At 39.4% G+C, this 72,089-nt stretch overlaps 1 protein-coding gene across 1 annotated transcript; it reads left to right on the top strand.

Moving 5' to 3' along the window:
* Positions 1 to 979: 979 nt before the first annotated feature.
* On the top strand, positions 980 to 32,918 carry LOC131679679 (uncharacterized). The gene is made up of 2 exons (XM_058960414.1): positions 980 to 2,747; positions 32,827 to 32,918. The coding sequence occupies exons 1-2, from the start codon at positions 980 to 982 to the stop codon at positions 32,916 to 32,918; spliced, it is 1,860 nt and encodes a 619-aa protein (XP_058816397.1).
* The last annotated feature ends 39,171 nt before the right edge of the window (positions 32,919 to 72,089 follow it).

Here is a 72,089-nt window from a genome sequence, read left to right on the forward strand (position 1 = left end):
CAAGAAAAAAGTTGGCATGAAAGTGTTAAGAAAAATCTCTAACTCTATGTTTGGGGTTAAGACTCGAACTCAGGTGAAATGCGTACAAAATAATTGATTTACCAATTACGCTATGCCCGCTCCCTTATCGTAAAAAAATAATAACAATCATTTTTTAAAAAGACCTGGTACACTCAAAAGTAGGCCGTAATACGTTTACGGTAATAAGAAAAAAACTCTAATAGCAAGACGGTTAAGACTAAAACGGTCTCAACAAAAAATTCCCTAAATGGCAATGCCAACACGAATCTATGACAAAAGGTCGAAAGACAAAAGGTCGAAGAGAGAAAAGGTCGAAAGACAAATGGTCGAAAATACAGAAGGTTGAAAAGATAAAAGGTTGAAAATACAAAAAGTCGAAAGGACAAAAGGTCGAAAGACAAAAGGTCGAAAAGACAAAAGGTCGAAAGACAAATGGTCGAAAATACAAAAGGTCGAAAGATGATAAATCGGATAAATTTAAAGTCGAAACCAAATTTTTAACTTTTCATTTTTTTTAAAAGTGCCCTTCCAGGAACTAAAAATCAAATATCATAACCAATATATTCATAGATAAAACTTTAAAGGATTGCTCATTATCGGCAGTGATGCGGATGCTCATCACATCATTTCGAGCAGCTCAGATATCAATCTGAGAGGCTCTGAACTGATGGAGTACATAAGTAGTACAAATCTCCATATTCTGAATGTGAGAAACCGTCCAAATTTTGCGAGGTCTGAGAGGGAGGAGGTGTTAGACACAACGCTTTGCTCTGATAGAATTTCAAACGAGCTGAGAAATTGGCAGGTTCCAAATGAAACTGAACCGTCTCTATCCGATCATAAAGATATATATTTTTCGATCATTTTGATGTCACCTTCAATGTGGTAACATATCGTAATCCTAAATCTACAAACTGGGACCTCTATTTCATGGACTTGTTGACTTTTCTCGGTGAAAATGAATTTCAAAAAACAACCTAGACACTGCGAAAATGAATGGATAAGCAAGGACATATGCAGGAGTAAGAAATTCTTGGCAGAAAACCCCAATCTGGTTATCACCAAAGCGGACAAGGGAAACAAAACCGTCATCATTGCATCTGAGGAGTACGAACAGAAAATGGAGGACCTTCTGAGTGATGAAAGCACGTACAAACAACTGAAATCGGACCCCACATCGAAAGTTCTGAAGAAAATCGGTGTATTGGTGGATGGGTGGCGCGATAGCAAGTACATCGACGCGCGCACACACCGGAAGATAAAAATATCCAGTTGTAATCCACCAAGAGTCTATGGTTTGCCAAAAATACACAAACAGGACAGACCTCTCCGCCCGGTGGTTTCGACGATTGGATCAGCAACGTACAATGTGGCCCAATTCCTATCTGGAGTGATTGGAAATATAGTAGGGAAAACTGAGTACCACATTAAAAATAGTTTTGAGTTCGCTGATCAAATAACAGGAACACAGATCACCGAAGATGTAGTTCTTTTCTCTCTGGATGTGACGTCGTTGTACACGAACGTGCCTGTTGATTTTGCCCTGGACTGCTTGAACGAGAGATGGGAAGAGGTGGAGAAACACACAAGCATCGATCAACACAGTTTCATGGAGGCGGTCAAGCTTGTGTTGGAATCGACGTTTTTCGTACATCGGGGTGTAATATATGCACAAACTTTCGGCGTCCCTATGGGCTCTCCACTCTCACCAGTCATTGCGAATGTGGTGATGGAGCGATTGGAACAGAAGTGCATAGCATCATTAGAGAGAAAACAAATACCTCTAATGATGTACCGTCGGTACGTAGACGATTGCTTCTGTGTGGGCAAAAGGGAGCACATTCAAGAAATCTTAGACTCGTTCAATAATTTCCACAGTAAACTCCAGTTCACCATTGAAGAGGAGGACAACGGGAAATTGAGATTTCTTGACATGATGCTAACCAGAAACCATGATCGCATCGAAAGAGTTTGGCTACCCAAACAAGCGGATGGTAGATATCTGGATTTCAATTCAGAGAGTCCCTATTCGCATAAATGCAACACGGCAATTGCACTCGTAGATCGAGCAGTTAAGCTCTCCGACTGTAAAAACCGACCAGCGGCAATCGAAACAGCCAAAAAGATATTGCGAATAAACCATTACCCCTACTGGTTTGTTCGCAAAATTCTGAAAGATCGGGTCCATAAACACTATAATGGCCTACAGCAGAATAAAGATGCGACTGCTGAAATAGCATATGTAGCTGTGCCATACGTCCCGGGACTCAGTGAAAAACTAGAGAAAATTCTGAGAAAACACGATACAAAACTTGCTTTCAAGCCAAAAGATAAAATAAAAAACAGAATTTTCTCCAAACTGAAAGACCCGATCCCACCAGGGAAACAGAAGAACGTGGTGTATTCGATTCCGTGTGGAACAGGCGATGGCAAAACGTATGTAGGACAAACGGGGAGAAGGCTGGAAACGAGAGTAGCGGAACACAAGAACGACGCGAAGAAAAAAGATGCGAGAACTGGTTTAGCCCAACACACATTGCAAGAAGGACACATCTTCGATTTCGACAACACCCGGATACTGGAACGAATCGAAAACCAGGAGAGCAGACTAACTGCAGAGATGTTTCACATCAAAATTCTCGGCGAGGAAAAAACGGTGAACCTACAAAGAGAATGTGGAACGTTCTGCACAACATACGACGGTCTGGTCACCAAGCTTCGACAGTGTTTGAATAGCGAGGAACGCAGACAGTCGAAGAGTGATCGCCCGCCTAGCGGTGGAGAGTGAACGAGAGTGAATGGAGATGCGTGATTTCATTTTCACCGAGAAAAGTCAACAAGTCCATGAAATAAATATGTTGCGGTGACCATAAAATCTTATAAACTGGGACCTCTGTTGGGAAAACTTGGCGACTAAATTTCATGGATATTTTTCAACAATTAGTCAACTATACGACTTAGATGACTTCGTCGATACGAACAACACACTCATAGTAGCATCCTACGAAGAAGCTTGTCCACTTTGTACCTACTAATAAAACGACTAAGGGAAATCCCGTGGTGAAGGGCTGAGCTTGAAAGAATGAAGAAGGATATGAGAAGAGCTTGGAACCGGCGTCAGCGTGATGATTCCAGGGCTTTCAGGTCAGCTCGTAGTGCATATATGAAATGTCTTAGATCTGTAGAGCAAGCTGACTGGCCACACCTATGCACTAATGTCTCTTGTTTGAACGAGGCTAGCAGGTTAAATAAAATTCTCTCGAAATCGAATGATTTTCAGATGAACTTCTTAAAAACCAGACATGGTGTTTATGTGACGGACGAAAAAGATGTTCTTAATTGTCTCTTCGACACGCAATTTCCAGTTTGTATCGATCCGGAGCTGAACAATGTTCACAGATCTCAAACTGGTAATTCGGACTCGTGGGCGTTAGCACGCACATTGGTTTCCACTGAATCGGTCAAGTGGGCAGTTGACGGCTTTGCTCCATACAAATCACCCGAAAAAGATGGAATACTTCCCGTGCTACTGCAAAAGGGATTTGATATTCTTAAACATGCCTTGAAAAAATTTTTGCTTTCCAGTCTTGCTACCGGGTATATCCCGAAAGCATGGCGAGAAATAACTGTTAGATTTATTCCCAAAGGGAGGCGCTCAAGCTATTAAGAATCCAAGAGTTTTATGCCTATCAGCTTAAGTTCTATTCTTCTGAAAGCTTAGAAACGGATAATCGATTATTACACCAGGAACGTTAGTTTAGTTGAATATCCACTGCACAAAATGCAACATGCATATCAGTGTGGGAAATCCAAGATCACTCTGCTTCACGATGTTGTTTACAATATTCAGAAAGCCTTCTAGCTCAGCAATCTAGCTTAGGTGTATTCCTAGATATTGAGGGTGCTTTTGACAATATGTCTTTCCAGTCTATTCTGGAAGCGACACGCGGTCATGGGATACCTGCATGTATCTCGGATTGGATAAACGCAATGCTTAGTAACCGCATACTTTGTGCTCGTCACTGCGACAGGCTGAGATACGGAAGTTGAGTATTTGCGTTGGTCCTCAGGGTGGCGTACTGTCACCTTTATTATGGAACTTGGTTGCCGACGACTTGTTGAGAAAACTTGGATTTCCAACCTACTGGTTAGCTGAAGATTACCAAATACTAATTACTGGATTCTGCATCGGAACAATCTTTGACTTAATGCAACAGGCATTAAGAGCTGTCGAACAGTGGTGGCGACAAGTTAAATCATCATTTAACCCAAGCGAAACTTCAGTGGTTCTTTTCATGAAGAAGCAAACAAAAACCGGGGTTTGTCCCTTACAGTTCTTTGATTCTGAGCTACTGTGTGCAGATCGAGTCAAATACATTGGAGTTTTATTAGATTCCAAACTGAATTGGCTTGCTCACATTGAGTTCAGAGTTAAGAAAGCGTGAATGGCCTGCGGGCAGTGTAGATGAACTTTTGGAAAGATATGGGGTCTGAAACCTAAATACATCTATTGGATTTACACGACAATTCTACGTTCAATACTGTCTTATGGATGCCTTGTGTGATGGCAGAGGGGAGAGGTGATACCGGTCCAGTTAAAGATAAACCATCTGCACAGAATAGCGCTCATGGCGTTGCCTGGTGCTTTCACTGCAACTCCGACTGCTGCCCTTGAGGCACTTCTAGATATCAAACCATTACACATACACCTCAAACAAGAAACACTATCATGTGCATACAGACTGCAGGTTACTAGGCTTTGGAACAATAACCATGTTGATCTTGCTACCAATCATACACGATTGTGGTCACAAATGGTTACAAATGGTTATGTCATTCCATGTGAAGATTTCCTCTCGAGAGGAGTGGTTGTCTGGCTATATGGAAAGACAACAACAAACGCAAGTGGTCTGTTACACGGATGGCTCTGTGATGGAGGGACGTGCCAGTGCTGGTGTCTACTGTCGTGAAATGAGATTGGAACAATCTCACTCGCTAGGCAGATACTGTACTGTATTCAAAGCAGAAATCTTTGCGATTATGTGCGGGGTATAATCGGCCCTTCAACTGAGTTTGTCCGGCAGAGTTATACATTTCTGCTCTGATAGTAAGGCTGCAATCAAGGCCAATTACGGTCCAAGCTAGTGATCGCGTGCCGAACCCAAATCGAAGAAAGGCGTTTCTTGAACAACCGTCCCCAGTGATTTCGAAAAATCTCCTACATTTTTCGAAGCTTTACTGCGGCATGCTGACCAGGGCTTTAACCGGCCACTGCAAACACAATTATCCAACTATTCGGGCTGAGTCTTTTTCATGTGATCTCTGTGAATCCGACTACGGAACCTCATATCATCTGATATGCAACTGTCCAGCGGTAGCGCAATTGCGATTTCGAGCCTTCGGCCGTCCTTATATAGACGAAACCATGTTTGGACGACTGAAACTCAGAGATATGCTAAAGTTTATTATCCAATGTGGTAAAGAGCTTTAGGCTTACTCGAAGGCGAGTTGAACTACTTGTGAGTTTAACTTACCTCTTGTTTGTTTTTGTGCTGTTATTTTTCCCACTCTTCCAATTGTACTTCCCCACACCTCCTTGTCCTTTCCTTCTGCACAGAAAATGATGAAAACACACGGCAAGGCACAAATCCCTGACTACATACGGGGAACGTGCCATTTAAGCCAATATATTCTGATGACTGATATTTCAATAAAAGTAAATAATATCGGTTAATTTTTATTTTATATCGAATTCAATAAGTCTGTAAAGTAGCCCCCAGCTAGTCCGTATATAATATTTTAAAACGCCATTTGAATAACTATTTTGTAAACCAACTCTGCTCATATTTGGCATAAAGAATACGTACACGATGACGATAAATCTGTGCTGATAGGCCTAAAAAATCCATTATTAAAAGAGTTATAATTCGTTAAAATTGAAAAATAGACAAAAGGTGCACAAAGAAGCCCCGTACGACGGTACACAATTACTTGTAGGTCAGTGCCCTGCACTCTTAATAAAAATACCAACCATCCTGTTCAAGCGTGCTCGGGGAAAAAAATGTTTTAATGTATTGTAAACGATATAGCTGAGAAGACAGTTTTTTTTGCGTTATTTTTATTCAATAATATTTGTACATATTTTTATGTTGTTCCAACACTCAGCAATGGACTGGAAGATTAGAAGTATTATATTAAGATTCATAGTATTCAAGGAAGAGCAAAGAGGTGAAGTAAGAGGGATTAGACAAGCGTGGAATAGGAACATTTCAAAACTATATCTCGCATTGTTACTTGTTATAAATTTCTGTTATTTTAACTATTAACGAGACCTAATTTATAGCACAATATGTTACCAAAATTGTATTCTGTTATAATCTTGTTATATCATTCTGATCGGGTCATATGAGCAAGATTGGATTTTCCCGACCACTTAGCGGTTTGTCTTCTACCGGAGGATTCAGGAAGTTTTAGCATTTTTATCAAATGCGAATCAGCCGAAGAAACAGCATAGAGACATTAATAGGTAATTACGGAGAGCGGCTAAAATGTTGCGACTGGTTACATTCATAAGATAGTAAGGTGGGCTTAACGTTTCGGTTTCATCTCTTCTTATGGCCTATGCTATATTTCTCCTTAGTGGTGAACAATTTTGGTAAAAACTATTTTTATTCCATTAGTCCTGTCATAAAGTAGTGTCGGATTCTGATGAAACGAAGTCGAAACGCAAATTCCATAACTAAATTTCTTATGGTCGTTATGAAATAAAACGAGACATAGAGAAACCAGGGGTAAAAGAGAAGAAATAATGAACAACCAATTGGAATCGAACCAAGTTCACCAAGATTTAATTTTTACATACCTAATACAAGTGCTTTTAGAGCTGCGATAAGGTCCTGTCATTTCTTCTGATTTTTTCATTGCAATAACCTTCGGACTATCACACAACAGAATTCAAAGTGCATGTATATTTCGAGACCTCCTTCCTGTATGTACATTTTGGCAAAAATAAGCTACAAGATATACACACGCATTGTTAGTTATGATAGACGAAATCATCGAACCACACTTTAGTAGCACAAAAAAAATTCAGGAAATGTTCTTTTCTACTATAGCAAAAAGTCAAAACTGTCTCCACCCACAGCAGGAAATGGGTGGGTGACACCAACAACTCTTGGTGTCACCTGAAGACAACAAATTGAGCGTATCAACTCTTTGTTTTCCGGTTCATTTTTCCTGCTACCAACCGTTGTCACTGAAATGTTCGAACAAACGAACGTAGCTCGACCACCAACACAAGTTCCTCCACACCGGGATGTTCCAAGACCCAAGTCCCATGGAATTGGTGTGAAAATAATGCTTTGCCATGTGAACAATACAGGGGTGGTGAGATCAAATATTGGAAATGACTGCTTTCGTAGCATTATCCTGTTGTTTTCGAGTGAAGAAAGAATATCTGTGTGCATACAAATTTGATTTATGATCAATTTAATGCTTTTAAAAATGTGGTAGATCTAAAAGTATCACTCAGATAAATGATATTCCTGATGAAAATATTGAAAGTTCACCAGTAATGTTCCTAGTGCCAACCTTTTTTGGTGACAACCGATTCCACGGTACTAACATACTCCGTACCGGTTCATTTTCCACATTCAATAAGATTATTTGGAGACGAGAGCCATTGTTTGAAATTCAATAAGATTATTTGGAGACAAGAGCAATTGTTTGAAAGGGCGTAGATGTTTCTACGAGCATTAACTTCGAACATTTCCAGCATTGAAAATGCTTTACTCTACTATATGGGGCTGAGGCTAGGTGTAAAACTCAAATCTGATTTCGAACTGCGTCACGAAAACGTGTTGATGGATCGCCATTTAAATACTAATAGATTCAAAGAAGTCCAACTTAAAAATTGGTTGCAACTATAAATTGGTATTTTGAAAAATCCGTATTATTGTAAGAACATTGGGAAAATGTAAGAAAACAGACAAAGTTTTCGCTTACGTTTTGTTAATTATTGATGGATTTTCATGATTCGAACACCAATCGATTCAGAAAATTGCCAGTAAAAAATTGTTATCAAATTTATCTATTTTTATTATGATTTTTTTTATTATGAATTTTATTAGCACACTATTGAAAAATCAGTAAATATGCAATAAATAGGGAAAACATGTACAATTTTTGCAAATTTACGCAAGACATTCCCTAATACGGACCTCATCTACACATTCATAAGCGTCCTACACAATTCATCGCTTGATATAAAAGGAATGTATTTGAACAAATTCCTTCATTGCAATGCCTGCTCTGCCGGCAGAACCAGTTGGATTATTGCTATTGTTGCTTGTAGAATAACTGTTAGATCTTTCATTTGATCACGAGCTACGGTAGCAGGACGTTTGTCTGTGCGCTGAAAGGATTTTGTTCGCAGCTTCAAACAACAATGCACAGTGGTCCCAAAGAGCAAAAAAGGGGGTTATTTAGATTGCGTCAAAACGGTTGACTTTAGCAATATGGTGTCTTTGAGAAAGTTTCTTAGAGTAGAGCTTCCCTTCTTTCTGTCTTAACGAATTGATGATTTATCCCCCTAATAGTGAGTACCGAATTTTTTTTTCTTCAATAATTCAGATAGAGAAACACTTACTCCAGCAAAGTTGTAGAGAAACTCGTTACAAACATTTTATCTGGAGACTTCAACTCTCTTTGTTTTAAGATTTTTGAGATATGGGACATTATTTGTAATAGACCCCTTAAAACCAGTTTTTTCATCATAAGTTTTCTTCTAGATTTTTTCCATTATATAAATGTTCTAGAACATTGTTTGGACTATTAAACTGCATTACTTTGCCGAAGACGGAAACTTGCCATCGCTAGTATGTGTGAGGATATTCACGTTTTTTGATTGAAAATAGCTCTTTTTCCAATGCCGATAACTTTTAAACGGGCAAAAACGGGCAAACCACTTTGTAAACAAATTAAAGTGCAAGAAAAGCTCAACAAATATTGGAAAAATCAGATCTCCCTAAGGCGGCCCTCTATGGAAATACTAGAGCTGAAGTTTGTCCATACTAGAGCTGTTCCGGCATCACTATATATTACTGTTAGTTCTGAAATAAAGGATTAAAGACGCAATAATTAGCCTTTCTTACTTCATAAGCTTCTCGTTTTAAGTAATTTTGCAATACGTTTTATGTTCTAATAGCGGGTTAAGCAGTTCTATTAAAGCTTGAGCAGCTTGAAAGTTCGCTAAGAACTTTTTGCGAATTTTAAAGTGTGCTTTTAAGTATTATCCGAACTTCTGTTTGCTTGGGTCAAAAGTTACAGTTGCTCAAAAACTCAATGCATACGCCTGGCACCGGAAACTTACCATTTCCTTTGCGCCTACTTCATAACAATGGCGCAAGTGCAACCAAACGGCGAGTAATCAATTGCATTTGACGACGGAATGAGACAAACTTCAGCTCTAGTATTTCCATAGAGGACCGCCTTAAGGAGATCTGATTTTTCCAGAATTTGTTGTGCTTTTCTAGCACTTTAATTTGTTTACAAAGTGGTTTGCCCGTTTTTGCCCGTTTAAAAGTTATCGACATTGGAAAAAGAGCTATTTTCAATCAAAAAACGTGGATATCTCCACACATACTAGCGATAGCAAGTTTCCGTCTTCGGCAAAGTAATGCAGTTTAATAGTCCAAACAATGTTCTAGAACATTTATATAATGGAAAAAATCTAGAAGAAAACTTTTGATGAAAAAACTGGTTTTAAGGGGCCTTTTACAAATAATGTCCCATATCTCAAAAAGCTTAAAACATAGAGAGTTGAAGTATTTAGGTAAAATGTTTGCAACGATTTTCTCTACAACTTTGCTGAAGTAAGTATTTCTCTATCTGAATTATTGAAGAAAATAAATTTCGTAACTCACTATTAGGGGGATTAATCATCAATTCGTTAAAACAGAAAGAAGGGGAGTTCTACTCCAAGAAACTTTTTCAAAGACACCATATTGCTAAAGTCAACCTTTTTGACGCAATCTAAATAACCCCCTTTTTTGCTCTTTGGGACCACTGTGCAATGGCGGAACAGAAGCGAGATGGCGAATTGCTGGTTTATGCCGTGCGTATCTGCTGTGCAGGCAAGGTTCAAATCGTTCCATAGGATTCTCGTCACGTATCTTAAAACATAGCTATTAGCAAACCGTCTTTATTAGGACGAATACATAATGGAAAAATGAATTCAATTAGATAATTTCTTTTATTAACTTGTATTATGTTTATGCTTGGTAATTCTGTACCTTTGCCAGTGAATCATAATATATGCAAATATTCTTCAAAATAATCAACGAACCCGATATTTTTTCCAAACCTTTAAGGAAATCAATGAATGTGGCAACCCTGCCATTAAGCGAAAGCCACACCAAAAAGAATGATGAGAATATTTTAATTTGTCGCACAAAAGGATCCGTCTGTACGAAAAAGTTAATAAAAGAGATCGCCTTGTGTTACATAGTGCTCATTTGACATGAGCTGCAAAAGAGAAATGTTCGGCTGTGTGTATGCAGCAGAAACGAATCGCCGGCGCGACAAGGTTCGAATTGTTTCAAAGGATTCTCGTCTCGCATCCCAAAACATAGTTATTAGCAAACTGTCCTTATTGGGACGAATATATAATGGAAAAAATTTATTTGCGCCTTTAAGGGTTAATAATGCTGCATTTTCAATGTAACCACGGTCGTGTCTTGTGCACAACAATTTAATTTTTTCACATAACTGCTTTCGCTTAACTCACAATTTCGATCTGTTTTCCTCTTGGATACCACCAAAAAGTCTCAAATAAGGATTGGCACTTACGTCAAAAACCAAAAAAAAAAGAATTATTAGTTTGTATAACTCTCATACCATCTACATGAGTTAATATGTGACAGGGTTAAAATGAAGGTACTGTTTTAATAGAAGTACAGTTAAACTCAACAGTAATATATACAATTTGTGTCCAGTTGTTACTGGTATAGATTTGGATGGTTTCAAATAGCTATTGTTTTCAAGAAATTGACTAATATCTTTGAAAATACACGAGATGTGAATAATATCTCTTCAAGAACTCACAAGGATTATACAAAATAGAGTACTCTAACGAGTCATCCACAAATAGTGTGTTATTACTTTGAAAGCATTGAAGTTGGGAACTAAAGAATATATCTTTAGCAAAGTTATATAAAAACGCAATTTCTACAATTTTATGAAAACATTAGATTGTAATGTAGCTCCTAAAAGCAAAACTTTTATTTCTAATTTTCTGAGCAAATTTAATAATTAATAAATTTACTTAGTAGCCTCAGAGTAAGAATTTTTCTATCGAGGTTATTTATCATTGAAAACATAGAACCTGAAAAATTGGCTTAAATTGTTCGTTAACGCCGCTGAAGAAAGCATGTTTTACTGTAAATCATTGATTGCTACTTTCAGATTGTTTTTGTCAAAAAATGTACAAGGCGATTCAATGTTGTTCTGAAAAAGGCTGACAATGAAAACGATTTTTCAGAATACTTCAAACTTTTCACTCTGTTTCTATCAGAGTTACAAATAATCGAAGCTTTTTTTTGACGGCTGAAAATGAACCTGATGCAACTCGCGGTGAATAGAAAAAATATTCATTCAAATATCCATGTTATTCATTCAGTTGAATATCGTACAATATATTCATTTCACTATTTATCAAGAAAAATGTTTTCAAATGCGGGTAAAGCATATGAAACAACAATCATCATCGCTTTCATTGTGCCAGAGCCTACTTTGAGGCGTTTGATTCGTTGCTGCACGATCGCTTCGTGTAATAATCGTAGACGAATGAAAATGTGCATGGATGAATAGGCGGTTTGTTCGTTTGACGTTTTCAGCTGCGTCACTGAATATTGAAAATGAATGCGGCTGAATATGATCAATTTTCATTCAATGAATTTGAATATTTTTAACTCTGGTTTCTATTGCTATGCTACCCAGTTGAAGCCATTGAACAGTGGTCCCGAATGCAAATTTAGCAGGAATTTTGAGATTTTACTAAAACTAAACAACTAAGTCTTATTAGGTCTTTAGAGAAGCTTTCGTAGTTTATGAGCCCCCTCTTTTTTTAAAACAACAGTTAGGGTGGTTCTAATTTTACCAAGATCAAAAAATTAATTTTTTAATCATTCTAGCTAGAGCCAAACGACGTTCAGCGAAGTTGTAGAATGATAAAGTTTGGAAAAGTTTGCTGAAGACATGTAAACTTTATCTGTCATAATTTTTATTTTACAACAAATTTAAAGTCGGAGCTTAGGGTGTTTCTTCGAAATACAGTTTTATTCCAATAACTTTTGCTGTATTCATTTAAAACTGAAGTAGTCTTCAGACAACTTTAAGATTGTTTCAAGGTGAATAATTTGTTTCATTGCACCATATATCCAGCTATTTCCGTTGAAAAGTTATGAGCACTTTTTCGCCAAAAATGGGGTTGTTTGGAATAACAATATCACTCATTTAGGGCAAATAAAAGATAATTCATTTTGAACTATAAATAAGGTCATGATTAGAGTTATAATTGAGCAAAAAATGGCGAACACGATATTTTTTAAAATTTCATAAAATTGATTTAAAAAAAAGTCTATTTGCCTTTCTCATATAGAAAGGTTATGCAATCACTCTGAAAAACGTCAACCTAATCCTGGCCCGGAGGGCCGAGTGTCATATCCCATTCGACTCAGTTCGTCGAGATCGGAAAAAGTCTGTATGTGTGTGTATGTGTGTATGTATGTGTGTGTATGTGTGTGTGTATGTATGTATGTGCGTATGTGTCAAATAATTTTCTCAGAGATGGCTAGACCGATTTGCCCAAACTTAGTCTCAAATGAAAGGTGCAACCTTCCCATCGGCTGCTATTGAATTTTGGATCGATCAAAATTCTGGTTCCAGAATTACGGGTTTCAGAGTGCGGCCACACAGAAATTTCTCATATAAACTATAGGAAAAATTTAAAAAAAGAATTTTTATTTTTGATGCTAAATGTGTTCAAGGTGCATAAAACGTCGAGATTTGATGCAAACTCGAAAAAAAATTTGACGACGATTCACTTTTTTGGATTTTGGCACATTTTTGCCTTTCTCATATAGAAAGGTTATGTAATCACTTTGAAAAACGTCAACCTAATCCCGGTCTTTTCTTTGACTCGCATAAGGTTTCTGGATATTAACAGGGGCGTAGTTGATGGTTTACGGAGCGGGGTTACACCCCCCCCCCCCTCTCTACTGTTCACTCCCTTCCTTTAAAAATCTCTTTAAATCACCCCTCAGACCACCACCCCATCCAGCCCTCATACCCCTCCCTTTCAACCCCATCATCTTTAAACCACCACTATATCACAAAGCATACCAATTTAAGCTGGGGAATCGTTCGTTCATGGGACTTTCGCCCTCCTAACATACCCATCCCCGCATGACAAAATGAGTTAGCAAGCAGATAACATTGATCTAATGCCGATTATGATATTTTTTTGTTTCAAGTGTTTCACCGTCGACACGTAGCTCATCAAGCTCGTGGCTGGCATGCCATTGTGTATAAGTGCAAAGTGTACTAAGAATGTAATGGACATTTCCACAATTATGCTGAACATAAAAAGCCTCCGTGCCATAGTTTAGAGAAATGAGAAAGGCACAATTGCACCGCTAGGTGGATTAAAACAGGTTTTTGAAATATTGAATGCTTATATCTTCTGAACAATAAAAGCTAGAGTTTTGATGTATTAGAGGAAAATGTTCGTCTTCAAAAACTCTGAAAAACATCTGAAGGATAGGTTGGAAAAAAATGAAAACTGAAAAAGTTATATTAAAAATTTGGTTTTTCATGAATTGACCCTTGTAATAAGTGTAAAATACTTTCACAGCGAACAATATAAAAATTTAGTTTCGTTTTCTTGATAAACTATTGCACTTTACAATATTTTTCTATTATTTTATATAGTGGGTAGGGTGGCTCTATTTTTTTAAAATCAGAAAATTGACTTTTTAATGGTTCGAGATAGAGTTTCGCTGTCTTCCAGAAAATTGAAGAAAATGAAATTTTAAAAAACTTTGTCGAATACACTGAAACTTTATGTCGTGTACATTTCATTTTACAAGAAATGTACCAAAAAAATTCAGGGTGTTTCTTAAAAAATTGTATTCTTTGTATAACTTTGGCAGTTTTGATTTTTCATTAAGATCACTTTAGAAATACTTTCAGATATTTTGAAGGAGAACAATTTATCTTAATATATTGAACCTCTAGCTTCGCTCGTTAGAAAGTTATATATACTTTTTACTTAAAATAAACTGTTTTTTGAGTAAATATTGCAAGATATAAAAAATATCGTATTTGCCATTTTTTGGTGATCTATACTAGCATGCTATTTCATATGAAAGCAACAGTATTTAATGTTCAGTGCCCGAATCGAAGATAATTCTATTTGAAAAAGTTATATTTTTTATATAAAAGTTCCTATAACTATAAACGAATAAAGTTAAGTGGTTGAATGAGAATGCGCAAAATTCGTAAACGAAAGAAGCAGTTTTTTTCCACACCGTATGTCAGATCTTCATAAAAATCAATCAGCGTATGTAGAATGTTGTTGTAGTACTGCTGATTGATTTTTATGAAGATCTGACATACGGTGTGGAAAAAAACTGCTTTTTTCGTTTGCGAATTTTACCCTTTCTCTGTCCAACCTTAATAGAGCTTTTTGTACTCTTGAATATTATCGGTAGTGCATTTGATATATGATGGAATTGAATGTTGTTAATCACTGTAGTCCACCTTCTGAGCAGATGGGCGGATAGTGCGTTACTAAAACCACCCCGGTGGCACGGTAATAGTTTCCTGAAACCTCCGTTTGTTGTTGTGGTGGCGTTGTTGTTAACAAATTATTAAGCTACATTCATACTGTTCCTACGTATGGCGCACATGCATACAGAGATATGAAAATCTATTAAAAGGTTTTCAATGTTATTTGAATAAATTGCATTTGTTTCGACACAGAGAGAGCTAAAAATTTAGGTGAAATAAGAAACGAGTAGAAATATCGATTGAAGAAGCAGTATGCGATAAGCCTACCCTAACATTGCGGTGTGATAGGAATCTTCAGGGGTATAGAGAATTTTCCAATCTGTAGCTGTATTAGTGTGATTAACGATTTGTTTTGATCCACCTACTATAATTTTCTGATAGGTCGAAGAAAATAGTTGACTTTAATCAGCAGAATTATTTTTGTAGTTGAACATGAGGGAGTATTTTATGTCCCCGGCTTTAGTTTTATAGGGGCACAGAGCATTTTAACAACATTATGAATAGGATATGGGATTTTATTCCAATGTTTCAGTTAGACATGAAACTCTACTAGGGTGGGGCATTACTATATGGAAAAACGTAATCATAGCTACATCAACCGAGCACAGCACTTTTTTGGTACTTTTTGGGGTCCCAAACAACTGTGCCAAATTTGGGGTCGATTGGTGTTGGCCCGGCGTGGCGCATTGCGTTTGAAATTTGTATGGAGATTAGTATGGAAAAACCTACATTTTTGCATTTTTAATTCTACAGAGTACAATTCTTTTTGTAGTATGTCAACAAATAGATAGAAATATAGTCCAGGATATGCTGAACAACTTTGCCGAAGGATGTATGGTGTTGGAATGTCTCTAAGCCAAGTTATAGCTGTTCAAAGTTCGATACATCGAATTAAATGCCAAAAATCATTTTTATTGCCAACACTGCGGGTGTACCAATGGTATTTCATATAGCATTCCAAAATAACATTATATATTTTAGATTTGCCACATTGGTATGTTTGGATGAATTATTCAAAAGCCTTAGCTCAATTTCATGAGTGTATGTAGTTGAGCAATAGGGTGTAGTGAGGGGTGATGGGGGGGTGGGACTTTAATATGTAGAAATTCGAAATGAAATGTTGTCAAGTTGGAATGTTCAGATGAATTATTTCAAAACATTTACACATTGTCCTACGCATAATAGTAACGTTGAAATAAAACATACTGTATCCTTTTGCCTTGACTTTTATCAATAGAAGTTACCTTACAGACTGAATCAATTGATGTCGAGTTGATATGTCAGAGGATTGCATTGATTATATTTCAGTTTCATACGCACTATGATTTGATGGGATGCCCATTTCGATGCTGTTCGATCACCTGAAGCAAAAATTGATGTAGGGATCTGGTGGATTTCATGTTGAAATTCAGAAATTAGCTTCACGCCTCGCGATCGAACAGCATAGAAATGAGCATGCTATCAAATCATGCGTATTATACCGAAATATAATCCTCTGACATATCAACATCGACATCATTTGATTCAGTCTGTAACATAACTTCTATTGATAAAAGTCAAGGCAAAGGGATACAGTATGTTTTCATCGTTACTATTATGCGTAGGACAATGTGTAAATGTTTTGAAATAATTCATCAGAACATTCCAACTGGACAACATTCCAGTTCGAATTTCTACATATTAAAGACCCCCCCATCACCCCTCATTACACCCTATTGCTCAACTACCTCATGAAATTGAGCTAAGGCCTTTGAATAATTCATCCAAACATACCAATATGGTAAATCTAAAATAAATAATGTTATTTTGGAATTCTATATGAAATTGCATTGGTACACCCGCAGTGTTGGCAATAAAAATGATTTTTGGCATTTAATTCGATGTATCGAACTTTGAACAGCTATAACTTGGCTAAGAGACATTCTAACACCATACATCCTTCAGAAAAGTTGTTCAGCAGATCCTGGACTACACTTCTATCTATTTGTTGGCATACTACAGGAAGAATTGTAGTCTGTAGAATTAAAAATGCAAAAATGTAGGTTTTCCCATACTAATCTCCATACAAATTTCAAACGCAATGCGCTACGCCGGGTCAACACCAATCGACCCCAAATTTTGCACAGTTGTTTGGGACCCCAAAAGGAACCAAAAAAGTGTTGTGCTGAAAAAACGATCATTTTGCCCCACCCTACTCTACATAGGATATTGACACTAAAATGTTATCTAACATTGGAAAAACTTTTTCGCACAAGCAATCTAAACTAGCATCTTCAAGATAAGTAAAGATTAGGAAACTGGAGGAGGAGGAGGAGTTATTATTTCATTCATGCGATCTTGTCGAGGATGGTTCATAGAGGAAATTTAATGATCGTGGACTAGTCACACATGATGGTGACCCGAGAATATTTAAAATACCACAACCGCAAACGAGACATTTTTTGAAAAAACTTAAATCGCCAATTACAGAAATACTAAGAACGCTGTTGATAGAAAACGATCTAATGAAAAAGTATGCTTACGCCAGTAGTGACATTTGACAGTAGTTACAACAGTAGTCCTCTATTATAATGAAATTTGGTATGTTTGCTAAGAATTATGAAAAGTCGGTCAATTTATACGAAAGTATTATTTAAACTATATACTTAATAGAGATCACGGATATATACACCCAAAACGCGAACCGCATGAATTACATGCGAATAAGCATGAATCTAATGAGAATTTTGCATTGTAACTGGTATAATGCATATAAAGCGATATTGGTCCGGGACAAAAATGCATTAAGGCGATTACACCACAGAAACTTACACAAACCCACAGTTGGGAATGTATTAGTGAATTTAACGATATCGGAGTATTAGTATTAAAATGACTCCGCACTAATACACATGTAAAGGACATTTCCACTCGGATACATGTGCGCTCTGAAAATACTAATACACGCTCAAGGACCAGTTTCCATTTCGTCTGTCTACTGATCACATGCTGCATATTGGAGAGAACAGTTTATAGCAACATCAAATTGGTGGCGTGTGGGTGATGATTTTGTTTTGCTAATATGTTGAGCTTTCGGCGTTCTCTAAACCCTAAATTTACCAGCGATATGCGACTTCTAGCCACTAGATAAGTTCATAAATAATGATCAATGATTATTTAAGCGCACTATACGCAGGAGAAAGTTACCTATATGGGAACATTGGGTTAACAAATTAATTCAACATTTGTCGGATAGAAGCCGTCCGCCAATCATTTCTGGCATTCCTCATATCAACAGTACTTTCAGGTGATATCATATCAGTATTTCGCAGTAAAAGTATCTAAATCTAAAGTATCATAAACTATAAGGGCAGTGATGACATGGTTTCGCACTTTTGAGCAGCAGTACTCATTTCAGTTTGTATTATTTCCCTAACATGCGAATCCAGCGCACATCATCGCCCTGGGCAACGATCATCGCAAATCAATCTGAGCACAAATCATTTTCTTCCACTCTTCTCTGAAGCACAGAATGAGAGAGCGATGATTTTACTGCAAAAACCATTCGCTATGGGAAAATAACAACGCGTATATCACACACTCTCGTGAACGTAAACTGTTCACGCGTTTAGTGTGGTTGGAATTGAGCTGTTCGCAGCCAAAACAGCGTAACTGTGTATGAAGACAGAAGTTCTTACACACACCACAAAGGTATTCATGTATAGAATACACCACCTTTTTGGCAGACTTAGCAAGCAAAACCAACTAATACTTTTACATGTGGGCAGATAATATGGTAGCGTGTATTCTCAATCAATTTATTTCATCATGAATCAAGCGGTGTTGGTATAATGCCGTAGCTATGCTTGGTCTACAATGCGAAGAAAGCATGGTTCTAATTCGGAATATGCACGAAAGGATGTAATGCCTTTTTTGCATTGGGAAATTGTTTTGGGTGTACTTACTACATTAAAATGCTCAGTAGGTTATTGGGAAATCATTTCCTTAGATGAAGTTTCGACAACAGACCTTCCATGCTTGCATTTTGCTGCATTTTCGGTAGCACATAGCTCTGATGTTAAAAAATGGCATTTTCAAGTTGATTAGTGAAACATCCATTGACAGTTTCTGTCTAACTGGAGTAATACATCTTTTTCGACGTAAACGAAAAGTCACTATCTCTAACTTGGTTGGTTACTCTAATTCAACCATTTTGAATTTTTAACACAGAACATTAGAATGACAATAAGTCGTTTTCTCTACAAATGGAAAAATGATATTCATGATTTCGTTGTTTTACTGTAATCATTGCGAATTGAAATCGATTTTAAACCCCGAGAAAGATTTGTTTACTATCTGTCACTTGAGATTTTTTACCCCTGTTGTTTGTGCATCGGTGCAAAAATCGTAACGTTGGTTAAATCAGAGGGAAGAAATTTGCTTGCAGTGGTTGTTTTTCAACAAGTTGTTAAGCTGCGTGGAAAGCCAATAAATTTTAAACACGAAACTTGTCAATAAAATAATTCACTATCTCTTCAAATATTGTTGCTCTGTGATTTTATTACCAACTGCAATCATTTTTTACATTTATATGAAGTTAAACAATATTCAGTTAGCATAATGACGGATAAAATAATTAATTGCTTAGTAAATATTTATTACGCACAGAGACGATGTCGTACAAAACTAGATATGAACATAGCTTAAATGCATTTTCTGACAACTAATAGAACCAAAGAACCAAAATTTTTGGCTTCAAGACAAATGTATGTCGATGACAGCCATGCCACCGAGGTGACTAAAACTCAACCACTGCGGTGCTACTCCGAAACCAGGCTGCATTTTTCTAATGATTATTGTATCTTACTGATTCCATTCGAATCATCACATTATGAATAAAATTAACGATATTTTGTTTTCGTCAACAAATGGAAATAAAAACTAAAAATTTTTAAAATTTTGTTTGTTTTCGCGTACACAAAAAACTTTTCAAAAGTTGTTTAAATTATCATGAATATCCCCTCGAAAAGAACTAAAATTGAAAAATAATCAACAAATTAATATACAATCCAAGTTTGTAGAAAATACTCTACGTTAAATATTTCGACTCCTGTACATTCAACTCGGAACAGTGCCAGTGTATTGTTCCCTGCGATCCTCCCAACACACTAAAACCGAAATCCTTAGTCATGCTTCCAAACATATTTCCCTAAATTGATTTCTGTGTTATTGTCGTGTAGGACGAACTTACGAAAACCGGAACGATTGCATCCCACATCGCAAAGATCCATAAGGAGTATCGCTACGTTCGTTCTGCTGACGCAGCCAGCAGTGAAAGGAACAGTGAACAGAGCTCATATCCTTGGTTGATTTTGACTGTTGAATGCCTCCCACAAGGATGCTCGTTTCTGTTCACAATTGATGGAACGGGACTGCAGCCCGGTTGACGATTGGAAATGTGGAAACCTCGAAGCACTATCAACTTGAGAAAGCCAAGCTCCATGCACCATCCCGTGAATTCAAACCATCGAGTGGCAGTTGATTGTCGGTGGCAATGACGAGCAGCAGTGGTGTTGCAGTTGCTGGTTTGGTTGCCGATGGCCGGATCCTGCGGGTGGAAGCGCAACGAGTAACAAAAACCCCCTGTCGTGCTGCAGCAGGAAGTCCAATCAGCGTTAGTTTAAATATTGTGCTCCCGTGAAGCGAGCGCATCTTTGGTGAGAACCATCAGGATATCCGATGGTTCTCGTATATTCAGGAATTTGATGCGCCTGAGTGCGGGAGCCGGCATATACTGATGTAGTTTTCCGGTCCAACTGCGTTCGATTTTTCCAATAGACTACCGTATTTCTTTCCGCTCTATGGAGTACACAAGATAGGTATAGTTAGAGCGGCTGTGCGAATCTTTTGACTTGGTAATTGCATTTTTTGCTGTTATGCAAGGAGATCTAGAATATGGTGTTTTCGTCTAAATCATAACAATAGAGATTCAATGTTTTTTTGTTCAATGTAGCATATATCATCTGAACGTGTATGCATAGCCTGCTATGCATTATGGAAAGTCTGAATTTCATTTGCATTTCATATTTTCTTTGAAAATGTTTTCGTATGTTTTCCGAACTCAATCAAATTTTCATTAATTTGAATATGCAATTGGTTTTAGCTTTAATAATAATATTAGCTTGTTTCATTGGACGGATATTGTTTTATTGATTATAGAAGGTAGCTATCGTAAAAATTGCAATAGATGAGCTTTCCGCAATCATCCTTTAATCATCGAAAATTACAAATCACGCTTTGCGAATGATTACATATTGTTTTACTGTATGGTCTAATATGAGCGACCGAAATTAAAAGTCGCAAGAACAGAAAATGCTTTCTTAAACTCGTTTCAAATATATTAGAATATAAAAATCGGATAAACGCTAAAAAAACTATCCGGTTCTTACAAAGGGGTCAAAATATTATTAATTGTGATGACTTGAGATAGTTACTATGAATTTTTGAAAAGTTCTTATTGCAAGCAATTAATAACTAATAATAACTAATAAACTAAAAATTCTATAAATATGTTCTCTACAAGAAAGGCAATAGTACATCGACAATTACAATTTACTACTTCTGATCTGGCAGGCAATTTTTTAGATACGGAGAAACAGTACAGCATCTATTTTCTTGATCTGACGTCTTGCAACTATTGCCAGCTCTGTGGCATCACGGAAATTTATGATATTTTAGGTTCAAATGAAAGTATATTTAAAACTGGCTCCGCCCTGGTGGCTCAGAGGATAAAGCCTCATAAATCACTCGCCGTAGCACTAGCTCTGCATTTGTCTTCTATATTGAGAATCGGCAGCGAAGTCGGTCGAAACAGAAAGTAAAGTTACGCTACGAAATATAATATTAAGGCATTGCTTTGCTTTTTTACTTTAACGTTTTCTGTTCACACGATTTGTTCGGCAATATTGTCACACAAGTGAGAACATTCATGTATTTGTCTATTCAAATATTCCGATTCTTTTACAGATCCTAAATTTCTTATGAAATAGATACTTTTATATCACTGTACTTACGAATTAAAAATGTCTGGCCTCATCAAAATAACTACCCAACCCCCGAAACAAATCATCGGGTGCGTAAATGCATCTGCTTTTCTGCTCTCAAACTGTGAGCGAAAAGTTCCCAAATGATTCGTTAGTGTTCAACCAATCTCATACTACGGTTATAGTCCTGATGATTACCCGTTTGAACATAACCAGCCATAGAGTCATAGTTTGGAGAAATGAGTAAGGCACAATTGTACCACCAGGTTTTTTCATAAAATTTTCAGGTCAAAAGCTATTTATGGAAGCGGAACAAAACAAAATGCAGCGCAGCAATATTAAGATTGCGTGTGAAGGGTGGAGAGAATGTAATGTGTCGATGAAAGGGAATCTTTGTCGGCTTCGTAAGCAATATGATACTATTCCAAGTAGATACCAACAAAGTCTGAGTGCACGCTGCTCTGAAAATCTAGCGAAAACGTCTTAGAGCACCTGCGGCTGCTCGTTTGGTTAGCCATTTGCGTGACTCCTGGAGGGTTAAATTACTGCAATTGAATTCAATTTCTGTGAAACGTTGGCCATGATTTTAACATTTGCATATAAACGGCAACTTTGTAGTTCCTTCTGACATTTGGATTTGTTATGATGATTTCAGTTACACTTTCTAACTCAATTCGTCAATTTCTTAAACAAGTATATTCACACTAATCCGCTCAGTAATTAATTCGTTTTTTGAATTAAAATAAATAATAAACTCCTGATTTTTTTCCATAATCACCAATAAGATAAGAACAGATGCCGTTTTTTTTCAAAACGAAAGGGAGGATAAGAGGCCAATTCTGAAATACTTCAATAGAAATGTTGTAAGTCGACTCAAATTAATGACTTTTTTTCCCTATTTTTCATTCACAACTAACAAAAATAACGAGATACTACTTCGGATAAATGAATTCAAACACTCAAAAACATTCGTTTTCGAGCGCTCGGTCGAGACACAAGTGTTTTGTTGCCAGTCCGTGCAGTGTATAGAGAAAAAAAATAGTGCTAATCCACGTTGAAGATTATCTTGCGCACTCTCCGCCTCGTCGAGGTTTCAGTATTTTTTCCCTTCTTTTGTGTTTCTGTTTATGAGTACCGTTAGCCGGCCAGTGACCAGTGAAGCAGTGTTCTTCTGGTAAGCCGTCTGGTTACCGTTATATGTAAGCTAAGTATTATTTTACGTTTTCCCTTCTTGGTATTATTTTACGTTTCCCCTTCTTGGTTCTCCTACTAACGTACCCGTGCAAAAATGACTTCCGCTGACGGCGGTTTATCTCAAGGTTGAGATGGACGTCGAAACGAAATCGGCCCTCCCGGTTCAATCTAAGCTCGGCCACCGGGCCCTTCGTGATATTCTTCCGGACCAAAGACAAAAAAGTGTTTGAATCTGTTGCAGATTTCTTGAGTTCTGACGGATCGGTATTCGACCGCGACAGAAATAACGAAAATTCGCCCTGATAAGCTTCAGGTCATGGTAAACAGTTTAAATCAGGCAAATGATATTGCTGGCTACGGGCCTTTTACGAAGGAGTACAGAGTGTATATTCCAGCTAACAGGGTTGAAGTCAGTGGGGTCGTTCCCGATTCGAGTGTGAGTTGCGAGGACCTATTGAAACATGGGACTGGTTATTTCAAAGATCCCATGCATACGCCAGTGAAGATACTGAATTGCAAACGTTTGCATTCAGCATTAGTCGCAGCTGACGGGAAAAAACTACCCTGTCTTTGACAAGGTTCGTCTACCTGTTCTAACTGAACTAATTGCAAACAATTCTCGACAAACATGTCAAATGGTCCTAAGTGCAAATGAGAGCCTCTCTTTGTTTACTTTCTCTTTCGATTATTACGGAGTCATCTTAAAACTTTTCAATATTGTTTCAGGATATATCGAAAAACTCTGATTTCGACTAGCTTATTCTGCTATGAGTTGAGTAGCAAACGTATAAACTGCCGAGTTATTAGCTTAGCGAAAGAGAATGTAAAGAAAGAGAAACTGGCATTTGCACTTAGGACCATTTGACATGTTTGGCTAGAATTGGGACACACAGCCTCCCATTGTAGTAATAAGGTCCGTTGTGGGAAATGTGGAAGGGATGTCGAAAAGTGTCTCTACTGTTGGGGAAACCCATTTGATCTCCCGGCAAGTCCCGCGTACAAACAGCGCGAGGAGAACCTCAAGCGTTCCCTTCATGGACGCTCTAAGCGATCTTTTGCAGAAATGCTTAAGATAGCTACGCCGCCGGGCTTTTCGAACATCTATACCAACTTGTCTACTGACGAAGGTGACGTCGATAAACCGCAGGAGGAAACATCTTCTGCTGTGTCTAGACGTAATAGCAAAAGGAGGAACATTTCCTTTCACAAGTTTCGTCGTAAAGGCAAGAAGATTCATGGCCTCCCTAAAATAACTACTCAAGGAAGTACTGGTGCAAAACCGAAGCAAGTCGCTCCCGGTCTCAGAAATCTGAGCTCAGAAAAGGAGTTCTCAACACTTCCAGGAACATCAAAAACCCCAAGTGTTCCAATATCTCACCCAGAGAAAGAAACCAGCTGGTTTAATAAATTTCTCTGACATTGTGGACCGTATTTTTACAGCACTAAATATTTCTGGCTCTCTTAAAAGCATCTTGATAAGCTTTCTCCCACCGGCGTAAAACATTTTTGATGCAGTTCAATGCGACATGGCCCCTCCTTTCAGCGATTGTATTCTTCGATGGCTAATTCATCGAACGAGGTCACGGATTTAATCACTATTCTACAGTGGAAGAAGCATTATCCCGAAAATCGATTCCTTTAAAATCTCACTAAACAACACTAAAGTACTTTTGCAGAACGAAAAATGCTATTCTTTCAATCGAATCGACCTTCCATCGACACCAAGCATTTATTTTGTCGCTTGCCAAACCAGAACTAAAGGCAAAGATCTTTGCATCGCCTCCAAATGATTTCCCTTTTGAGCCAAAGTAATCCACCGATAACTTTGCGATATTGGGGAACCCCTCCCCGCACTGAGGCCAGTTTTAGGTGACTTCAACTCTCACGGTACGGTATGGGATTTCATATGACCTCACACTCAATATTGATTGGAAGAGCTACGCGTCGGCAATATCCGGAAAAGTAGTGTCGACACAAAAGCTTCCTCCGGAGCAAAAGTGCGGGTTCCTAACAGGCTTGATTCTCGATACCGCGATTCAAGTTCAGACTAAACGCGTACCAGACGCGAACTCCCGCGCGCGTCCCCCCAACCCATGGTGGGACAAAGAGTGCTCAAACGTGTACGCGGAGAAGGTCACCGCGTATAAGACCTTCCGAGACGCCGGGCTATCATACAGTTACCGACAGTACGCGATGACAGAAACGCACATGAAGAGTATGATGAAACCCAAAAAACGTAGCTACTGGCGCCGGATCGTCAACGGGCTAACGAGAGAAACATCGATTTGGGGCACGGCCCGGCGCTTACGAAACCGAAACAGTACTAACGAGAGCGTGGAATATTCTAACCGTTAGATATTCGATTTTTCCAAGAAGGTTTGTCCGGATTTCGCCCCGGCACAGAAGATCTATTGCGCCCCGTCCCCTCACGATAACGCGAACGAAACACTTTCTATGGTGGAGTTCTCGCTTGTTCCCTTGTCATGAAACAATAAAGCCCCAGGGCCAGACGGAATCAAATTTAACTTGTTAAAGAATCTGCCTGACTCAGCCAAGAGATGTTTGTTGAATTTATTTAAGAAGTTTCTTAAGGGTAATATTGTCCCTCATGACTGGAGGCAAGTGAGGGTCATCGCCATTCAAAAACCAGGAAAACCAGCCTCTGACCACAACTCGTATCGACCGATTGCGATGCTGTTCTGTATCCGAAAGCTGTTCGAGAAAATGATCTTGTTTTTTTCGTCGTTTTCGTCGACAATTGGGTTGAAGCAAATGGCTTACTGTCAGATACACAATTTAGTTTCCGCAAAGGCAAAGGGACGATTGTTTTGCGTTGCTCTCCATAGAAATTCAAATGGCTTATGCTAGCAAAGAGTAGATGGCATCAGTCTTCTTGGATATTAAGGGAGCTTTTGACTCAGTTTCAATTAATATTCTGTCCGAGAAGCTGCCGCTGCCGATTTGCAAGGACCTATTGCAGGATACTTTGGACAATTTGTCTGCTTGGGCTCTTCAGCTGGGTATCGAGTTCTCCACGGAGAAAACTGAATTGGTTGTCTTTTCTAGGAAGCGTGAGCCGGCGCAACTCTAGCTTCTATTAATGGGTGTAACGATCAATCAGGTTTCCACATTCAAATATCTCGGGGTCTGGTTCAACTCTAAAGGTACCTGGGGATGTCACATTAGGTATCTGAAACAGAAATGCCAACAAAGGATCAATTTTCTCCGAACAATAACTGGAACATGGTGGGGGTCCACCCAGGAAACCTGATCAGGTCATACCAAACAACGATATTGTCCGTGATGGAGTACGGGTGTTTCTGTTTCCGCTCCGCTGTGAACGTACACTTCATCAAACTGCTCTGCCTTAGGTTGCATGCACTCGACCCATACGATGAGACTCGAAATGCTGGCGGGCGTCCCCCCGCTTAAAAATCGATTTTGGGAACTGTCATATCGATTACTCATCCGATGCGATATTTTGAACCCGTTGGTGATTGAAAACTTCGAGAGGCTCGTCGAGCTTAATTCTCAAACCCGATTTATGTCCTTGTACTTCGACTACATGGCACAGAGCATCAATCCTTCTTCGTACAATCCCAACCGTGTCCGTTTTCTAGATACTTCTGATTCTACTGTGTTCTTCGACACATCCATGAAAAAAGAGATTCGTGGAATCCCGGATCATATACGCCCTCTGGTGATCCCCAATATATTTTATGATAAATTCCGAGAAGTCGACTGTGACAAAATGTTCTACAATGACGGATCAAATCTCGATGGGTCCACTGGCTTCGGTATCTTCAATAATACTATCACCGCTTCATTTAAGCTCAATGATCCCGCTTCAGTTTACGTCGCAGAATTAGCTGCTATTTAGTACCCCGTTGGCATCATCGAGACTCTGCCCACAGATTACCACTTCATCATTTCGGACACCCTCAGCTCTATCGAGGCTCTTCGTGCGGTGAAGCTTGAAAAGCAATTCCCGTATTTCCTGGGGAAGATACGGGAGTCTCTGAGCAAGTTATCTGAAAAATCTTACCAGATTACCTCTGTTTGGGTCCCCTCTCATTGCTCTATTCCGGGTAATGAAAAGGCCGACTCTTTAGCAAAGGTGGGCGCATTAGAAGTTGACATCTACGAAAGACCAATTCGCTTCAACGAATTTGTCAGTATTTATCATCAGAGGACACTCGACAGTTGGCTAAACTCGTGGAGCAATGGGGAACTTGGACGATGGTTACATTCAATTATCCCGAAGGTATCAACGAAACCTTGGTTCAGGGGGGTGGATGTGGGTTGGGATTTCATACGTGTAATGTCCCGGCTTATGTCCAACCACTACACATTTGATGGGCATTTGCGGCGTATGGGGCTCACGGAGAGTAGTCGGTGTGCTTGTAATGAAGGTTATCACGACATCGATCACGTTGTCTAGGCGTGCGCTGGGTATTGTGGCGCTGATCACGCGGGTCCGAGGTAGACCACCCGATGTTCCAGTTCGGGATATAAGTCGCGATTTTCCCTATATGTCTCTCATCTACCTTTTTATTAAATCAACAAATATCCTAATCTAGCCCATATCCTTTTTTTCGACTGAGATAGCCATTCTGAATTTGAACAGAGGAGAAGCTAGGGGTGTACGGAGGAGAACCCCCCTACTCCATCACTGAATACACTCCCCAAAACTACTTTTCCAAACTATGCTATATTATATCTCCAAAGACTTAATTAGGCTAAGTTGTTTAGTTTTAGTAAAATCTCAAAATTCCTGCTGAATCATCTCACACGTCATTTCAGGAAGGTGAAACCCTTCTCTAATAAGTGGGCTATAAAACTAGAAATGCTATTTGGAGTACCTTCCCCTATTGAGGTGGCGAAATAGCCCAACTGTCAACCCTGTAGTGTAGTATCCTGTCCATTATCTCAAAAGCATTACCGATCAAACCACTCCAATTGTGAAACGTGCTTTTTCCGATAATTCCTATATAATTCCGGTCGTTCCAGAATGATTTCCATCGACGGTCTGAATGAAATATATTTGCTGGACGTTGCAATGAGTGCTAAAAATAACTTTACCATTCGCGTAAGAAAAATCCAACATAAAAAGTTGAATAATCCGCGGGGCTTTCTACAGTTATTCTCCGCATACCATAATCTGAATTTACGCACCTCCCAAATCGCCTGCTCGTGCCGGCCAGCTTTATAGCCCATCATTTTGCTCGCAAGTATTCTGGAAACGTCAGTACGAACAACCGGAACCATTTCTTATATTAAACCCTCCTGTCTTCGTTCCCCGAGCGAAGCCACCCCTCCCCCCACCCGAAACAGTGTGAGATCTTTGCTAAATAAATCTTCGAAATGAAAATACCGAGACAAGGAGGAAAAACTGTCGAAAGGCTGACGGACTGAAATTGCTTTCAAACCTCGGAAGGAAATTTATTGCGGCTTCATGTAATTGCACTTTTGCCGCCCAGTGAATCCACTTCGTCAGTCGGAGGAGAGCTATTGTGGGCAAGACGTTTTTAAACTATCAAACCCCAGTCCGTCGGTCACCTCGAGACCGCACTTCGCCAGTTATCACGAGAATCAGGGTGGCATAACGTGACTGTTGAGTTTACGATGAGCTAGGTTCGTTCGCAAATCCCAGCCAGTGGTTTGGTCTCTTTTGTAATCTTGCATCCTTTTTCGTCCTTTAGCAGCTGGGTAAGCTGGATGGATGGATGGAATGAGGTGGAAGTTACAATAATCGACGGCGTAGTTTGAAGAGTGACGGTGCTGATCTTTCATCCGTACTGGATGGGCCGGTACCTACTCCGAGCTGATTGGCGCTGCAAGTGCTGCACGTTTCAACAACTTTTAACTTCCCGTGCTCACTTTCGCTGTGTGAAGGTGAACATCAGGAACTTGCCGGCGCTTTGCCTCCGTCGGGTTACAAAGCGGATGATTGAGTCCTTAATGGAGTGAATCCGTTGTCGGTCGACCGATTGAAGCGACGGACGGGTTGGGGTGAGGGCTATGCTGCTACCAGTACCTGACATGAATCGGGTGCGCGCTCAATTTATACAAAAAAGGGATGAAAGGGTGCGAATAATCGATGTCTCGCAGTAACTGCTGGAGCGTGAATTGTAATGGTTATTTGGAGGAAAATTACGGGCGGTGGTGCTGTACCTGTTGGTGGGTTTGAGAGCGCAGACAACGACACTTTGCTTGAAATGGCCGATTTGCGTGAACTGTCGCAACGGTTAACGGTTGTGAACAGCGAGGTCATAAAACTTCACGGAAAATTAAGTCGAAACAATTACTTTCATAATCCAGTACTAAAGATAGATGAATAGCTTCGGTACTTTGGACGCGAGTTTCAACATGGCAGCTGAAACTGTAAAGGACATTAAACATTACTATGTATTTTCCATTTAGAAAATATGTATTAACCAATGTTCGCCGTACGGACTGACATCTGACCGCTGTAAGTGTCCTTGTCAACTTGAAATATAACCTTGTATTTGTTATACTTGATCGAAAATTGCCAAAACCAGGATCAACTTTAACATTTTGAATCGGAATACACCTTCATTCTGACATTTCAATAAGTCGGTGCAGACATCCTCGGAATATCGATCACTCATCTCCATTATGTTCAACTTAAGTTTACCGGGTCTCGGTATAGGAGCAATACACTTCTTACCCAAATTTCTTACAATGTGATCTTTCACCAATTTGATGTTTTGACCTGCTGCACAATCCACAATAATCGAACCATCTTTAACGTTTCTAAAGTCAATGTCTTGTGTTCTTTGATCCAATTTATTATTTAATTCTTTTCTCGCATCGTCATTCGGTTGTAACGACTCGACTGGTTTATTCAGTATGACCGGTTGAGCGTAAAAATTGGCGGCAAACCTCGACATCTATCTGTCGGCTCGTTGTGGAGGCTAGCTCAACCGCCAAGAACTACAACGAGCAGATCGCGGCGAATCGAGAAGCTGAATGGCTCCTGGTATCATGATGAAAATAGGAGTTCAGGAGTTTTGTAGTCCTTGACTGACGGCGAATATGGACTGGAGGGTGTGCAAGAAGTATCCCCATAGTGACCATCAGACGATTCGCTACCGCATCGGCTAATGGAACCCAGTTGCAGCACGGAGAAGAACGACCAGCGTGCTAAAGTGGAAGACGAAAGTCTTTAACAAATACCTCTTGGTTTCGTCACTTCGGCGAACAGCGGAATCAAGTACGTTGATGCGTCTGCTCTAAAAAAAGGATTGTGACGTTACAATGCAACGAAAACTGGAGCCATGCAGTGGACGGCGTGCAGCTTATTGGTTAAATGAGTAGCTCAGTACGCTACACGCTGCTTGTCTTAGAGCCAGAAGGCGGGCTCAGAGAGCAATATCGGAGAGTGAGAGAGGAGCGCAAGCGACATTTCGAGAAGCTAAGGACGCTTTAAAATAAGAGACCAAGCTTAGCAAGCCAGTTTGCCATAAGTAGCTGTGCTGAGAAGTAGACGCCAATCCTTGAGGGACGCATACTGAGTCATCCCGTCGGTACCAACTGAAATATGCCCAGGTAAGCTAAAGATAATAATCGTTGAGGCTCTCTTTCCGAAGCACGATCCACCTACCTGGTCACCGACACCGTACGGCGAAGAAGAAGGAGGCAACACAGCCGAGTGGCAAGCGACAAACGACGAGCTCAAAGAAACGTCGATGTGACCAAAATCAAATAAAACGCTCGGTCCGAGTTGAATACCGACCGTGGCGCTGAAAGCTGCGATCCTGGCATATCTGGACATGTACCGGATGCTACTGCTGAAGTCTTTAGATGATGACAATTTCCCCCGAAATGAGGAAGGTACCGAAGCCAAAGTCAGTGAAGTTACCGGGCCATCCAGCCTCGTATAGACCAATGCCGCAGCGTTGCACAGAAGAATGAGCCAGATCTGGAAGAGTTACTTCCAGAGTACAGTACTGCTGTACCAGACGACCAAAGAGCAGAAGGCAATGCGAGTCGCTGCGGGCGTTCCTCAGGGCTTCATTATCTGTCCTACTCTTTGTAACGGGATGTACGATGTGCTCTTAACACTGCGGCAGCCCGGAAAAGTGAAAATCGTGCGTTTCGTGGACAATGTGTCACTAACGGTGATGAGTGAGACACTTGAAGAAATGGAGGTGTCGGAGACGGAGACAGTAGATGCGAACGAGAGCTGGATGAACGGGTCTTGTAATGAGCTATTTGCAGCTTGACAAATAGCTCATTACAAGACGGATGTGTTGTTGGTCAGCAACTGCAAAACGGTTCAGCGGATACAGATCACCGTCGAAGGGCATTAGATTGCATCGAAGCGTGCACTGAATTAATTGGGAGTGATAATCGACGACTGGTTGAGCTTTAACAAACATGTTGATTATATCTGCGAAATGTCGGTCTTTTATGTAGTGTTTCGTCATCGATACTGCGTGTATGAATTGCGATGGCGTACCGGGGGCAGTACGCGTTATCACCGAGATGATCCCCATCTGCATCGCCCTGGTGGAGGATATCAAGTGCTACTATCAATGAAACGTCAGAAACGTGAGGAAGATGATGACAATCGATTCGATGGTGACGTGGCAGCAGGAATGGGACAATACAGAGAAAGGAAAGTAGACCTACCGTACTTTAGTCCAACAACAAAATATTCTATTTAAAAAGTTGAAGAATAATATTGTGAACATATCCTACGAAGACATGCTGGTTCTAAAATGACATCTAAGGCCTCAAATAGGTTTTGTCCCACCTTTTTTAGATTGGTCCCACTGTGTACCGGTTCTCGCCAAAAAGCGTTGGTACTAAGACCCCTAAGCACCGTCTTTACGCATGGGCACACTGGGGTAGGGCGAGGGGGCCCGCGAATTTGGGAGCCCCTGACTAAGGATGAATATATTAATACTAAAGCCTGTGTTCGAAAAAATAGACGCTCGCTAAGGCGTGAGTAAAAATGGTGGAAAAGATTCAGATCTTCAAAACATCTGGAACTGTCAATTGCTTGCGTTGTAGGATTTTAGCCACCAAAACACAGTATCTTCTAAGAACTTTTTGTACAATATTAATGTTGCTGCAATATTTTTGAAAAAATCAGTGTTTTGATAAATGCGGAACACTTATCAGGACGTCTAGTCAAGCGAAACAAGTCCATTAAATCCGGGATCGTCCCGTCTAATCCGGGACTTCCGGTCACTTTTTGCTACTCCCATTCGGCACATAAAAGCCAACGCGGAGTACCGTGTCAAATAAACATTCTGAATTAAAAAAAAGAAATAATTTATTATTCTTCCACTAGAAACATCAGAAAACGCATCAACTTGAAATCAGCGAATAAACTGACACCATAGAATGAGTTTCATGCGAAAAAAAAGTAAACAAATGAATGGCCCTCGTCGGCGCGTTGTTGGTGAATGGAAATGTTTGCCGTGGGAAATTAATTTCATTTTCGCTTGTGTTTCCTCCTACTGAAGAGTGCTTCGAGCCAAGTGGTTCTATTCCGGATGCTCCCATTCGATTGTCACGTGGCTCAAGTTTTCCGCTGAAAAGCATATTTCTCTCTCTCTCTCTCCCACGTTGGCGGCATCGAACGAACTTTGGCGTGTGGCTGCTGGCGGAAAATCAACTGACGGATATAACGCGGAAAATATTTGCATTCCCAACATCAGCCAGCAACAGTTTCTTACGTGTTCATGTGTTTTCTTGCAAGCAGCACATCTTGAGTTCGCGGAAAACAGCGGAACTTCCGGTGCCGATAAAGAAAGGCTGTTGCTGCTGCTGCTGCTGATACTGTTGCTGAAGTGACTAAAAGTTGAGTATGATTAATGAGTGACTGTCGCTTCGGCATGAAATTTCTTCACTCTTTTTCGCTATTTGGTGTATCTTTTGCCTTCATTATTTTTTGGCATAGAAAACGCGCAGGATGAGCGTACAGTTTGGAAAGCGTCATTTATAAAAAAGTTCTACCCAAAACTGGCGCTTAGCTCGTCTTGTTATAGCGTAACATTTTTCACAGCTGTATCATTCCAGACGCTGAGTGACAGATGCAATAATTTCATGTTAATTAAAATTAACGATGGATTGTCGTTTATAAATGAGGAGCTCCTGGCAGTTAGGCAAACATCACGTTGTTTTAGGCTCGTGCTCAAGAGTAATTTTTGTGTTGTGATAACTGAATTGTATGATTACATATGTTTTTATTGTTCCTTGTAAAAATGTGGCGATTACATGGGCCTTCAATTTGTTTGTTCTTTGCCTTGGATTTTATACAGAACGATTGTAGGATTGGGTGTTACAATCGTACGACCACTAGGAATCCTTACTAAATGGGGTTCAGAAACACGAAAAGTGCAATTGGGCTAGTGCGCGATACTTGAAAAATTAGTGAAGCTATTGATCCAGAAAATTTTCAAAATTTATTTATTTATTTTATTTAAAAATAAATATAAAATAACATAAACAGGACTCTAGAAGCTGTCCTACTGGAACAGCTAGGTTCTTGGAAGAGTTCCCCGTCAGAATCACACACTACAATTGCAGACGAGACGGGAAATGGCACCCACTAAAACACACTGCTTAAGGCAAATTGAAGGGGCTCGTGTTTCTGAATGTGATATTCATTGTTCGGTTCCCATATGTGTGGGCGTAGGGACTTCACAATCGCGTGTATCATCACAAAGGGCTCAAGCGTTTACACGTTGACGTGTTCGATCGCGCGTGCGTTTGTATTTCGCGTTTGCTAACGTATATGTAACTTCGAGTGTATAAATTATTATTTATAACCGTGTGTCCTTTCGCATATTCGCGTGTGTTCTTGGATGATCGCGCGCGGACCACGAATCTAACACTTAATTTTCTTCTTAAGTTCTTCCATATCACTATAGTTTCCGGTCATGTATGGCCCTAAGTTGTTAGAACGAACGGTGAAGATATCCGAACGTGACCGATTCATAATCGCGTGAACACGGAGGTTTGTGGGTACCCGTTTGAGATCGTGTTTGCAACTTCGTAAGTACTAAAACTTTCACCTCATCGCCGGGGTGTTATCAAGTTTACGTGATCGTAGGTTTGCGTCACGAAGGGCTACAGCGTTCGTATGTCAACGTGTTTGTCGCGTACGTTCACGTGTATGTGGTTTCGAGCGTATAAATTCGATTTTAAAACGGCCTGGTCATTCACATATTCGCTTGTGTTCTTGGATGGTAACGAGGACCGTCATTCTGATATTTAGTTTGCGGTGTACGGTTCAGATTCTGACAGGCAGTGAGTTAGCTCATATCACTAGAGTCCCCGGTCAAGTAGCCCTGGAACGTGTTGTCTACCGGATACTTACGGTAGTGACCGATTCTTGATGGTGCGAGCGCGGATGTTTGTAGTTCCACGATTGAGACAGCGTTTGAAAATTTATAAGTGCTAAGACGCTCACCTTTACACCGGCATGTTATCATGCTTGCAAGTTCGCGGGTATAGGTTGCGTGGATGTGACTTCGTGTGTATAAATTTGATTCTATAACCATTCGCTTATTCGCTTGTTTTAGATGATTGCGCGCAGGCTTGTTATTTGCTCACACAATGTGCCACAAAGAGCGAAATACACCGATTAAAAAAAGCAGCACAAAAACACTGCGATGTGCAGAACGACCGCACAAAGAGAATCTTGAAAAGCAGGCAGGAAGGCGAATCAAACTACAATTCAGATAAAGTTTAATCGGAAGAACGTTTTAAAAATGTTTTTTGGTTGCCTTCTTTACTTACGTGCGCGTGGGACCAAGATATACACTAAAGAGCTTCTTTATTTCTACTCTTTGTGGCGTGCAGCCATGGAGTAGAATACACGTGTGGGAGCAACACGCATCGGAGCGAAGAGGTTTATTGTGAAAGAGAAGAGCGGTGGTTCGCATGAAAAGCGCAAAGAGCTTTTGTTATTCTTCTCTTTATTTGCTCTGAGGTGCATAACATCCCTGATTGCGCGGACCGTGAATCTGATACTAAATTTTCAGTATACGGTTCAGATGCTAGAAGGTAATGGGTTCTCCCATATTGTTGGTGTCCCCGGTCATTTCGCCATGGAACGTGATGTGTATGGGATATGAGCGTCAGTTTTGTTTGGTTCACCTGAAGGCCTTTAACCAATGCCATTAGGGCCGAGGATAGTGTCTTCCGGACGTAACTGGGCGAAGGTGTACGTGGATGATCGCGAAGGATTCGAGCGTTTGTATGTTAACGTTTTTGTCGTGTGTACTAGCGTGAATGTAACTTTGCGAGTATAATTTTTTACAAGTGTGTGGCCATTCACATATTCGCGTGCTCCTGAATGATCGTGCGCGGACCGTGAATTTGATACTTAGTTTTTAGTGCGTGGTTCAGATGCTAGAAGAGAGTGAGTTCTCCCATTTTACTAGAGTTCCCAGTCATGTCGCCATGGAATGTGTTGTCTAATGAATATGAGCGTCATTTTTTATTATTCCAACTGTAGGCATGTATATGTCTAGGCTACTAGGATCGAGGGTAGAAACTTCCGGACGTGATCAATTCATGATCGCGCAAGCGGTGGGTAATGCTTCAGGAATCAGTAGCGTCTGGCTCGTTCCCCGTATTGATCGATGATTTGTGGGTTAATGCTTGAGACTGTTTTTGTAAATTTATAAGTATCAACTACAATTATTACAACACAACAGCTAATAGGTTTTTATTTTAGCAATGAAAATGCTTTACTCTACTATATGGGGATGAGGCTAGGTGTAAAACTAAAATCTGATTTCTAAGAGCGTCACGAAAACATGGCATAATTTTAAACAACTGTAGCGCTGTTAATTGTTGATGGATCTGCGTCATTTAAATACTAATAGATTCAAAGAAGTCCAATTTAAAAATTGGTTGCAACTATAAATTGGTATTTCAACTGTACACTATTGAAAAATCCGTATTATTGTAAAAACATTGGGAAAATCTAAGAAAACAGACAAAGTTTTCGATTTCGTTTTGTTAATTTTTGATGGATTTTCATGATTCGAACACCAATCGATTCAGAAAATTGCCAGTAAAAAATTGTTATCAAATTTATCTGTGAATTTTATCAGCACACTCTTGAAAAATCCGCAAATTTGCAATAAATAGGGAAAACATTTACAATTTTTACAAATTTGCGCAAGACTTTCCATAACACGGACCTCATCTATACATTCATAAGCGTCCTACACAATTTATCGCTTGATATAAAAGGAATGTTTTTGACCGAATTCCTTCATTGCAATGCCTGCTCTGCCGGCAGAACCAGTTGGATTATCGCTATTGTTGCTTGTAGGATACCGTAAACCGGGGTGACATTGATCACTTTTCGAAGTAATCATTGCATATTTTTAGACGCAACACATTTTTTTTCAAGTTTAATATTTTTAAAACATGTACTGATATAAGGAGAACAAGATTGGATGGTTTTACCTAAAATTGTCCGCTTACAGCTATTTTTCCAAAAATGATTTCAAGTTGATGTCCGTTTTCGTATTCTGGGGTGACTTTGATAACCTGCACACCCACATTATGTTATTGATGTCAATGTTTTTCATTCAAATGTTTGTTTAAACTAATTCTGGAAACATACTCATTGTTAAATAGATGTTAATTGGTATTATACAAAGTATTCAATGTACTGTAAAATTCGAGTAACCAAAATTCGTATAATTTGTGTCCAACTAGAATAAAAGATTCTGAAAACCTGTAAAACTGCTAAAATTGTTTTATTTCAGTGCTTTATCAATGCACAAAATGTTTCATCCATTTTAGCACGTTGGAATATTGAACAATAAAAAAAAGTTGCGAGTTTTAGCTTAAAAAAATTTGAAATAATTGCCAACTAGTTTCACATAAAATTGTATTTAAAATAAACAAACTCTTAAAAGTAAATTTGGTCCATCCCACTCTAAAGGAAAATAAATTCTCGTTTGTAATTTATTACTCTTGCTCAAATCTGAGATTTATTTGTTTTATAAAAAATAGCCACTTTATGAAGCTTCATAAAAATAAGGTAAAGGCAAATTTCGGTTTTTTGTAGTTTTTGTACCCAAAAACCGAACAAAATACTCAAAAAGTATAACAAACCAATATTTCACAAGTTTAGAGTAAAAATCATTTCAAACTAAAATGATTCGCTAGACTATTCTGGTTTAATAAGCGATCTACGAAAAAAGTTTCGAGTGATCAAAGTCACCCCGATGATCAAAGTCACCCCGGTTTACGGTAACTGTTCTTTCGTTTGATTACGAGCTACGGAAGGGGGACGTTTGTTTGTGCGCTGGAAGGATTTTGTTCGCAGCTTCAAACAACAATGGCGGAACAGAAGCGAGATGGCCAATTGCTGGTTTATGCCGTGCGTATAAGCCGTGCAGGCAAGGTTCAAATCGTTCCATAGGATTCTCGTCACGTATCCCAAAATATAGTTATTAGCAAACCGTCTTTATTAGGAAGAATACATAATGGAAAAATGAATTCAATTAGATAATTTCTTTTATTAACTTGTATTAAGTTTGTGCTTGGTAATTCTGTACCTTTACCAGTGAATCATAATATATGCAAATATTCAAAATAATCTACCAACCCGATAGTTTTTCTAAACCTTTAAGGAAATCAATGAATGTGGCAACCCTGCCATTCAGCGAAAGCCACACCAAAAGGAAAATTTTAATTTGTCGTACAAAAGGATCCGTCTGCACGAAAAAGTTAACAAAAGAGATCGCCTTGTGTTACATAGTGCTCATTTGACATGAACTGCGAAAGAGAAATGTTCGTCTGTGTGTATGCAGCAGAAACGAATCGCCGGCGCGACAAGGTTCGAATTGTTTCAAAGAATTCTCGTCCCGCATCCCAAAACATAGTTATTAGCAAACTGTCCTTATTAGGACGAATATATAATGGAAAAAAAATTATTTGCGCCTTTAAGGGTTAATAATGCTGCATTTTCAATGTAACCACGGTCGTGTTTTGTACACAACCATTTATTTTTTTAGTTTTTTTATTGATTAATTGACTAGCCTGTGCACGATGAGTATCAAAAATCGTATCTGTGGTTCACTAGGAGGTTGAGAGCAGTCTATTATCTTTCTTCTGACTAAACCAGCCTAGAAACCGCGTGTTATCCGGCGGACTGAAGTATCTAAGCCAAAAATTGATTCACTGAGTTCCAGATCCCACGTCTTAAGAGGTGACTGAAAACAGGAGTTCTCGAGTCGAAGTGTTTCTCCATGACGAGGACTGAATAGCTGGCATGATTAAGATATGCCATTCGCGCACGGAGTGTTGTGGGTATTATCCTCGCTGGGTTAAGCGAAATTCTGACACAGTGGACGTTTGTTTCTTCGCAAATCGTGGGATTCAAATGATCTTCAGCATAAACGTACAGTAACTATGAATCTATCCCACCTTTTGCAGGAAAAATAAGCTTCCATAGATTCAAGAACCGTATTTCCCTGAAGTAAACTTCTATATTGGAAAGCTACTTAACCACATCTTTGTAGCTTACAACAAATTGCATGATAAATCCACGTGAAATGCCTCGTGCATGTATACTTGTGAATAGTGCCATCTACGCATATCTTCTATCCGACCTCACAACTCGTGATATTTGTGCTGGCACAGTCAATATGACTGTTAATAACATAAACAGAAAATACGTCTATTGTTCAGCATAATGAAACCTGGGTTGAACCATATTGTGGCAGAAATGGGTTTCCATTCATAATCGCCAATAATGCTAATACCCGCAACATAATTTGAGGTAGCTCAGATATCATTTCGAGAGGCACCGAATCGATGGACTTTTTAAGTAACACAAATTTACATATAGGGGAGACCGAAGAGGGTTGAAGCAATTTTTTGTTTTGACGTAGGACTACTTCTTTGTTTTCGATATGGGGGTGCACTTTGCAAAATCTACAAAAATGGTATGTAGCGAAAAGTGGTCCAATTTTAAACGCATATAATTCAGCCATCTCACAATAAATTTTCAAATTTTTTGCGCATGCCGCCCCGAAATACTTCTAAGAAAAGGGTTTCAATAGATAAACCTAAAGATTTTTGATATCATGGCATTAAAAATTTAAATAATGTGCAACCTAGTTAAAATTTCGCGCATTTACACACAGAAGATAGCGTTTCCCAAGTCCGGCACGACAGATTTGTGTGCCTAGCGCGCTACGCTTCTATGAATGACGTCTTCATCGACTATTTAAAGAACTAATTTGGCCGGACAAGCTCAGTTGCCTGTTGAATGGCAGGCGGACTACTAGACTACTAGGCAGATCACTACACTGTGCGTCTTCACAACCAGTGTAGCTGAGTTTGAAATCCATTACACTGGCTGTGGAGGTACGCTACCCAGTGCCGTTCAACACGCAACTAAGCTTAACCGTTCAAATACTATGCTTTTTTATGTTTCCAGCACACTTTTATGTACAATCTCGAACACAATTATTCGTACACAAAATCGCTTGTACATTCGAGCTCCATTTGCAAACACGGTTAACATAGTGTCGTGGTACTTTTCGCTCTACCCATCATCATCAGCGTTGACTCATTTTGCTTAGTGCGCTTGGGTTCAATGTTTGAGGCGAATGTTTAGGTATATCTAATTTGTTCGCAGGGTTACCATATTCACAGTTTTTCTGTAATGTAATAGATTTTTTCACAGATGGAAGATTTTTGGCATTTTGATGAAAATTTCACAGATTTTTGTAAATCAGTGAGTACAAACACAAAAGAGAGCATAATATTTGAACGGACAAGCTTAGTCGCGTGTTGGACGGAACTTGATAGCGTACCTCCACAGCAAGTGTAACGGACTTCTAACTCAGCTACGCTGGCTGTGAAACCACACAGCACAGTGATCTGCTCCGTCTGTCGTTCAACAGGCAACTGAGCTTGTCCGGCCAAATTCGTTCTTTAAATAGTCGATGAAGACGTCTTTCATAGAGGCGTAGCGCGTTAGGTACACAAAGCGCTATCTTCTGTGTGTAAATGCGCGAAATTTTGAGTAGGTTGCACATTATTTAAATTTTTAATGCATGATATCAAAGATTTTTAGGTTTATCTATTGGAATCTATTCTTAGAAGTATTTCGGGGCGATATGCGTAAAAAAATTTGAAAATTTATCGTGAGATGGCTGAATTATATAGTTTAAAATTGGACCACTTTTCGCTACATACCATTTTTGTAGAATTTGCAAAGTGCACCCCCATATTGAAAACAAAGACGTAGTCCTACGTCAAAAAAGTTTGATCCGATTATCCGGGGAAGGATTTTTTTGATTTCCCTGGATAATCGAGTCCGACCTATAGTCGCGTCCCACACAATGTTCCCTTATATTTACTATCTAGTGGTCATCTGAATCTACAAAATCGCTTTTATCCACCTAAGAGTATTACTAGAGATATACTGACCCTTTACTGCCTAATATAAAACTATCTGTGAATCGCATATTTCTTCGAAAAGTATCCTTCATTGGTTGAACCGACAAAAACGCAACTGCATATGCAATGTGATCAATGTTAAGAACTAGAGATGGGCGAAACAGTTCACTTCGAAGAACCATTCCCGACTGAACAGTTCTATAAAAAGAACTAGTTCAGATGAACCGTTCTTCCGTTCAGCTGATATTTTACTTGTATCTAGCGAATGTCTCTCAAAACATTCGATTCTTGGAGAGGAACCAAACAGATGCTGCCCAAACTATTATCTGTATGCTTAACAAGTTCATCAAGGGTGGCGATTTCTTCATTATGTATAACTAGAGAAATAGAGAATGAGATGATTCGTTCGCTTATGAGTCGTTCTTCGCCGGTTTTATTCTGGGAGAGCACAGAGAGCGGTTTGTGGGACGGCAAGTCAGTTCATTTTCATTCGTTCGCGTAAAAATCGGTCCGAGAAATTCGCTAAACGGCTTTGGGTCATATTCAGTTCATTCGCTTTGAAGAGAATTGAGAACTACCGTTCTTTTAAAAAGAACTTCCGTTCGCTCATTCTCTTCAAAGAACCAGTTCACTTCAACCGTTCGCGAACGAATTGCCCATCTCTATTAAGAACTCTGTTTGCCCAAGCATCACCGTGATTGTATTCTAATGCAGAATAAACAACCATTATACTAAACTTTGCACGAGTGAAATCCATCGTCATACGCGTTGATTTCCCCATGGCTTTGCCGTTTTGTTCCAACCTGTGGATGCCAGGATTCCTCCCACGATTACGATAACATCTTTTTTTTTGTTTCCTCGGCAGCATGCTGCCTTGGTGTGTGGAATATACAGCAGCTCCAGCTCAGTTAGAAGGTAATAACAAAATTATAATGGAATGCTATTTTCGCAACAATTTTCTTCGCAGATTAGTATTTTGTTTAGTAGTTTTAATAAGTAAAATGTACATCAAGTTTCTACTTGCGATAAATTTTGACTTCATTTTGCTATGATATCCTTATCGGGAAACCTTAGATTCGTGCTTATGTAGACAACGTTTTATTTGCACACAACTATGACAAACCAGATGTTGCCATCTGCGCCACATACATTCCTACCAGGAATGACTGTTTTCTGGCGAATCCGGGACCGGGACCAGAAAGGCATCGAAGTGCTTGTTCGCATCCCACATCCGAACAGTAGCAGCAACAATCGGGCTTGCTTTGCATGGTTCGAGATTTATGGAATAGTTCGGAAGATGAAAAGCACATGTTTCGAAAATGTGTCTGCTGAGTATTCAAAGTACCCCAGGGAATACCTTCCCCATCCGAAAAGCTTGTCTTTGAAAAGTCTTGAAACGAGTTTCACTTGCGCTCTATCTCTCTCTCTAGCTAGACATGGTCCTAATTTTAGCAGAGACCATATGCTGTCACGGTCGAAGATATGGAACCGGGTTCGGAAGGGTGAATGTTGACATTATGCTACGCTACATTCCCTGGTACCTTTCTCGTACACATTTATGTTTCCCTTATCAACAGACCGGTGATTCTTGAAGCGAACCAAGCGTTACAAGCGTGCAAGTTGTGTTAGGTGTCAAAGTGGGATGGATATTAGTTTCGTCATGTACTTGTATGGCAAACGATGGTTAATGTGGCTCACATTGTAACTAGATGTTTAATCTCAGAGGAAAAGTGGATAACTAATCAACTGGCAGACAATGTCCTATAGTAAGCACAAAGCCGTCCAGACGATGTATTAATGTGCTCCAGACTAAATGGCCAAATGACAAAGTTCACTAGTATGAGCAACTGACAGAACGGAAATATTTTTTTTCGCCATCATCCGAAAAGCAGATGAAGCATGTAGCTAATATTATGCGTCAAGAAATATGTAGAATTTTGTTCATATTTTTTCCGGCCTGTTTGCAAGAGCCATAATTGTTATGGTTGGCACGAAATGAGCTACTTACTGAGCAAAAAGACGAATGGTCTGGATGAAAGCCTATCATTTATGTCCGCTCCTTGGCCCAAGCTAATGACAATGTAATGACCCAGATAAAAGTATTGCTTTCATATTCGCATCGCTGGCGCTGGCGAAATGCTTCCGTTGGGCCTTGGCGAGGACGACGATACTGTTGAGTAATAAAGTATTTGCCCCGGCAAAGTTGAAATATGTAGGCTCCCGTCACAAATGAAATGACTGATACCATTATAGCAACAGGTAAATATTTTTAGATTGAAGGCAAGGTCTGCGTAGCGGGCTGACAAAACATTTTGTAAGTCGAAAATTTCGACATAAAGGGTGCTCCACATCAAATTGCATCACGAATAAAACGCTGTAGAAAATTACCTAGTGGACCGATCCTTTTGAAACATTCAGACAAAATTTAACCTATTAGTAAACTTTTGGTATATTTATTTCATTCAACTTCAACACCATAACCGTACGGTTACGCTAACTCCACTCATTAGGTTCTGTACAACCAGGGCCGTCGAGAGCCGCGCCGGGCCCCGGGGTTCGAAGTGCTGACGGGCCGTACCATATATGACTTCTTATTTCAACATCGATTAGAGGAACTATACAAATGCAACCGTTTCAATTAAACTATTTTTTATGAAAATTGTTTATTTGATACGATTCAATTCGTTAGCTTACCAGAGTCGTCAGTATTTTAAATAAGTAATAGATGAAAAAAATAAAAATAATAGGAATATTTGTTTGTGGTTGGCCATTAGAATGACTTGCGTCCGATTTGCCATTGCAATTGGAAACCTTTTTTGCGACATTGCCATACAGTCCATATCGCCATCGTTCATGCTCCCTTGACGCACGTTAATGCTACCATCGTTAATGCTGCTCAGAATCCGAGCTTAGAAAAATTGACATCCCTTCGTGAGCTTGAAAGAGAAATAAAATTCTATTTATGCCCGCCGCGATGAATCGAAGGTTTGTTTGTTTTCCTCGTCCGTCCGCTCTGAGATCATCAAGCAAAAGTGCACCAGATATAGATTATGCAGTTCAGTTATGCTCGAAAATGTAAAAGAACTTCTGCCTTCAAACTGTCCACATAATTACAAATGAATGCTTTGGTTTGTGAATGAATTTATATTTCCTCTGCACTCAACCATTCGATTCTGCATAAAATTTCAGTCAGTTTGGAAGTGAATGAAATTTCGCACCACTGATGCTGCCTTGTTTCTTATTGTTGGTACATGTTGATGATTTTGAGGCACTGGATGCAGCTGTTGCAGTTGTCACTATGACCTGAACGAATTTTCTTTATTGGTTTCTGAACATGGTAAAATCGGTTTTGGAATCAGTTGTTACATTTGCGCCAACATTCAGAGAGAAAACATTCCGAATGCGATGAATGGGATCCAACAGCGAAGTCTGCTGTTAGAAAGACTGAGACAGAGAGTTGTGAGAGAAAGAGTTTCAACTTTTGGTGAATACTAATAGGTAGAATAAGTATCTAGTTCAATTCCCACATTTTTCTGCATTAAATGTGTACACTGGAACCTCTATTTACGGACCAAGCCAAGGGTTCGTAAATTGAATTAGTTCGTTTTTTGGGATTTAGATCGTAAAAAATTCGCTTCACATTCTTATCAAAATTCGTTGGTTGAGCAACATTATCGATAACCCTAACAATATGGGTATTTCCGGAACGGGCTTGACAAGTACACGATGAAAATGGATATTTGGCACTTTTTTGAAATCCAGCATGGAGACTTCCGATTGAACAATAATCTCGATAACCCTAACAATTTGAGAATTTTTGAAACGGGCTTAATGAGTAGATGATAGAAATGGTACCTTGGAGCTATTTCAAACAATATCTGTATAAACTATGAGAGTATTTTTAAGCGGGTTTGCCGAGTAGATGAGCGATGCCCTTTTGAAGGCCAATATAGCGTCTTCTGGTTCAGAGAAGTTTTCTATAATCATATCATCCGCATCACAAATCAATATACCTATATCTATTCTATGATTATCTTTTTTCGAAAATGTCAATATTTTAGGTTATAGAGATGTCTTAACTGGAATTTGCCATCTTGGTTTTCAAAGTGGCTTCATTCATTGATTTTCGTCATCTACTCGTCAACCCCATTCCGAAAATATCCAACTTTTATTAGTAACATTAGCTAAGAATATGATAAATTGTAAACAACTTCATACTGTACACTTTGACAAACACTTGCGATAAATGAAACCAGAATGGTTCTATTGCACTGTTGAATGAATCTAATTGGGTTACGTTCACGTACTTCAGAAAACCATTGGAACGATTGGAACGTAGTTATTATTATTGAGAGGGAAAAATCCGCGGGAGTGGATTTTCAAAAGCTCCTTCTCCCGTAGGCACAAAACCTCTATCTTTTAGGTATCAACATTTAACAATCAAACCAAATGATACAATGACTAACACTAAACACTGCTTAAAATAAACACTTCTTAAACTCTATCTTACATAGGTAAAGTATTAACATTAACATAAAAAATTGGCTAACACTATCAGGTTTGGGAAAGGGTGCGCGAAAACAATTTTTTTTAAAGAAGTGCGAGACAAATTGAAGTCAAAGACATTGTAACATTGATTGAACACTTTACACATGCTACTGACGGGTTCATTTTTACCATAATTAGTACGAGACACTGGAAGACGGACAAAAGAGTAGGAACGAAGGTTTCGGAGGCGAATATCAATGTTGAGAAGACGGAGTAAATCAGGGCAGTCAATGCGAGACAATAACAGATCAGAGACAAAAGACGCTTTGGTCACATTGCGGCGCAAAGACAGTGTTTCAAGACCAATGAGGTTGCAACGATCTTCGTATCTGGGCAGATTGTAGGGATCGCTCCAAGGCAGGTGGCGCAGCGCAAAACGCACAAATTTACGCTCAATACTCTCGATGCGTTGAATGCTGTTCTTGTAGAAAGGAGCCCAAACAACGGCGGCGTATTCCAGTGTGGAACGAACGAGCGAGCAGTACAACGTTTTTAAGCACTGTACGTTAGTGAAATGCTTAGTAACCCTAAAAATAACTCCTAGATTACGCGAAGCCTTAGACGAGATAAAAGCAATGTGATCCTTAAATGTAAGCTTTGAATCCACAAGAACCACTAAATCTTTCACTGTAGTTTCTTTTTAATTTGTTTTGCAAGATAGTGTAGTCGAATGTTACGATGGAGCGTTTTCGTGCAAACGTAATCACAGAACACTTCGAGGCATTCAAAACCATCCTGTTAGTCATGCACCAATTAGCGAAAATGTCTAACTGAGATTGCAAAAACAAAGCATCAGAGTAACTTTTAACTATATGGAATAACTTATAATCATCGGCATAAGACACCTTGAAGCACTTCAATGAATCCAGATCGTTTATGTATAGAAGGAAAATATAAGGACCAATATGGCTGCCTTGAGGTACGCCGGACGTTACGTCGAAGGATGAGGATAAATGATTCCCGATTTTAACAGACATTTTACGGCCTGACAAGTAAGATCGAAGCCATTGGTTGATTTTATTGAAGGCGGCCGACAGATCGGTGTATATTGCATCAGCCTGCAATCGATCCTGTAGCGAGCGAGCGATAAATGAGGTGTAGGCTACTAAATTAGTGCAAGTAGATCGCCTGGGAATGAAACCGTGTTGAGATTCTGAGATGTATCTAGAACAACAATGTGTCAAAAACTCGAGAACGATGAGCTCCAATAATTTCGATAGTGCACATAAAGATGCGATTCCTCGGTAATTGGGAACTTCGCTTTTGGATCCTTTTTTATAAACCGGAAAAACGTAAGATGATTTCCAGATGGTAGGAAACACTCCGGAACTTAACGATATATTGAAAACGACGGACAGAGGTAGACAAAGCGACGACGAGCATTTTTTAATGATAGATGATGGGATTCCGTCAGGTCTAGGAGTGTTAGAACACTTGAGTTTTGTGCAAGCTTTTTGTACAATATCGGAAGATATCGTGAAATGAGGTCCAATACTAGTCCTACGGGGAATGTTGTCGGCTGCTGCGGAGACTTGTTGATTATTAAGAGTATCATTGGTGAAAACACTGCTGATTTGTTGGCGAAATAACTCACAGATGTCCGGCAATGAAGTCGCTTCTAAATCACCCAGCGACATAGAAGTGGGTAAACCTGACTCACGTCTCTGTTCATTAACGTAATTCCAAAACTTTTTTGGATTGTTACGAAGGTGGCTCTGAATACGATGAAGGTAGGAATTGAAGAGAGACTTATTAAGTCTCTTGTAACAATGATTTAAAAAGATTCTGATTCTTTAGCATATCGGTTCGGTATTTCGAAAACTTTTTTAGAGCTGACCTTTTGGCCAATTTAAACTTTTTTAGTGTACGATTCGACCATGGAGGATATTCACAGCCATGATTGAGTTTTTTAGGAGTAAACTGGTCGATAGCATAAATCAGTACGTTCGATTTCATTCCAATTGATACGAGACAAGAAAAGGTGCATTCCTCAAAAATCTGTCTTGCGATAGGCATATGTCAGTTTCTCAGTGGTATCTTCGAATGTACAAGGTACACATTTTCGGAGAAAACAATGAAGAGCAGGGTGGTGTTGGCATAGTTTAACGAGAGGAGCTGGAGCACGACAAACGGCAAAGTGATCGGAGAGCTCCTGGCTTCCAAAGCAAAGATCCAAAATACAGTTGTTGTCATTAGTGACGTCACATAGTTGAACTAGCCCCGCGGTGCTGTAACCGTCGAGTAGCTGAGTGATACACGTGTTAGTTGATGAGTGTGATGAGTCTGGGTACAGAAATGATGTATTATTGCGAACCCAATTAATGCCGCTAAAGTTGAAGTAGTTGATTGTAATATATTTGCAGTGTCGACATAAACAATAAACTTCATCAATTAAATTAAAATAAATTTAATTCAGTTAAAAATGCGGGCCCTCAAAACAGACCCGGGCCCCAGGGTAGTTGCCCCCCCTGACCCCCCCTCTCGTCGGGCCTGTGTACAACATATGGCTGCAGCTTCTTCTGTACGGAAACCCACTTTTTATTCATGCGTTTCTCAGATTTAACCTCCTTGGGATGAGCAGATCGCTTGCCAAATCACGTATTTATTGACAAACTTTGAAAGTTTCTGCTTCCTTACTTACTCCGAAACATCTAACTTGTACTGGGCGGTGAAGAACAGTCACTCCGGAAGTCCGGCTTGACTTAAGTCGCATCATCCATGATGAGACAATGAGGTTCGTCAGCATCCGGGTGTACAGTTTCTGGGCCTGTGACTTTCACACGGTATTTTTCCGTTTGTCACGATTTGGAGCCTTCTGGACTGTGTACGTGTGCAGTCCGTCCCAGTTCTTGGTTCTCTGAACGAAAGACTTTGACAAATTCAACTTTTGGCCATGACACGTTTCCGAGCTTTCGATCGAAGCAGATCATTTTCTCTCGTTGTGAGTGGTGTTACAACAAGTGCAAATATAATGAAGGTCAGCCTTTGTCTGAGACAGCTGAGTATTCTGTTTTATGTTTATTTTACGTTTACACTTTGTTTCTGCGACCTAATAGATCCCATTCCCTATATAACCTCGTGCTCAAATGGCCGATATGATATTCCAATGGATGTTCCTTTGTTTTGTCGGTTCCGACAGCATGAAGTAACAAGTTACTTTACGTTTGTTCGGACATGCCGTAGACTCAGGTGATTCGCATTTCTAATGCCAAAAGACTTTGACTCCTACGGTAGCCGACAAAAGGTTAAGTCGCCGGTGAGCTCTAAGCTTGCATATATGATCCTTCCACGCTTTTCTAAACTTTCTCCTTTCAACACCTTGCTCTCCCTTGAGTACTATGGCTCTAAATAATGAAAAATATACTTCACCTTCCAGTCCCTTGCTAATTAAATGCCGAAAAAACTGTTTCCTAAAACTACTCCACTGATTCTTCCAATCCTCACCGCATTAAAACATTCCCAGGCAGTCCAAATGGACCCTGGGTGGTGTATTTCCGGCCCAACACGAAATCGCCTAATATTGTAGAGATCTTACGGGAGCTGACTGCTAACTACCCGTCCGTAGCGCAGATAACACGTATTCGAGCTATTAAGATACGCTTTATAGTGAATGACTTCGACCAGGCAAACAAGATTGCTCGCTACGAGCGTTTTACGAAGCAGTTCAGGGTGTATGTGCCTTGTAGGGCAGTGGAGATCGATGGGGTTGTTGCCGAACCGGGTCTAAAGTGCGAAGACCTGTTGAGGTACGGGGTTTGCTGGTTTAAGGACCCTTCACTTCAACAGGTGAAGATTCTGGAATGCAAGTAATTGTATTCCGCAAAAACTGAAGATAATAAGACAACGTACTTTCCGTCAGACTAGCTTCGGGTGACTTTCTCCGGGTTTTCTCTTACAAACTATGTCCTCCTGGATAAGGTTCGTCTACCTGTCCGACTGTTTTTAGCGCGGGCAATGAACTGCGACAATTGCAAGCAGCTGGGCCACACAGCCACCTATTGTGGCAATAAGAAACAGTGCGGAAAATGCGAGGGAGAACATGAAGATGACGCTTGCGGTAGAGAAACTGAAAAGTATATTTACTGCGGGGACCATCCGCATGATCTTTAATCATGCCCGCGTCCAAGCAGCGCGGGGATAAAATTAAGCGATCCCTTAAGGAACGCTCGAAGCGCTCTTATGCAGAAATTCAAAAGAATGCTTCGCCATCGAACCCTTCCGAAAATTCGTTTCCTCTTTTGGCTCGTGGTGAGCAAGAATCTGACGACCCTCAAGAGGGAACATCTTTTTTAACCCGGGAGAATCCAGGAAGAGGAGACTCCCCTAGACTGCCTCGTAAGGGTGCTAAGGTGTCGCCCCCTCAGAGTGCGCCAATTACAAATAATAAATCCAACGGATGTGATGCCCTAAAGCCGAAGCAAGTTGCTCCAGGACTTGGAAATTTTAATTCTAACAAGGAGTATCCACCACTTCCAGGGACACCAAAAACCCCTCTTTTTTCAAACAGACACTCAGTCCAGTAACGGACTAATAAAATTTTCTAACATAGTGGACCTAATTTTCACTGCTTTCAATGTTACTGATCCTCTTAAAAGCCTTCTGATACGTTTTCTCCCTATAGCGCAAATGTTTTTGAAGTAGTTGACTACTAAATGGCCCCTGCTTGCAGCGATCGCATCCTTCGATGTCTAAGTCATCAAACCAGGGCACTGATTCGATCACTGTCCTATAGTGGAATTGCAGAAATATCCTCCCGAAAATCGATTCCTTCAAATTTTTACTAAACAGTTAACTTCCGATATAAATCTCAATTTCCACGACTTTAATATCATTTGTCTGGACCGAGAAAACCCTTATGGAGGAGTACTTTTGGGGATTGAAAAGTGTTATTCTTTCAATTGTCGCTTGACAAGTTCTAATCACCTTTGTATTGCTTCCATCTACATTCCCCCTAGAGTGTTGGTAGAGCACCGAACGCCTTGTAATATCACGGAATTCTTACTGAAACCGCGGCTAGTTCTAGGATATTTTAACTCGCACGGTACGGTATGGGGCTGTCTTCATGATGACAATAGATCAACATTAATCCAAGATCTTTGCGACAATTTCAACATGACCATCTTAAACACGGGAGAAATGACGCGGATTTCTACACCACCAGCACGCGCAAACGCGTTGGATCTATCGCTATGCTCGACATCGCTACAGTTTGATTGCATGTGGAAGGTGATTCCTGAACCCCACGGTAGCGATCATTTGCCTATCGTAATTTCAATTGCTAACGGTTCAAGACCATCGGAAAAATCAATGTCTCGTATGATCTCACATGGAACATTGATTGGAAGAGTTACGCGACCGCGATATCCGTTAAAATCGAATCCACTCAAGAACTTATTCCGGAGGAATAGTACAGGTTTTTGGCAGGCTTGATTCTCGGCAGCGCGAATCAAACTCAGACTAAACCAGTACCCAGCGCGAACACCCAAGGACGGTCTCCCACCCCGTGGTGGGACAAAGACTGCTCAGAGCTGTACGGGGAGAAGTTCACTGCATATAAGGGACGACGGGTTACCAGCTAACTATCAACAGTACGCGTCGTTAGAAAGGCGAATGAAGAGTAATGAAAGCCAAAAAACGCAGTTATTGGCGCCGGTTCGTCGACGGGTTAACGAGAGAAACAGCGATGAGCACTCTTTGGGACACGGCTCGACGTATGCGTAACCGAAACAGTACCAACGAGAACGTAGAATATTCAAACCGCTGGATATTCGCTTTCGCCAAGAAGATCTGTCCGGACTATGTCCCGGTACAGAAAACGTACCGCGCCGCGTCTCCTCGCGATACCGCGAACGAAACACCGTTTTCGATGGTGGAATTCTCACTTGCTCTCTTGTCATGCAACAATAGCGCCCCAGGGTTAAACAGAATCAAATTCAACTTGCTGAAGAATCTGCCTAACACTGCAAAAAGACGCTTGTTGAACTTATTTTACGTTTCTTGAGGGTAACATTGTCTCTCATGACTGGAGACAAGTGAAGATCATCGCCGTCCATAAACCAGGAAAACCGGCCTCCGACCACAACTCGTATCGACCGATTGCAATGTTGTCCTATATTCGAAAGTTGTTCGAGAAACTGATCTTGTTTCGCCTCGACAATTGGGTCGAAGCAAATGGCTTGCGATTGCCTTGCGTTGCTTTCAACAGAAATTCAAATGCAAATGCTAGCAAAGAGCAGATGGCATTGGTCTTTTTGGATATTGAGGGGGATTTTGACTGAAGTTTTTATCAATATTCTGTCAGAGAAGCTGCACCAGCATGATATTTCACCGATTTTAAATAACTTTTTGCTAAGCCTGTTGCCTGAAAACTGAAAAGTATATGAACTTTTCGCATACCGATTTAACAACATCGGGATTTAGCTACATGGGCCTTCCCCAGGGCTCATGTCTAAGTCTCCTACTCTACAATTTTGATGTGAATGACATTGACGATTGTCATGCCAATTCATGCACGCTAAGGCAACTTGCAGACGACGGGGTGGTCTCTGTTACAGGGTCCAATACTGCCGATTTGCAAGGACCACTGCACCATACTTTGGATAATTTGTTTGCTTGGGCTCTACATCTGGGTATTGAGTTATCTAAGGAGAAAACTGAGTTGGTCGTCTTTTCTAGGAAGCGTGAGCCAGCGCAACTCCAGCTTCTATTAATGGGTGCAACGATCAATCAGGTTTTCACATTTATATATCTCGGGGTCTGGTTCGACTCTAAAGGTACCTGGGGATGTCACATTAGGTATCTGAAACAGAAATGCCAACAAAGGATCAATTTTCTCCGGAAAATAACTGGAACATGGTGGACCCAGGAGACCTGATCAGGTTATACTAAACAACGATATTGTCGGTGATGGATTACGGGTGTTTCTGTTTCCGTTCCGTTGCGAACATACACTTCATTAAACTGGAAAGAATTCAGTATCGTTGCTTGCGCATTACCTTGGGTTGAATATACTAGACCAATACGATGAGTTTCGATGTGCTGGCCGTCGTCCCCCCGCTGCAAAATCGATTTTGGGAACTCTTATATTGATTGCTCAGCCGATGCGACATTTTGAACCCGTTGGTGATTGAAAACTTCGAAAGGCTCGTCGAGCTTAATTCTCAAACCTGATTTATGTCCTTGTACTTCGACTACATGGCACAGAGCATTAATCCTTCTTCGTATAATCCCAATCGTGTCCGTTTCCTAGATACTTCTGATTATACTATATTCTTCGACACATCCATGAAGGAAGAGATTCGTGGAATCCCGGACCATATATGCCCGCAAGCGATCCCTAATATATTTTATAATAAATTCCGAGATGCCGACTGTGACAAAATGTTCCACACTAACGGATCAAATCTCGATGGGTCCACTGGCTTCGGTATCTTCTAGCTGCAATTCAGTACGCCATTGGAATCATAGACACTCTGCCTACAGATCACTACTTCATCATTTCTCAGCTCTATCGGGGTTCTTCGTGTGATGAAGCCCAAAAATCAATTCCAGTATTTCAAGGGGAAGAAACCCCCAAGGTAGCTTTTTTATAATTAATGGGACTAAACATGTTTATTTGCAAAAAATCAGACTTGTGATTTCAAGAATGCCATTTTTAAGTGTCCTCGGACACTTTAAATGGGCTTTTGTTTTTCCAAGAATTTAAATACTTCTTCTGATAGCTTGAACCACTCGTTTTTCATGGTATCGGTTTTTATAGGACTCAATAATCCATATCTTCGGAACAGAAATTTCGAACGAAATAATTCTCAAGCTATAAGGATGACTGAAAGAGACTGTTATCGACAATAAAATAATCGCCAACATAGCCCAGACACCTCACACTACCTTCTATTTACTACAATGCAAATACTTCGAAATATATTCTTGTCTTATTCGCATTATCTCTCTGTCGCTATCTGTTTAAGGTGCTTGAAAGAGCATGTGACCTTATCTAAGTTTACTATTTCCAATTACGCCTTAACATACTGAGCCTTAAAATTTCATTGTGTTTAAAAGTTCTAAACATAATTGTTTGTTGATTCTGCCATATTTAAAAATCCCTTTATTGGTGTCGTTCATAATTATTCAATTTAATAAAAAAATTTGTCCTAGAATATGAGAGAAATATTTCTAGTCACCCGTTTGTATTAAACCTTCCCATAGTGCGACATTTGACGCAAAATATTTTTTTTTTCAGAAATCTGTGACCAAAAAGATATCTTGGGATTCCAAAATATGTTCAACGTTTCAGTTTCCTGATAAAGTACACTAGTTTACAAAATAAAAATAAAAATCTGATCTGGCGTTCAAAAGGGGCTAACCCACATTTTTCCGAAATCGACATTTTTGCATTTTTTGATAGTTGTAAGTAATCCACGTGTAGTACCATTAAAGAATTTTGAAAATTATTTTTAGATTTTTTGCTATTAGCAGTCAAAGTTGACCATGGAGGTAACCCCAGTACTAACTGGCGTCCAAGAGGGGCGTCCCCCACATTGAGTCTTATGGAAATTCAAGTTTTTTCGTTTGTTTTCCGAGGTTTTAAGAAAAAGTCGTCAATAGATTCGCAATCAGTATGGCTATTTTCTATCTAATAATATATTTCTAGCACAAATGTATATTATTGAGCATATTTTTTCGAAAGTTCCAGTGAAGATGTCATATCTCTACATTGAAAATTCACCGAGCCATAAGGGATTAAGAGAAAAACGCTACATTGTGGTGGAATCATTTTTTATCTTTCGTTATAGAGTTAAGGTGTCTTCGGAAAAGTTGCTGTATTGCACTTAGCGCTTTATTTGGTTGAATCGTACTAGTTCGGTATTCAGTCGCTAGGGCGGCGCTGTTATCAACTTTTCAATAAAGATAGAAATGTGGTGTCTTCGAGATAGTTGTAGGTACTATCATTTTAAAATTATCTTCTGATGATGCAACCTTTGTTGATCTTGTATGTTTCGAGATAGGGAAGGTTTTATTTAAAATATTTACTTACAGATTATGTTTTCAAAATGCGCTATATTTCAAAACCTGTGGGACCTACAAAGTTGGTATCTTCAGAAAATATATTTATAATTACCTGACATGTAACTTTGCCGTATACACTATCTTTCTATCTCGTTCCATTAAAAAGTTGATAACAGCGCCGCCCTAGCGACTGAATTCCGAACTAATATGAAATGATCAAACAAAGCGCTGGATGCCACACAACAACCTTTCCAAACACACCATAACTATAAAACGAAAGATAAGGAAAGGACGTGTGAATTAAAAAGTAGTACATGTAATGATCTTATTTTTTCTAGACAACATGGGTCAATAAACTAATAATAAAATAATGTATTTTTACAATGAAAACAATGTTAATTTGGAAATGCGGAAGTTTTTTTCATCTCCTGCAAAAATGTAAAATGCGGGTTAACCCCTTTTGGACGCCATCCATTCAGTTGTACATCATTTCGGATGTAAAATTTTGTACTGAATCCGAAAATGAGGTCCAACAAATTTACAGGAGAACAGTTTTCAAAGTTATAGTAAAAACAATAAATTTCACCTAAATTCAAATATTTTCGATTGTAGTGCAACGATATGAAATATTATTATGTTGGTTTAACGGTAATTGAACGCACTTTCGAACATTTTGTTGTAGTGCGACTAGTGAATCTGACGTTATTTACTAGTTTATCGAACTTTTTCTTTATTTTTCCTTACGGACACGGAACTGACTATTTGACTGACGCAATGATCAACAGTTATCTGACCATATCCTACCTCTGTTGAAGCTCTTTTGACGTTGACGCTTTGACGAATGGTGCTTGTAAATATTACAAAGACTTTCGTATATTTATAAGCGAACAATTCGTTTGCCTAATAAATACGATTAGTAATAAGCCAGCGAAAGTCGTATATTTAAAAGATTTATGAGAGCTAGTGGCTGGAAGTGCCCACTAGTAAACTTAAGCGAAGATTTATAAAAAATCGGTAACATTCTACCATTTAGTGTGTAACCTTATAAAAAGTGTATTTAAACAACTAATTTAATTGAAAACTACTATTATAATCTACGTGTAGGATTTCTAGATTTTTCTAATGATTTATTGTACTGAGTTACCTAAACTTTACAATTTGAGCTGCGCAACAAGAGTATTGCTACAAAATAAATAGTTATTTGTCGTGATCCAAGCACGCGGGATGAGGTATAACAAATATCCCCACGCTACACATAATACTAGCCTAATCTAATTTTAAAAGTCGATCCGGTTTACGTGAAAAGTTAATTTGCCATGCATTAAACCTCTTACGAGAGTTTTGTAGCGCAAAATGAGAGCTTAACCATATCTGATTGTCTGTGATTGCAGCATCACCGTCTCGCTAGTAGCCACCCCAGTAGAACTTTTTTAAATTGAAAAAGTTGCTATTTACATGTCGGTTTGGAAGGCGTGTTTCGCCATGCCGTCAATTAAACGCCAACCCGTCCGTTAAAATCTAGCCAAAACAGCATTAATCCAAACATGATGAGTTTAGTTGTAGGATAAGTTTCCGCCCGGCACTTGGTCTGATTTTCAGATTTTCCGAATTAAAAGGGAATGCAAACAACTATACGAAACCACACAAAGTGCTCTGGTTGAACTTTCCATACGCCTAGCGGAGGTTAGATTTCCTGTCCGTCCGTTGTTAGTAAAGGCGAACTCTTTTTTTTTAAAGATTACTTCAGTCAATGGCCAACTAGGTCGGTTGAAGGAAAATATTCGTATACTGATGCTGGGAAGCTACTAGAAAGAGATGCTTGCTAATGGATCTGCGTAATTGAAAAAAGTTGCTCCGAATAATGAAATGGAAAGGGTACATCAGTAAAAAAACCCTAGCAGATGGTTGTTCGAAGAAGAACGTTTGTTGGTTTGAGAAAAGGCTTCCTTGTTTACGTATGCGAGATTCTTGTTAAATTCCTCAAATTTTGAAAGATTTGATGGGGGTGTAGCGGGTGTAGTAGGCAAAAAATCGACTTCTTTTTTATCCGTTTAATTGTTAGTATTGAACTTCTAGAAAGTTCTCCCGAAATCTCGGTGGCCACGCTGAGCTTCTTTTGTTTTAAACAGCCATGCATTCTACGTGCGTATTTGCTATAACACACGCAGATTTCAATCTATCGGCAACAATTTTCGAAAAAAAACTGACAGCGATAAAAATACAGTATAAACAATATACTTCAAACTACTTCTTCCCAATTTTTCAAGAGAAAATACCCAATGGGTCATTTTCTACAGCGTTTTTCTGTGATGCAATTTGATGTGGGAAACCATTTAAAAGCGTTTTTTCCTCCAAACCGCGCTTATCAAATTGGCGAACACTTGATTTTTTATGAGTATTCCCAATATGTGTAGCATGTCGATGAACCATAGAAAACTAAATAAATTTCTTTTCTCTCTATTATTTTTTAGAAAAGTGAGCGAATTTTACAATAAAATATGGTAATTTGGGGAGAGATGCAGCACATTTTTTAAAATCGAACCTGCATCAAAATTAACCATTCAATAATTGATGAAATCATTTTTACCAATTGCGACAAGTTTCTAAAATACTGTAAAATGGTTTTTGTAATGAAAAAAAAAAAATCACCAAATTTCCATGAACATTTTACAAAAAAGGTCATTGCGAGAGAGATGCCGCACCGTGGTCACAAACTGAAAAATGGTGAACAAAAGTATTTTTTGGCTCTCATTGATGTTTTGTGATTCAGTGTCTTTAGCTGAGTTTCATGAAGTTTGATTGCACCTATAAATCGGCTAGCACCTTCACTTTTCTTAAGGGGGTACTACCATTTCCAGAATTAATTTTTTATTCAATATTTTAGAAATATTTTTCTTTCTCAACCTTGTGTAACGGCTAAGTTGGAGTAACTTAATTCAGGGCACTATTTATCTATATGCTTGTACGATATACATATCTATGTGTTAGTAACAGTTCCTTAAAAGCACTGTTTGGCTGTTTCTCCCCTTGAATTTATACAACTTAGGTTTGTTCTTGAAAGATTAATTTTGAAAAAGCATCAATTCGTTCAAATTTTCGCTTTTATCTCAATATTGACATCACTACAAATCAATGCGTTCACGAAAATTAGTGCCTGAAACTTTAAAGAATAAACCGAAGTAACTAATACGTAGGTACATGTCGTCCATTTAAATATATAGATAAATAGACTCATAATCCTATATGTCACTGTGTTAGGTCCGTTAGTTTGTGGATATACCTTATTAAGAACCTATACCTGACGCAAATGATTATTTAATGACATTCCGGGGTGAAAAAAATACATTTAGCTCTTCATTCTCTTCCATTGAGTGCGGCATCTCACCCGCTATTTTGATACGGCGTCTCTCTCAATTGTAGGGGAGAGATGCCGCACGGCGCCATTTTCCTCTAAAATTATGGATGATCGTGCTCATGATCAGAATGCCTTCTAAAAGGTCCCAGCTATTCAACCGATACATGAATTACCAAAAAAAAAATCGAACAATTAAAAAAAAACGAAACGTACGCAAAAAATCATTAATAAAATTTTCGTGAGTAATTAAAAAGGATTATTTTACATCTCTAGAGTTATAATTCTTCGAACGACAAACTCACAATATCATATTACCGTATAAAAGTGACCCTATATACGAGGTATAGAGAGTACGGCATCTCTCCTGACGCGGCATCTCCCCCGAAACTACCCTATGAGATTTTTCAATTTTTATGAAGCCATTATTCAAAACTTTTTTCTATTTTTTTGGGTTCATTGAGTAACTACAAGTCTAAGCTTTACTATTGTTATTGAATTTCCTGTGTCAGACAATTTTATCATGAGTTATCGCGTTCCCCGCGGCGACCCTCGACGTGGAAATGGTTGGACGTCTACTATTGGAACGCTCGTATGTGTGACTGAAAATATTTTTTTCGAGCACAATTAATGTATAATTAGATTTCAAAATTACACAAAAGATCCATTGTTACCTTGCCTTCAAAATCGTCAAACAAAATAACTTTCGGTTTGAGCACTTTACACCAGACGCCCCCCTTAACACACACTTTACAGGCTGTACAGAGCCATCACCGACGACTGCCCCTAGTTCTTTTCAGGTAGTTATAATTATTAAATGTTTGCTCGTAGAGATATGACAACCTAGATGATCAAATGATTGCCTCAAAACATAGCTCTATGTAGATCTTCGGGATATCTAGATAATACAAAAGATTGTCAACCATTGACTTAACTGGCCAGCTTGCGTTCAATCAAAAGCCTTTCTGTCGGATGCGAATGTCAAAGAATTCGATGCATTTTTTAATGCACAATTACAATGTTCTACTCAGTACACTTCATGGTTATTGCAAACTTAATTATCATATGTCTGCTATTCAGCGTGCTGAGTATTATTCGTGTGATGTTTGTGAATCAGATTGCGGAACTTAATATCATATGATATGTAACTGTCCTGCAGTAATGCAATAACGCAACGCAAATAAATAACGTTTTCTTCTAATCATTGTCCTCCCTTCAGGGCCCCTTTCAAATTAGTAAAAAATCCTGCCTGATCCAGCCTACCTACATCCTAGTTGATTTTACGGGCTGTAGTTTGGACATCTCGCTCACTGCGAATTTCTTTCGCAGTCTTTTCACTGTCACTCGGCTAATTTCATAGCATTCTTCTCCTCGCAAAACCACTCTGCTGCAGAAGCTCATTGGATGGAGAGTGGAGGGGGGGGGGGGGGGCTTTGGTATTCCATCCGGCAATCTTCCGTTTTTGGCGGTAAACTCAACTCGGTTGCGCTTCCCAGCAATGTAATAAATCAGGATTTCCCGCTGGAAACAAATGACATCCGTTTGAAATTCTGCCCGGATTGCCGGAAGCGGACCCGGTACAGCTGAAATAACACAAGAAACAAAAAAAAATAGAAAACAGACGGGGATGTGAAGAAAAGCTCCGCCAAAGTGCTTCCGACGTCTGCGAAACGCCTTTGTTACACTGTACTGTGGAATGCTGCTGCTGCTGCTGCTTCCTGCTGCTACCGTGAGCTGGTACAAGTCCCGAGGATTTGGTTCCCTTGCACTTTGCATTTTTACTTTCTTCTATTAACGCAAGTATATCAGGGTGTGCTTTGATGCGCTGGAAAGGGCAGAGAACTATATAACGATGATGGCGACGCGAATTTTTGTCCTTGCACTATAGTATGATTAGTTTTTTTTTGCATCGCCACTGTTTCAACCTTCTGCTGCTGCTTGTCTCGAGTGGCAATAGTGGCGCAAGTGTTTGTCTTGGTGTAGTTAAATAACGATCATTCACAGCTTGTTAGTGGCACTAATGTCGTTTTTCATTGAAAAATACCGGGGCAGTGGATTGTACTGGTGTTGCACGCTCTAGCAGAAGTTGGAACGGAACAGGAGCAGTGGTCTACTCTACAGCTGGCAAATGCAACCCTAGTGTAATCCACCGCCCCGAGGTTTTTCGATAATAAACGGCATAAGTAAGTATGAGAAACGCGGTGGAAGCAGCACTTCGACGAGCACCTGAACGGCGAGGAGAATGTAGGTACAGATGACCAAGGCAACGGAGGATTTGACTACGTCAGTGCAGTTGAGGACGGGAATGAACCAACTCCCACGTTGAGGGAAGTTAAGGATGCCATCCTACAGCTCAAGAACAAAAAGATGGGTGGGTAATGTCTGCGACATAACCGGAGAGATGTAGAATACATAAGAAACACGTTCTTCAAATATGTTGATACTCATTAGGATTTTCGGACAAAAGGTGATTTGGGCGAGGAATATTTCAAATTATTCTTTACAAAAATGATGGTGGTCCTGAAAAGGACCGGTTTTGTTGGCGTTGTTGGCCTTGGTGAGGGAGATGGCTAACGATGAAATTAATTGTTAGCATGAGGAAGTCGCGTAGTACTGGCCAATGGAAGAACAGATAATAATTGATTCCTGAAAATCAATTTTTCTTTATTCATGTAAATTATACATACTTACAAATCTAACAGAACATTGTGTAATTTGGTTAAGTACAATGAAAGTTACAAACTTTCCAAACTCTACCTTCTGTTCCTTCAGAAATATTGAAATGGGGTGTCTATATTAAACCGTTAGTCGTGGTCACAATAAAAAAAGATGGGTGGGTAATGTCTGTCACATAACCGGAGCGTCGTGATTTCAATTCGAGACGTTAATTTAAATCTAATAATATTCAACAGAATCACGTTTGAATGGGAAATTTTCAAATAATTCTCTATGGTAATAATGGTGGTTCTGAAAAGAACCTTTGGTATCGGCGTTGGTGTTGATGGTGATGCGCTGGATCGTTGGATATTTTTGGCATGATAGTTACGTGCCTGGCGAACTGTTTTGTAGCCTCGAACAAAACGACAAGACTGGCTTCTTCGGGTACCATTACGGCTGAACTTTATAAGCTTAGCTCGACTTTGAAATCCTGCACAATCTCACGAATCAGACACTGGTAGGGCCATTTTGTTTGCTACTAGCACGGAGCTGCACAAAAAAATCATTTAATGCAGTTAGTTCACGGGGGCTGCCAAAAAGCTTGAATAGAAGCATGCGACTTCAACGTTTCTCTTAAACACATGCAACAACACATTCGTTTTGGTAATACTGATAATAACAGGAATGGAAAAGCAGTGCACGAAACGAGCGAGAGGATAATTTAAATTTTTGTTCCGTGTGCAAGCTACTTCTTTCCACCCAACGTATTATGTTGCTTGTTGAAAATTTGCTACACACCTTAAAATGAAAGTTTCAGTTTAACTCTCACTAGAACACAATTGATTGATCCTGAAAAGAACCGTTGCTTTTATTGTAATTTACGCCCACTCCCACAAACCGACCAAGTAGGCATCACTGGCTTCATTACGGCTGAGTTTTGTAAGCGTAGCTCGACTTTGAAGTAATACACAACCTTACGAACCAGACGCTGGAATGTTAGCCAGCGGATTAGTTGCTCCGTTGCCCTTTAGTTGGGGCGAAATACTAGCATGGCGACAGTTCCTGATCGGTAGTTGGTTGCGATGGGCCACCAGTAGCTGGGGCACTTTTGCGGACCGTCATCATCGCCAACTGCTTTCCTCCGGTGGACTGGCTGCTTGCTAGTGCTTGAACGAATACGAATGAAGAGAAAAACCGACCAACATTCATATATGAAAACACGAGAAAGCACTACTATCGCTCTCCCGCTCGTTTTCGTGCCATTCCTGTGCCTTTCCTTTCCGTTCGGCTACCAATACTAGCATAACCAAAACGAATATTCTGTCTTTCCATCGCCTTCAATCTAGTGGCCAGTGCTAGCAAACTTGCATGTTCAGTTTTTCAATAACAACATTCCAACAATATTTTCAAAGAATGTTGCAGATTTGAAAAGAAGGAAGGAGAAGATTTTCACAAATTTAAATTCTTTTGTCTTATTTGTTAGCGCTGATAAAGGCTATTTAGTTTGCTACTAGCAAGGAGCTGCACAAACAAATCGATTTATGCAGTTAATCAACGGAGGCTGCCAAAAAGTTCGAATAAAAGCATGCGACTAGTGTACTTTGCACGTTCTATATTTTATCAATACTAGAGAGGATCAATAAAATAATTCAAATTGTAATAGCGACATGCAATTGTGGCAACACTGGCCATGGGATGGTGGGAGAATACGCACATTCGTTTTGGTTATGATGGTATTAACAGCAGAAAGGAATGGAAAAGCAGTGCACGAAAACGAGCGAGAGAGGATACTTTAAATTCTCTTTCTTTCTTTCCACACATCGTATTTCTTATATAGCTTTCTGAAAATTATTTGTTATACACCATAAAATGTAAATTTCAGTTTAACTCTTATTAGAACACAATTAATTGGTCCTGTAAAGAACCGTTTATTGTTTTATTGCAGGAGCATAATTCAGACGCACTCCCCGCGGACACGGTGAGCTAGACAGCACTATTTTGCATTCTCGAATAAACCGACCAAGTAGGCATCGTTGGCTTCTCGGGGCATCATTACGACTGAGCTTTGTAAGCGTAGCTCGACTTTGCAGTCCTGCACAATCTCACGACCCAGACGCTGGAACGATAGCCTACTCTGTTGCCATTTAGTTGGGGCGAAATTCTTGCAGGGCGACAGTTCCTGATCGGGTTGCGATGAGTCACCAGTAGCTGGGGCACTTTTTCCGCCGTCGTCATCGCCAACTGCTTTTCTTCGGTGGACTGGCTGCTTGCTAGTGCTTGAACGAATACGAATGATGTGAAAAACCGACCGACAGATATTTATATAATCGCGCTAATATGCACTACTATCGCTTTCTCGCTCGTTCTCGTGCCGTGCATGAGTCTTTCCTTCCCGTCCGGCTTCTAATGGCCTAACCAAAGGAATATGCCGTCTTTCCCCCACCAAGTGCTCTCGTCAAGCAACCCAATACGAATAACTATACGAACAAACATGTAGTGGACCTATATATATAAACTTTTCATTATTTTATTGTTCGGTTGGTCTACCATAACGACGGCTCTGTGCGGGATGGGCTGAAAATTTTCACTTTTCCGAGTCGTTTTCGAAAGATTTTTCAAAACACATTTTTTTTGTTATTAGTACATGTTATACATACTTCAAATTTTAATACAGCATAGAGGAACATATTTGCAACAAATTGGCCTAAAAATCAAATCATTCTGTTAAGTATGATAAAAGTTATTAACGTTCAAAATCTGACGCGGCGCCGCAGCCGATATTTTGAAACGGGACCCCTATATTGAAACCTTAAATGTATTCTACATTAAAAAGCAGCTGGCAAAGATGGTATCGCAGCAGAACTCATCAAGTTGGGCCCGGAAAAGTTGGCCACTTGTCTGCACCGGTTAGTAGTCAGGATCTGGGAAACCGAACAGCTACCGGAGGAGTGGAAAGAAGGGGTGATCTGCCCCATTCACAAGATTTACGACCATTTGGAGTGTGAGAACATCCGAGCGATCACCATTTTGAATGCCGTCTACAAAGTGCTATGCCAGATCATCTTCCGTCGTCTATCACCTAAACTAAATGAGTTCGTGGGAAGTTATCAAGCCGGCTTCATCGATGGCCGGTCGACAACGGACCAGATCTTCACCGTACGGCAAATGCTCCAGAAATGCCGTGAATACCAGGTCCCAACGCATCACCTGTTCATCGACTTCAAGGCGGCATACGACAGTATCGACCGCGTAGAGCTATGGAAAATCATGGACGAAAACAGCTCTCCCGGGAAGCTGGCTCGACTGATCAAAGCAACGATGGACGGTGTACAAAACAGCGTAAGGATTTCGGGTGAACTTTCCAGTCCATTCGAATCTCGACGGAGACAGAGACAAGGTGATGGACTCTTGTGTCTACTATTCAACATCGCTCTGGAAGGTGTGATGCGACGAGCCGGGCTCAACAGTCGGGAGCACGATCTTCACGAAATCCGGCCAATTTGTATGCTTCACGGACGACATGGACATTATCGCCCGAACATTTGGAACGCAGCGAAGGTCGGACTGGTGGTAAATACGTCCAAAACAAAGTATATGCTGGTAGGCGGAAACGAAAACGACAGGATCCGGCTGGGAAACAGCGTTACGATCGACGGGGATACCTTCGAAGTAGTGGAGGGTTTTGTCCACCTAGGATCCTTATTAACGGCTGACAATAACGTGAGCCATGAAATACGAAGACGCTTCATCAGCAGAAGTCGGGCCTACTATGAGCTCCTGAAGAAACTGCGGTCAAGAAAGATTCACTCCCGCACCAAATGCACCATGTACAAAACGCTTATAAGACCGGTGGTTCTCTACGGGCACGAGTCTTGGACCATGATCGAGGAGGACCTGCAAGTGCTAGGAGTTTTAGAGCGACGGGTGCTAAGGACGATCTTCGGCGGTATGTAGGAGAACGGTGTGTGGCGCAGAAAGCACGATGGGCGGACCAGGTGGAACGTGATTTGGCGAGTGTTGGGCGTAACCAACGTTGGAGAGCTGCAGCTACAAATCGAGTATTGTGGAGGTAAATAGTTGATTCAGTGTTATCATGAAATTGATGTTGAACTAAATAAATGAAATGAATGAAGTATGAGAAACAGGACGGATTCATTGTGCAGCTAGAGTGAGAATATGATATAAGATGAATTGTAATGCGTCCAAGAATCCGCTGTTAGGGGCAAGAGGCCGGTTGGTGTGTTTACATACAACTACATACAAACATGCATTCAACTATGAATCGCGCCTATTATTTAGTTTTTTGGTAGCAGAATTATAGAATTGGCTCGTGGTAATATGATCTTTATTTGTACCTTGCGTAGTTTAAGTATAGGGATCTCAGGTGAACCATTTAGCTAGAGCGATGAACACCGATTTTTTTGTCATGACTAACGACTAACCTTTCAATGCTGGGAACCGGTTTTATTTCTTTTTTTATTTTTATTTTCATATCTTCGGTATACACCGTACAGACGATTTTTAAAACTACATATTTCTTATGAGTAACTTATATCTATGCTTGGAAATCTTACGTGTATGTCAACAGTCTTTCGAGAGGTCCAGTTGGTATCATACAGCGCAGCCTTTCCCATTAGCGGGGGCTAACAGCTTAAAAACTTTCAGTTATGTTAAGCCTTCATTATCAGTTAAATTTGTGGTAAAGGTTGTAAAATAGTTATTTAATTTTATTATTGAAATTTACGTTGTTTCGTTTACTTTCTAAATCTAGAAGAAATTACCATTGAACATTTTCAACTTCCTATGGCGCAAAACAATCCTCACATTTTTTCAATATAATTTTTTTGATGTTTATGAAATTGATCATTTTTCAACCCCAGATAAAATGTGAACTATTAATGCTGGAAAATGTTTTACAACATTTTTGTATCATTTCACTTATGTATCCTGCAATTTAAAATCGCTACGCTTTTAATTCGAAGTTTGATTTAGCATAAAACATTATTAAAAGAAAATGATACGTATTTATTGTAGTTTAAAGATAAATTGTGGATTTTTGCGGTTTTTATTCCTCTCGGATGAAAATTTGAACTGATCATTTTCGGCACAGTTTACTGCCTCTCGGTTATCGAAAGTGTGAATGACGGTGCAATTTAACGACTATACAAAGTGAAGTGGCTTATGAAAGCATTTTTCGGCATATTTTCGACAGACGCGAGTGTGAAAATCGAATTCCGACAAATGAAAAAATATCTTTTCCTCGCATTACGGGCCGTCGATTCCCGATGCAAGGACAATAAAAGTGCACAGAAAATATCTAGAAAAACAGTGTACATTGTAAAAATAGTGAAAAATGTTTTTTCAGAGAAAAAAAATCGATCCGAAAAGTGAAAAAATATGACAATAAGAAAAATTGACATATTCCAATACCTGGCGTTTCACCAGCGTCTAGCGACTACCAGGTGTCGCCCCAAAATTTTTCGCCCGAAAAATAGGTGGCAAACCAGCCGGTCGGTGCTCAGCTAATTTTGTCCGCGTCCTTGTCAACTATTTTTATTGGGTGTTTCATCGGCGGTGCTATCTTTGAAAATGAGCCGCCTTGGATATTCAACTGTTTTTTTAACTTTCTTATTTTATTGCAAATGAGTAGAGGTTTTGAATCTTTTATGTTCGGGATTGCAGGTATTTTGTCGCATGTAAATTCTGGGTCCGTTGATGTGATGGCACTGTAAGGGAACACGTATCTGCCGGTCGGCAAACTAATTTCTATGTTTGTTTCGGGTTTGTTTTACCAACGGGGGAACTGATCCCCAGAGCATTCAATGTGCGTAGGGAAAACACATGGCCTTGTTTGAGTGGAAAGATGACTTCAGTCATGTGTGGGGTTTGAGAATTGACAATTCGCGAGAGGGATCGGGGACCCGTTGGCAATTACCTTCAGTTATGTTAGCACGAAGAATAAGTGTTTTGCTGTCATTTTCATTGGTTAGCTTTCAATTCTATCTCATGCCTCCACGCGAGTCTAAGTCTATTGATGACATTTGGTCCTTAGACCAGCGACGACTGGGAGCAATCAGCCTTCCGCCGTTAGCAGCAGAATGAGAGTGTGCGAACAGATCTAGCCGAGAAAGCAATACCGTAAAAGTTGTTCGGAAATCAGCGCCAATAAGACTTTAATTTGACTAGTATCGATGATCGCGGGTCAATACGTACTGAAAATTCGCCGCGTCTGTTTTAATGAATCTAATTTCAAGTTCCGTTATTGGTAACAAGCCCGTCCATGAGGTTAACGATCCTCCGTATTTCCCTTCAATGTTCGATATAATCGTTCGTATACGTGTATTTCACAAACAATCCGATGTTAGAAATAGGAAATACTTTCGTTGATTTATATCATCTAGAGCTATCATAACTCTTTGTCTGTATAACGTGTTATCTAGAGTGACAGGAAAAAATGACCCCTATCGGCCCACCCCTGATTAGATTCCTAGTCCCACCAGGAGTACTTGCACCAAATTTGAAGCAAATCGGACAAGTCTAGCTACCGGACCAACGTGCCTGAAGTTTGTATGGGATTTTTCGACAATTTACATGGAGAAAACCCACTAACTCGCATTTTTGCCGCTAGGTGGCATTGTATGTGTCGTATTATCACTGTAAGTAAAAATAAGAAAGATAATTTAATTGTCTACAACTTTGTCGAAGACTGCTAGTGAATCCGGCTTTGCTAAAAGAAGTTATTAAACTTTTAACGAAGTGATGTCTGAGTCAGTTTTGCATGGGGCCTAGCAGTGCATGGTTGTGTACCAGTACTCGATTCGCGCGAACTAAACATTTTTGTGAAATAACCATAAGATTTAGCTCTATGGTATGGTATCAACAAATGATAAATTTCCCAAATTCTCGGCAGCCGGCTGCCAGAGCAATTATTACATGATATTGGCACACTTACTAACAACTCTCCCCTTCCCGTGATACATGTGGAGATGCAGAGGATTCCTCGGTTTCTAGTAGCAACATGTATCGGACTAACATTCCTTCCTTTCCCAGAAGATCCGCATTCGGACGTGGCCGGCGTCGGTATTGATCAGCATGCAGGGATCAAAATAGATTGTACAATGTTGCTCATCATGTTATTCCCAAGCATGTTGTTCCAATCAACATTTTGCAACCTAATTTGGTTCTGGTCAATAACGGAGTAGCAACTATGGGCGTTCTTTTATGCTTATGCTCTCGGATGAAAATTTGAACTTTGGGCATGACACCTGCCTTTAATCTCGGCACAAGCTGGTGGTTAATATCGTTGGCTACTTTATTCCAGTATCTAGTCACTGCAATAGCATCCTTAGCCATGTTTCCATTCTATATATTTATAGTTATAGATTTGGATTGGGTGGAACTCCTATACACTTCGATTGTGTGGATTTCCGGGAAGTTTAGGGAGTTCCATCCATTCTCATGGACGTTAATGTCATTATTGAGGTACAGCTATTGTGCATACTCACAGTAGTGGCTACTCGCCAAATTTGGCAAAAACTAGGGAGTGCCCCGATGAAACCTAACTAGTCACTAGACGCATGTCAGACCATCATCGATGTATAACTCGGTTATGGTCATTACTGCAAATTTACTGCCAGATCATACACTTTTTTCAGCACACTTGTCCGCAACAACAATTTTATGCTTTCTCAGTGATCTTTGGCAACATAAAGCTTCTGTCCCGCAAGCCAAGTTTAAAGTCAAATTTGACATACTTTTCATCAGCCTTTTATTGAATTTCTACAGCTCCTGATCATAGTCCCATACACTGTCATGAACGAAGAACGCATCGAATCAGCACAAAAATAATTTCTTTTGTACGCACTTCGTAAACTAAACTGGACGACATTTCCTCTTCCATCGTATAAAGCACGTTGCATGCTCATTAACATACAAACACGCCGCGAATTTGCTATGCTTTGCAGTATCAATGACAATATTTCTCAACGTGTACAATCAGCATCATTACTTTCGCAAATAATATTTTATGTACCTAGCCGTCAACTAAAAACTCGTAATTTATTCCTAGAACAATCTTTTAGGACAAACTATGGTTTGCGAAAGTAATGATTCTGATTGTACACGTTGAGAAATACTGTCATTGATAAAGCAAAGCATGTCAAATTCGTGGCGTGTTTGTATGTTAATAAGCATGCAACGTGCTTTATACGATGGAAGAGGAAATGTCGTCCAGTTTAGTTTTTAGGCTGATTCGATGCGTTCTTCGTACATGACAGTGTATGGGTTCCATACTACGCTGCAATATCCCAAAATTGGCATATCGTATGTATTGTATAATGATTTTATTGTTTAAGGGTCTTCGAAATGGTAGCTGAAACGTTTAATAAAGTCCAGCATACTATTTGCTTTATTTATCGTTGTATTGTAATGTTCCACAAATGTGAGCTTGGAATCTGAGATTTCGCTTAGATCTCGCAGAATTTCGCATATTCTACAAGTTTGTTTTCCTAAGTATATGTCTATGGGGATATTTGAAGTTTTTCTGCTGAAGATTATTTAGATAAATTTAAATATATTAAGTTGGAGATGACTTCTGTTCTTTGTGCGGAATAGATTGATTTCGTTTCGGAATACTTCAGTTGTCTTTGACATTTTTTTATTTCCATGTTTGTTCACGTTTCGCTAAATATGAATTAAATTATTTGTGCATTAAAAATCTAAATGGCCTTTGCTGTCGGTCGAAGAATTTCTTTTATTTGTGATATATTTTTTCCACTGTAGCCTTTGGGTTTAAAAAAGTTATTTTACTTTTAAATTTTTTATTTTAATTCTATGATACCTATTTTTCAGGACAATATGTGATCTCACCTAGATGTTCACCAAAAATTACTTTTTCAATTTATAAAAAAAATATCTATCTATGGTATTGGTGAACCTCTAATGGATTTATAAGAAAAATGAAGACCAACAAAAACTTCTGAGCAATTTCGCGAATCAAGTAGAACATAGAAAATAGTCTACCTGTAGGAAAAAAAAATTAACACTTTTCCGGGTTTGTAAGTGGTTCAAAATACATTTAGGAAACATAGTTAGGAAAAAAATCATTTTTTTCGTAAACCAGTGCTATGTATTTCTGGAAATATTCTGCCAATGCCACTATGGGGAGGCATGTGGCCAAAAATCTAAAATTGCATCAACTCAAATTCAAACCAATTTTATACTGAATGTTCATATATACTCTAGCTAAGAAATTCCCAGAGTATCTCGGAAATATATTTGACTTAACTGTGTATATGGGTGTCTAAAGATAAAAATTTTGAAAAATAGAAATATCACGCGCGTTTTTTCAACTGTTCGTATCTTTGCTGAATTTTGAATGAAACATATGTTTAAATATGCCATTTTAAAGCTAAGAATGCCATCTTTGTAATTATATTATTGAAAATGCATATATATTGCATTGGTATGGAGTTATATGAAAAATAACAATTCAAAGTCCTAAAATATCCACAAATTGGATCCGGGAAAAAAAGTCCCCCAATGTCCCCCGGAATTCTCGATGGGAAATGCAAGAATAATGCATCTTCTAACTTATAGCGAAGATTTTAGTTGCCCGAATTTGCCCTAAACTGAGAACGCATCACTTGAAGTTTTAAAAGCAGTCTCAACTAGTCGACCAGAAAAGGATACTTCAGTACATGTTTTGGTTGAGTGCTTCATATTCCACAACGAAATGAGCGTGGACTACAATTTTTATTGAAAAGATAATTCATCTGACTACATTTTCGCTATTCAACATTACTGTGCAGCAATAAATGGTACTGAGTTGTACTGGAATTTCCAAATTACCGTTAACACGATCAATGTAACCAAATATTTGAAATTTTTAAATAGCAGGATTTGTAAATTCAAAAATGTTCATGCTTATAATAATGAGCCCCGGAATCGTCAAAAGCAGGTTTTGTAACCAAGAATTTTTTTTTGGCCACTCGTAATATAAAAACCTATTTTAATCCACCTAGCGGTGCAATTGTGCCTTTCTCAATCATGAATCACGAGAATGTGTGCGTTGTTTATATTCATTAAAAACTTTTAAATGCATATATTACATTTTATTATTGTACATCACATGACAACTATACACAGGAAAATAAATCATTATTCGAGTTCTAAAATTTTGAAAAAGAAAAAAACAGCCACGGTAATATTGAACTGAAAAAAGGTGCGAAATCGGCAGTCCCAAAAAGTCGATTTTTATAAAAAAATTTTTTTCGAGATAACATAAAATCTCGACGTTTCATGCATTTTAAAGATGTTTGGCATCAAAAATACGAATTCGATTTCTGAAATTTCATGGGGTCCCCCCTTTGAAAAAAAATTTGAGTTACGGCTCATATGGGAACTTCATGTGTGACCGGACCGTTCAGTCTACATTTCCGGAACCATACAAGCGATCCGTGCGAAATTTTACAGACATCTGTGGGGATAATATAGCTATCATTTGGGACTAAGTTTGTGAAAATCGGCCCAACCATTTCCGAGAAACTGATATGAGTTTGCTAGTTATGAAAGATGGCCGCTTTTCCCGGACACTTCCGGAACCGTCTATGGTGGTCAATGTAGTCAACGAAAGTTTGTTTGGCCGTCGGTGACCTAGAACTGCAAAGTTAAGTTATTTGAGAGACATTTTAGCGAAATTTTTACCTTTTTTGCTTCCATCGGGGTATCGGTTTGAATCACAATTTGCTATGTGATCGCACGCCACAACCCGTAACTCCGGAACCGGAAGTCGGTTGGGGATAAAATTTAATAGCCATTTACGGGGACGTAACATCTTTCATTTGAGACTAAGTTTGGTTGATTCGGTCTAGCCATCTCCGAGAAACCGATGTGACTGTTGGTCTGAATTTGTATACTTCCGCCGGGGCTTCCGGAACCGATGATGGTGGCCAATGTGACCAAAGAGACTTTGAATGGCTGTTAATGACCTAGTACTACAAATTGAAGCAGTTGTGGTCACATTTTGGAAAAATTTTCACCATTATACATTCATTGCAGAATTTCTTAAAATCGACATTTTCTGCGTGATCGTACTCATCACCCTGTAATTCCGGAACCGGAAGTCGGATCCATTAGAAATTCAATAGCAGCCTATGGGAACGTTGCACCTTTCATTTGGGACTAAGTTTGTAAAAATCGGTTCATCCATCTCTGAGAAAAGTGAGTGAGATTGTGTTCGCGTACACACAGACGCACATACACACACACATACATACACACACAGACATACACACACACAGACATTTGCCGAACTCGACGAACTGAATCGAATGGTATATGTCACTCGGCCCTCCGGGCCTCCGTTAAAAAGTCGGTTTTCAGAGCAATTGCAATACCTTTCTATTGAGAAAGGCAAAAAGGTGCGAAATCGGCAAAGTCCCAAAAAGTCGATTTTTATAAAAAAAATTTTTCGAGATAACATAAAATCTCGACGTTTCATGCATTTTAAAGATGTTTGGCATCAAAAATACGAATTCGATTTCTGAAATTTCCCCCTTTGAAAAAAAAAATTGAGTTCCGGCTTATATGGGAATTTCATATGTGACCGGACGATTTAGTCTATATTTCCGGACCCATATAAGCGATCCGTACGAAATTTTATAAACATCTGTGGGATATTATAGCTATCATTTGGGACTAAGTTTGTGAAAATCGGCCTGACCATTTCAGGGAAACTGATGTGAGTTCGTAAATTTTGAAAGATGGCCGCTTTTCCCGGGCACTTCCGGAACCGTCTATGGTAGTCAATGTAGTCAACGAATGTTTGGTTGGCCGTCGGTGACCTAGAACAGCAAATTTAAATTGTTTGAGAGACATTTTAGCGAAATTTTTACCTTTTTTGCTTTCATCGGAGTATCGGTTTGAATCACAATTTGCTATGTGATCGCACGCCACAACCTGTAACTCCGGAACCGGAAGTCGGATCGGGATGAAATTAAATAGCCATTTAC

This window comes from Topomyia yanbarensis, chromosome 2, assembly GCF_030247195.1.
Source record: "Topomyia yanbarensis strain Yona2022 chromosome 2, ASM3024719v1, whole genome shotgun sequence".
NCBI lineage: Eukaryota > Metazoa > Arthropoda > Insecta > Diptera > Culicidae > Topomyia > Topomyia yanbarensis.

What these genes read in the sequence shown, in the direction of transcription:
- LOC131679679 (XM_058960414.1), top strand. Translation starts at nt 980, where the DNA reads ATGAATTTCAAAAAACAACCTAGACACTGCGAAAATGAATGGATAAGC. An exon ending in GGTCACCAAGCTTCGACAGT is followed by an intron (nt 2,748 to 32,826) that starts GTTTGAATAGCG and finishes TCTTGCAAGCAG; the next exon opens with CACATCTTGAGTTCGCGGAA.